Source organism: Coccinella septempunctata, chromosome 1, assembly GCF_907165205.1.
Source record: "Coccinella septempunctata chromosome 1, icCocSept1.1, whole genome shotgun sequence".
NCBI classification, from domain to species: Eukaryota; Metazoa; Arthropoda; class Insecta; order Coleoptera; family Coccinellidae; genus Coccinella; species Coccinella septempunctata.
Genome location: NC_058189.1, coordinates 25406174 through 25478262, shown reverse-complemented (window position 1 = coordinate 25478262; position 72089 = coordinate 25406174). Strand labels below are relative to the sequence as shown.

The 72089-nt window shown below is 37.4% G+C and overlaps 2 protein-coding genes across 2 annotated transcripts; both read right to left on the bottom strand.

Moving 5' to 3' along the window:
* Positions 1–7035: 7035 nt before the first annotated feature.
* Positions 7036–8479, bottom strand: LOC123319737. The gene is made up of 3 exons (XM_044906682.1): positions 8177–8479; positions 7365–8021; positions 7036–7283 (listed from the first exon to the last, which is right to left on the bottom strand). The coding sequence occupies exons 1-3, from the start codon at positions 8373–8375 to the stop codon at positions 7036–7038; spliced, it is 1104 nt and encodes a 367-aa protein (XP_044762617.1). The 5' UTR covers positions 8376–8479.
* A 20626-nt stretch (positions 8480–29105) lies between these two features.
* LOC123319517 lies at positions 29106–53878 on the bottom strand. Its single transcript, XM_044906577.1, has 4 exons — positions 53576–53878; positions 52764–53420; positions 51707–52682; positions 29106–30291 (listed from the first exon to the last, which is right to left on the bottom strand). Exons 1-4 carry the CDS (start codon positions 53772–53774, stop codon positions 29106–29108), a joined length of 3018 nt encoding a protein of 1005 aa, XP_044762512.1. The 5' UTR covers positions 53775–53878.
* Between the last annotated feature and the right edge of the window lie 18211 nt (positions 53879–72089).

Sequence of the window (72089 nt, the reverse complement as noted above, 5' to 3'; positions counted from 1 at the left end):
TGCACTATCGAACTGAAATTCAACATGTGCATCTCAATTCGAAAACTATGTGGAGGTTCAAGATTTGGTTTGAAGTGATCCCACAATTTTCGAGGAATTGATATCACACTATGCCGAATTGACCACTGAAATCTCAATTCCTATCAGAACTATCGAACTGAAATTCAACATGTGCATCTCAATCCGAAAACTATGTGCAGTTTCAAGATTTGGTTCGAATCGATCCAATAGTTCCTTAAGAATTGAAATGATATTTTGCTGAATCGACTACTGAAATCTTCATTCCAATCAGAACTATCGATCAGAAATTCAACATGTGCATCATTCGAACCAAATCTTGAAATTTCACACAGTTTTCGAATTGAGATGCACATGTTGAATTTCAGTTCGATAGTTCGATAGAATTGAGATTTCAGTGGTCAATTTGGCAAAGTGTGATATCAATTCCTCGAAAACTGTTGGATCAATTCGAACCAAATCTTGAAACTGCACATAGTTTTTGAATTGAGATGCACATGTTGAATGTCAGTTCGATAGTGCAGATAGGAATTGAGATTTCAGTGGTCTATTCGGCAAAGTGTGATATCAATTCCTCAAAAACTGTTGAACCAATTCGACCCAAATCTTGAAACTGCACATAGTTTTCAAATTGAGATGCACATGTTGAATTTCAGATCGATAGTTCTGATAGGAATGAAGATTTCAGTAGTCGATTCGGCAAAATATCATTTCAATTCCTTGGGAACTATTGGATCGATTCGAACCAAATCTTGAAACTGCACATAGTTTTCGAATTGAGATGCACATGTTGAATTTCAGATCAATAGTTCTGATAGGAATGAAGATTTCAGTAGTCGATTCGGCAAAATATCATTTCAATTCCTAAGGAACTATTGGATCAATTCGAACCAAACCTTGAAACTGCACATAGTTTTCGGATTGAGATGCACATGTTGAATTTCAGTTCGATAGTTCAGATAGGAATTGAGATTTCAGTGGTCAATTCGGCAAAGTGTGATATCAATTCCTCGAAAACTGTTGGATCAATTCGAACCAAATCTTGAAACTGCACATAGTTTTCGAATTGAGATGCACATGTTGAATTTCAGTTCGATAGTGCAGATAGGAATTGAGATTTAAGTGGTCTATTCGGCAAAGTGTGATATCAATTCCTCAAAAACTGTTGAAACAATTCGACCCAAATCTTGAAACTGCACATAGTTTTCGAATATAGATGCACATGTTGAATTAAAGATCGATAGTTCTGATAGGAATGAAGATTGAGATTTCAGTGGTCGAATCGACAAAATATCATTTCAATTCCTAAGGAACTATTGGATCAATTCGACCCAAATCCCGAAACTGTACACAGTTTTCGATTTGAGATGCACATGTTGAATTTTAGTTCGATAGTTCAGATAGGAATTGTGATTTCAGTGGTCAATTCGGCAAAGTGTCATATCAATTCCTCGAAAACTTTTGGATCAATTCCAACCAACCAACCAAATCTTGAAACTGCACATAGTTTTCGAATTGAGATGCACATGTTGAATTTCAGTTCGATAGTGCAGATAGGAATTGAGATTTCAGTGGTCAATTCGGCAAAGTGTGATATCAATTCCTCGAAAACTGTTGGATCAATTCGAACCAAATGTTGAAACTGCACATAGTATTCGAATTGAGATGCACATGTTGAATTTCAGTTCGATAGTGCAGATAGGAATTGAGATCTCAGTGGTCTATTCGGCAAAGGGTGATATCAATACCTCAAAAACTGCTGAACCAATTCGACCCAAATCTTGAAACTGCACATAGTTTTCGAATTGAGATGCACATGTTGAATTTCAGATCAATAGTTCTGATAGGAATGAAGATTTCAGTAGTCGATTCGGCAAAATATCATTTCAATTCCTAAGGAACTATTGGATCAATTCGAAACAAATCTTGAAACTGCACATAGTTTTCGGATTGAGATGCACATGTTGAATTTCAGTTCGATAGCTCAGATAGGAATTGAGATTTCAGTGGACAATTCGGCAAAGTGTGATATCAATTCCTCGAAAACTGTTGGATCAATTCGAACCAAATGTTGAAACTGCACATAGTTTTCGAATTGAGATGCACATGTTGAATTTCAGTTCGATAGTGCAGATAGGAATTGAGATCTCAGTGGTCTATTCGGCAAAGTGTGATATCAATTCCTCAAAAACTGTTGAACCAATTCGACCCAAATCTTGAAACTGCACATAGTTTTCGAATTGAGATGCACATGTTGAATTTCAGATCAATAGTTCTGATAGGAATGAAGATTTCAGTAGTCGATTCGGCAAAATATCATTTCAATTCCTAAGGAACTATTGGATCAATTCGAAACAAATCTTGAAACTGCACATAGTTTTCGGATTGAGATGCACATGTTGAATTTCAGTTCGATAGCTCAGATAGGAATTGAGATTTCAGTGGTCAATTCGGCAAAGTGTGATATCAATTCCTCGAAAACTGTTGGATCAATTCGAACCAAATCTTGAAACTGAACATAGTTTTCGGATTGAGATGTACATGTTGAATTTCAGTTCGATAGCTCAGATAAGAATTGAGATTTCAGTGGTCAATTCGGCAAAGTGTGATATCAATTCCTCGAAAACTGTTGGATCAATTCGAACCAAATTTTGAAACTGCACATAGTTTTCGAATATAGATGCACATGTTGAATTTCAGTTCGATAGTGCAGATAGGAATTGAGATTTCAGTGGTCTATTCGGCAAAGTGTGATATCAATTCCTCAAAAACTGTCGAAACAATTCGACCCAAATCTTGAAACTGCACATAGTTTTCGAATTGAGATGGACATGTTGAATTAAAGATCGATAGTTCTGATAGGAATGAAGATTTCAGTAGTCGATTCGGCAAAATATCATTTCAATTCCTAAGGAACTATTGGATCAATTCGAAACAAATCTTGAAACTGCACATAGTTTTCGGATTGAGATGCACATGTTGAATTTCAGTTCGATAGATCAGATAGGAATTGAGATTTCAGTGGTCAATTCGGCAAAGTGTGATATCAATTCCTCGAAAACTGTTGGATCAATTCGAACCAAATCTTGAAACTGCACATAGTTTTCGGATTGAGATGTACATGTTGAATTTCAGTTCGATAGCTCAGATAAGAATTGAGATTTCAGTGGTCAATTCGGCAAAGTGTGATATCAATTCCTCGAAAATTGTTGGATCAATTCGAACCAAATTTTGAAACTGCACATAGTTTTCGAATATAGATGCACATGTTGAATTTCAGTTCGATAGCTCAGATAGGAATTGAGATTTCAGTGGTCAATTCGGCAAAGTGTGATATCAATTCCTCGAAAACTATTGGATCAATTCGAACCAAATTTTGAAACTGCACATAGTTTTCGAATTGAGATGCACAGTTTGAATTTCAGTTCGATAGTTCAGATAGGAATTGGGATTTCAGTGGTCAATTCGGCAAAGTGTGATATCAATTCCTCGAAAACTGTTGGATCAATTCGAACCAAATCTTGAAACTGCACATAGTTTTCGAATTGAGATGCACATGTTTAATTTCAGTTCGATAGTGCAGATAGGAATTGAGATTTCAGTGGTCTATTCGGCAAAGTGTGATATCAATTCCTCAAAAACTGTTGAACCAATTCGACCCAAATCTTGAAACTGCACATAGTTTTCGAATTGAGATGCACATGTTGAATTTCAGATCGATAGTTCTGATAGGAATGGAGATTTCAGTAGTCGATTCGGCAAAATATCATTTCAATTCCTAAGGAACTATTGGATCGATTCGAACCAAATCTTGAAACTGCACATAGTTTTCGAATTGAGATGCACATTTTGAATTTCAGTTCGATAGTTCAGATAGGAATTGAGATTTCAGTGGTCAATTCGGCAAAGTGTGATATCAATTCCTCGAAAACTGTTGGATCAATTCGAACCAAATCTTGAAACTGCACATAGTTTTCGAATTGAGATGCACATGTTGAATTTCAGTTCGATAGTGTAGATAATAATTGAGATTTCAGTGATCTATACGGCAAAGTGTGATATCAATTCCTCGAAAACTGTTGGTTCAATTCGAACCAAATCTTGAAACTGCACATAGTTTTCGAAATGAGTTGCACATGTTGAAATTCAGTTCGATAGTTCAGATAGGAATTGAGATTTCAGTGGTCGAATCGACAAAATATCATTTCAATTCCTAAGGAACTATTGGATCAATTCGACCCAAATCCCGAAACTGTACACAGTTTTTGATTTGTGATGCACATGTTGAATTTTAGTTCGATAATGGAGATTTCAGAAGTCGATTCGACAAAATATCATTTCAATTCCTAAGGAACTATTGGATCAATTCGAACCAAATCTTGAAACTGCACATAGTTTTCGGATTGAGATGCACATGTTGAATTTCAGTTCGATAGTTCAGATAGGAATTGAGATTTCAGTGGTCAAATCGACAAAGTGTGATATCAATTCCTCGAAAACTGTTGGATCAATTCGAACCAAATCTTGAAACTGCACATAGATTTCGAATTGAGATGCACATGTTGAATTTCAGTTCGATAGTTCAGATAGGAATTGAGATTTCAGTGGTCAAATCGACAAATTGTGATATCAATTCCTAGAAAACTGTTGGATCAATTCGAACCAAATCTTGAAACTGAACATACTTTTCGAAATGAGATGCATATGTTGAATTTCAGTTCGATAGTTCTGATAGGAATTGAGATTTCAGTGGTCTATTCGGCAAAGTGTCATATCAAATCCTCGAAAACTGTTGGATCAATTCGAACCAAATCTTGAAACTTTACATTGTTTTCGGATTGAGATGCACATGTTGAATTTCAGTAGGAATGAAGATTTCAGTAGTCGATTCGGCAAAATATCATTTCAATTCCTGAGGTACTATTGGATCAATTCGAACCAAATCTTGAAACTGCACATAGTTTTCGAATTGAGATGCACATGTTGAATTTCAGTTCGATAGTGCAGATAAGAATTGAGATTTCAGTGATCTATACGGCAAAGTGTGATATCAATTCCTCGAAAACTCTTGGTTCAATTCGAACCAAATCTTGAAACTGCACATAGTTTTCGAAATGAGTTGCACATGTTGAAATTCAGTTCGATAGTTCAGATAGGAATTGAGATTTCAGTGGTCGAATCGACAAAATATCATTTCAATTCCTAAGGAACTATTGGATCAATTCGTCCCAAATCCCGAAACTGTACACAGTTTTTGATTTGTGATGCACATGTTGAATTTTAGTTCGATAATGGAGATTTCAGAAGTCGATTCGACAAAATATCATTTCAATTCCTAAGGAACTATTGGATCAATTCGAACCAAATCTTGAAACTGCACATAGTTTTCGGATTGAGATGCACATGTTGAATTTCAGTTCGATAGTTCTGATAGGAATTGAGATTTCAGTGGTCAAATCGACAAAGTGTGATATCAATTCCTCGAAAACTGTTGGATCAATTCGAACCAAATCTTGAAACTGCACATAGATTTCGAATTGAGATGCACATGTTGAATTTCAGTTCGATAGTTCAGATAGGAATTGAGATTTCAGTGGTCTCTTCGGCAAAGTGTGATATCAATTCCTCAAAAACTGTTGTATCAATTCGAACCAAATCTTGAAACTGCACATAGTTTTCGAATTGAGATGCACATGTTGAATTTCAGTTCGATAGTGCAGATAGGAATTGAGATTCTAGTGGTCTATTCGGCAAATTGTGATATCAATTCCTCGAAAACTGTTGGATCAATTCGAACCAAATCTTGAAACTGAACATAATTTTCGAAATGAGATGCATATGTTGAATTTCAGTTCGATAGTTCTGATAGGAATTGAGATTTCAGTGGTCTATTCGGCAAAGTGTGATATCAATTCCTCAAAAACTGTTGAACCAATTCGAGCCAAATCTTGAAACTGCACATAGTTTTCGAATTGAGATGCACATGTTGAATTTCAGATCGTTAGTTCTGATAGGAATGAAGATTTCAGTAGTCGATTCGGCAAAATATCATTTCAATTCCTAAGGAACTATTGGATCGATTCGAACCAAATCTTGAAACTGCACGTAGTTTTCGAATTGAGATGCACATGTTGAATTTCAGTTCGATAGTTCAGATAGGAATTGAGATTTCAGTGGTCAATTCGGCAAAGTGTGATATCAATTCCTCGAAAACTGTTGATTCAATTCGAACCAAATCTTGAAATTTCACACAGTTTTCGAATTGAGATGCACATGCACATGCACTTTATCTCGAAGTCGTATTGCTGTAGAAATATGCTCCATCTCGCAATTCTTCCGGTGGGAGACTTGATAGATTGCAGCCATCGCAAGCTCATGTGGTCGGTTATAACGGTAAAACGGTAGCCTTCTAGATACGGACGCAGCTTGTCAATGCTCCAAACTATTGCCAGACATTCCTTTTCTGTAACAGAGTAATTTTTCTCTGGACCTGACAAGGTCCTGCTAGCATAAGCGATTACTTTTTCCTGTCCATCAACGGTCTGTGTCAGGGCAGCTCCCAGTCCTGCATCGGATGCATCGGTTTGAAGGACGAACGGTTTTGAAAAGTCCGGACAGGCCAATACCGGTGAGTGGGTCAATTTCTGTTTCAGGGTCTCAAAAGCGGTCTGTTGGGCGGTCCCCCATTTCCAGGTTTGCTTCTTCTTGAGTAATGCGGTCAACGGAGTCACAACTTTGGAGAAGTCTTCGATGAATCTTCGGTACCATGAAGCAACACCAAGGAAACTTCTCAACTCTCGTACGGATTTCGGTGCAGGCATCTCATTTATGGCTGAAATCTTATCAGGATCGGTACAAATGCCGTCCTCGGTTACTACATGTCCCAGATACTTCAATGATTTTCTTACAAACTCACATTTTTCCGGATTTAATTGCAGGTTGGCCTCCCTGAGGCGGTGGAAAACTTTCCTTAAGTTGTCAAGATGTTCGTCCAATGTTTCTCCAAGAACTACTATGTCATCCAAGTAGGTACGCAAATGCATCCGGTTCCATCTCAGGGCCAATAACTCGGTCTAAAAGACGTTGAAAGGATGCCGGTGCGGAATGCAGACCAAAAGCCATTACTTTGAACTGGAACAGCCCACGGCCAGGGACGGTAAATGCGGTGATCGGTCGACTCTCGGGGGCTAACGGTACCTGCCAATAACCCTGTTTCAAATCAATAGTGGATATATACTTGGCTTTTCTCAACTTGTCTAAAATTCCTGAAATATAAGGCAACGGATAGGCATCTTTAACGGAGACATTGTTAACCATTCGGAAATCTATACAAAATCGGGGTTTACCATCCTTTTTCTTGACAATTACTATCGGTGAACTCCACGGGGATGAAGACGGTTCTATAATGCCTTCGGCCAGCATTCGGTCGACCTCATTGTTTATTATCTCCTGCATCTTCGGATTTTGGGGACGGTAACGTTGCTTGATCGGTTCGGTGCCTGGTTTGAGTTTAATTCGGTGTTGTATCAGTGGAGTTGTTCCTCGGAGCTTCTCGAATGCCTGCAATTCGGTCTGTAGAAACTCCTCCAGCCTGACTTTCTCTTCTCCACTCAGGTTCGACAAAAGCGGTCCTATCGCATGTAGTTGTCCTCGGTTCTCTGGCTCGCTGAGCCGGGCTTGGATGGACCTTCCATTCAGGAAACATTCGGCGGTTTGGAGATTAATGGAAAAGTTGTGTGTCCTCAGTATATCCATTCCCAGTACTACATTGATCGGTAAATCTGAAACTAACAACAATTTAGCTTCCATAATTTCAGACCCAATTCGGACCGGTGCGGTATATATTTCTTTAATCGGTATTGAACTTCCGTTAGCGACGGTGGTGGTAACGTCCCTAACATAATCCGGTTGTATACCCACTACCCTGCAGTAGGCGGCCACTTCACTGCTGATAAAGGACCTGGTGGCTCCGGTGTCCAACAGTGCTGGGAACTCCTTGTCTCCTACAAAAACATTAATTATCGGACGGTAATCGGTAGGTTTTTCTTTCTCATGGACCGAGGATGGGGTTGCTTGGAACTGACGGATCCCCGGTTTCGGACAGTTCCTTAGTAGTTTAACGGACACTTACAATCCCTAGACATGACACCCCTCTTACCACATCGAGAGCAGAACAGCAGCGGTTTCGAGGTGCATTGTGCTCGGAGATGACCCTTGCCACCACATCTCCAGCACTGGGGTTCGGTTGACGGTCGGTTCGACTTTTTCGGTTCATCCTGTCGCTGGGGTATTGCAGAGCTCTGAGCTACTTTCGGTTTTTCAGACGGTTCGGTGTGGTTCGGAGTGTTCAGGTGCATTCCGATCGGTTTGACGTTCGGTGGGGAATTTCGGAAGGTAAGATGCGGTTCGTTGATGAGACTCTTTTGGATCGGTGGCGAAGCATAGTTAGCGGTTTGCCATTTGACCATTTCAAAAACTTTTCCTTTTCGGAGCAGTTCTTCTATGGTTGAAGTCGGTTGGAAGGCCAGGGCGGTTTGCAGTTCTGGCAGTAAACGTCGTCGGATGATATTCACCTGTTCTTCCTCGGTCGGTCGCTTTACGGTCAGCTTCTGAAACAGATTTTGCATTCGAGTTACATACAACAAGAGTCGTTCATCGGTTCCTTGAGTGCGTTTCTTGATTTCCTCCAAAAGGATGTCCTCGTAGTCGGGAGGAAGAAAGGCCTCTCGGAGTTGTTCTTTGAAGTCGGTCCAGTCGGTGAAGGTGCCTCTCCGGGGAATGTACCAGTCTCTTGCATCTCTACGTAACAGCTCGTATATTGACTCGAATAACTGTTCGTGGCTCACCTTTCTAGCCTCGGCAAGATACTCAGCCTCCTCCAGGAATGAGGTCACACTGGTTGACCCATCGAACGTCAGGTTCCATTTCCACACAGGAACGGTAGGAACGGTGGAATGGTCGGTGGTTTTCGGCGGTTTCATCGGCGGGTATTCGGTCGTCAGTTCGGCTTCCGTGGTCGTCGGTACTTCGCTTCTTACTTCTCTCATCCCAGCGGTATCGGTAGGAGATGACGCAAATGAAACTCTCCTGGTTGATTCGGCAAACTCCCTCGTCAATCGCCTCGACTCAGGGGATGTTATTAACGGTCTGTTTTGCTCACTGGTTCGGTCGGTTGGCAGTGCTTGTTCAACGGTAAATGGGAGGATGTCGGCGGGCGGTCGGTGGTAGGAAGGTTGTTTCTGCAAAAAAGTACGTTCAATTTGTTCGGTTAATAATCTGCAAACTTCTTGTCGGTTTTGCTGCAGCCGGTCATCATGAGTGGTCGGTCGGGAAATGTCACAATCCTCTCCCAAGTTCAACAGGTCTGCTTCTCCAACGGTGGTTGAGCACGGAATCAGACCTGGACCAAGTCTAGATGCGCAGTCCGGTAATTCCTGGTCAATCAGCGACGGTGTTCCGGCTGACAGGTTCTCTGGAATACCACCTAACCAGTGAGTATTCTCCAGCAATCTCATAGCCATCTTCAGAGAGTGCTCCAGCTCGGTTTTCTTGTGAAGCAGACTGACAGCTTCCGGAGATAGACTTCTCAGTCGGCCTTGAACGTGCAGTAGCCGGCTCCTAATGCGCTGCAACTCATTGTCTCTATTATTAAAATCGAACTCACATATCTCTCCCATCAAGTCGAACAACTTGGCACCACAAACCCCAATTTCCTGTGCCTGGTCAATTTCATCTCTTGGAATGAACGGTATATCGGAATGGATGGCCCTTCTCAGTTGAGCTCTTTTCTCCTGAACGGTGTGTCCCACGGTGCAGCCTCTTGCCTCCAACTCCCACGTAAGTTCGTCACTTTTCAGTCGGTTGACATCCATTTTCACGGTACCAGAAACTCAGAATAAAGATTTACAATATGTACTATACGGATATATGCCAGAAACAAAGAACGGTTACCAATTTGCCAGTGAAGAGTATTTAAAGAAAACGGTACGGTTACGGTAACAGGAACTACTCACAAAACAGCAGAAGTCCCTGCTCGGGCGCCAGATGTGATAGACTTTTCGTACTCTGGCAGCTCCTTACGGTTGCTCGGGCGCCAGTGGGGCAATCAGTCAAACCCCACGTCTCTCACAGAATCCCCAAAGAATTGGAGAGCCCGGGTAGACTTGAGTATCAGTGGAGAAGGGTATCGATGAAGACTAGGGCGGTAGCGTCTTCTAAGTGTCTGCTTTTCAACGGTCTTTAGGCGTCAGAAAGAGTACTTACCTCTTCTAACTAAACTCTTAGATGAAACTGATTTAATAAATAGACTCTCACTGGCAAAATAATTGGCAACAAAAATAAATGTTCAACTATTTATTTCTATTACAATAAACTATACACAAAAGAGAATAGACAGGTACACTAAAGCGTGGACGTCAACGGCTGTGTCTGGTCGGCGCTGGACGGCTGGCAAAATTTCACTTCAGGAAAATGGACGGTTTCGGAAATATACGGAAGTAAGTCAAGTCTCAACTAACTAAGTGCAAAGAAACATGCACGGTTTCGGAAAAATATACGGAAGTAAGTCAAGTCTCAATCAAACTAAGGGCAAAGAAACATGCACGGTTTCGGAAAAATATACGGAAGTAAGTCAAGTTTCAATTAAACTAAGTGCAAAGAAACATGCACGGTTTCGGAAAAATATACGGAAGTAAGTCAAGTTTCAATTAAACTAAGTGCAAAGAAACATGCACGGTCTCGGAAAAATATACGGAAGGAAGTCAAGTTTCAATTAAACTAAGTGCAAAGAACGGTTTCGGAAAAATATACGGAAATAAGTCAAGTTTCAATTAAACTGGGTGCAAAGAAACATGCACGGTTTCGGAAAAATATACGGAAGTAAGTCAAGTTTCAATTAAACTAAGTGCAAAGAAACATGCACGGTCTCGGAAAAATATACGGAAGGAAGTCAAGTTTCAATTAAACTAAGTGCAAAGAACGGTTTCGGAAAAATATACGGAAATAAGTCAAGTTTCAATTAAACTGGGTGCAAAGAAACATGCACGGTTTCGGAGAAATATTTCAACTAAGGCAAGACACAATTGAATGAAAAGTACGAACGGTTTTAAAAATAATCAACGGAATTCAGTCAGGTCGAAATTTGAAAACACCAGTTCACCGGGGTACGCCCTCTATCTCTGTCTCGGTGGTTTGTCTATGATCCGGTGTCCTTCGGTCTCTCTCTCTCTCTCGGTGACCTCAAGCGGGCTGGCTGTCAAACAGCGGCCACAGAGTCCGGCGGTGAGGGTATTTGACGGTTATGAAATCCCAACTCTGTGCTCGGCGAATCTAACCTATAACTATAATTCAAACGGTTGGAAATCGGGATGAAGCGGTCAAATTTTCAGGAATCGGAGAAATCAGGGGGGCCCAACGTCCTCCTGGGACCCAAATGTCACCCTACGGTAACGGAAAGCTATAAACAGCAGGAAATGGTCAATCTACGGTTAATTCGGATTTTTAGCCAAGCAAAAGTCAGAGAGAATATTTTTCCATAAAGGTGCAATGAAGCGGTAATAATTTCAACAATCACTTGCCTTAGATTTTCCTTTGCTTCGTAAGTACGGTTTTACTAACTTTGCACACACTCCACTCGTTCACCTCTCAACAACGATTGTCTCTTTTTTTTTTCTTCACCTTCCAGGGCCGCGAAGAAATATCCCCTCCCTACTCGGAAAAACTCTCCCCCCTATGGGAAACTCACCAATCCATTGGATAAAGCAAAAATGATACTGTTATTCAATTGGTCCAGAAAAAGACAGAGGCAACGGATGAGAAGGAAAGTAGAAAAAGTTATGAGAACTTTTTCAGAGCAAACAAAAAATGGTGGAACGGAAAGAATTATTAAAATAAATGAATTCTGAAAACATAAGAGATACGGTCTTTCCTACTAACATGGACTGACCGGTGGAAAACTATGAACTAACAATTATCGGTAAGGCTCCTTTCAATCGTAACACACAACTATTGTTATCGGTACACCCCCTATGACAGTATTTCGGTTTTCTTCAAAAATATCTCGGTTATCAGGCATTATTATGCAAGTATCGGTTGAAAAATTTAATTTTTTGTGGCGGAGCAAAATCTGGTTCGTCACAAAATATAGGTATCCAAATAAGCTGAATCCATTGCGAGCATTCTGGAAAGCCTATCTCTCACCGATCAGATTTTCATTTTGGAAATGTCATTTTTCAACAGTTGAAAATTTCAATCTGCAATATCTCTTGTATATTCGTCTGATACAATTGGGATTTCCGGTTTCGTAATCAGCATTGATAAGGCTTCCATTCCAGCTCAAAAACTAAATATCGAAAATCTCGATTTTTTGGGTCAAAAATGAGCAAGGGCTTAGACCCCCCCTAAAATGACCTATTTGCTCCTCTGCATACAAATCAGGGTGTCCTACTACTGTTTTAGGGATATGGAGTGTATAATACTTACTTTTTTGATTCAACCAAACCTAACAGTTTATGATTCGATAGAGAATTGCACTCCAGAGAGCAGTCCAAAGTGAACTGGAAAATGAAAAATTGAAAAACACTAAATTCGATTTTTTTTTAAACAAAGTCAGATATTTGAAAGTTTATCATGAAAATATAGGTTTTCAAATAAGCTGAATCCATTGCGAGCATTCTGGAAAGCCTATCTCTCACCGATCAGATTTTCATTTTGGAAATGTCATTTTTCAACAGTTGAAAATTTCAATCTGCAATATCTCTTGTATATTCGTCTGATACAATTGGGATTTCCGGTTTCGTAATCAGCATTGATAAGGCTTCCATTCCAGCTCAAAAACTAAATATCGAAAATCTCGATTTTTTGGGTCAAAAATGAGCAAGGGGTTAGACCCCCCTAAAATGACCCCTTTGCATGGAAATCAGGGTGTCCTACTACTGTCTTTGGATATGGAGTGTATAATACTTACTTTGTTGATTCAACCAAACCTAACAGTTGATGATTCTATAGAGAATTGCACTCCAGAGAGCAGTTCAAAGTGAACTGGAAAATTGAAAATCGAAAATCAATAAATTCGATTTTTTTTTTAAACAAAGTCAGATATTTGAGAGTTTATCATGAAAATATAGGTCTTCAAATAAGCTGAATCCATTGCGAGCATTCTGGAAAGCCTATCTCTCACCGATCAGATTTTCATTTTGGAAATGTCATTTTTCAACAGTTGAAAATTTCAATCTGCAATATCTCTTGTATATTCAGCTGATCCAATTGGGATTTCCGGTTTCGTAATCAGCATTGATAAGGCTTCCATTTCAGCTCAAAAACTAAATATCGAAAATCTCGATTTTTTGGGTCAAAAATGAGCAAGGGGTTAGACCCCCCTAAAATGACCCCTTTGCATAAAAATCAGGGTGTCCTACTACTGTCTTAGGATATGGAGTGTATGAAACTCACTTTTTCGATTCAACCGAACCTCACAGTTGATGATTCAATAGAGAATTGCACTCTAGAGAGCACTCCAAAGTGAACTGGAAAATGAAAAATTGAAAAACAATAAATTCGATTTTTTTTTAAATAAAGTCAGATATTTGAAAGTTCATCATGAAAATATAGGTTTTCAAATAAGCTGAATCCATTGCGAGCATTCTGGAAAGCCTATCTCTCACCGATCAGATTTTCATTTTGGAAATGTCATTTTTCAACAGTTGAAAATTTCAATCTGCAATATCTCTTGTTATATTCGTCTGATCCAATTGGGATTTCCGGTTTCGTAATCAGCATTGATCAGGCTTCCGTTCCAGCTCAACAACTAAATATCGAAAATCTCGATTTTTTGGGACAAAATGGAGCAAGGGCTTAGACCCCCATAAAATGACCTATTTGCTCCTCTGCATAAAAATCAGGGTGTCCTACTACTGTCTTAGGATATGGAGTGTATAAAACTCACTTTTTTGATTCAACCGAACCTAACAGTTGATGATTCAATAGAGAATTGCCCTCCAGAGAGCAGTTCAAAGTGATCTGGAAAATGAAAAATGGAAAAACAATAAATTCGATTTTTCTTTGAACAACGTCGGATATTTGAAAGTTCATCATGAAAATAAAGGTTTCCGAATATGCTGAATCTATAGCAAGTATTCCTGAAAGCCTATCTCTCTCCGTTCAGATTTTCATCTTGAAAATGGCATTTTTCAAAAGTTGCAAATTTCAATCTGCAATATCTCTTGTTATATTCGTCTGATCTAATTGGGAATTCCGGTTTCGTAATCAACATTGATTAGCCCTCCATTCCAGCTCAAAAACTAAATATCGAAAATCTCGATTTTTTGGGTCAAAAATGAGCAAGGGAGACCCCCCTAAAATGACCTATTTGCTCCTCTGCATAAAAATCAGGGTGTCCTACTACTGTCTTAGGATATGGAGTGTATGGTACTTACTTTTTTGATTCAACCAAACCTAACAGTTGATGATTCTATAGAGAATTGCACTCCAGAGAGCAGTTCAAAGTGAACTGGAAAATTGAAAATCGAAAATCAATAAATTCGATTTTTTTTTAAACAAAGTCAGATATTTGAAAATTTATCATGAAAATATAGGTATTCAAATAAGCTGAATCCATTGCGAGCATTCTGGAAAGCCTATCTCTCACCGATCAGGTTTTCATTTTGGAAATGTCATTTTTCAACAGTTGAAAATTGCAATCTGCAATATCTCTTGTTTATTCGTCTGATCCAATTGGGATTTCCGGTTTCGTAATCAGCATTGATAAGGCTTCCATTCCAGCTCAAAAACTAAATATCGAAAATCTCGATTTTTTGGGTCAAAAATGAGCAAGGGGTTAGACCCCCCTAAAATGACCCCTTTGCATAAAAATCAGGGTGTCCTACTACTGTCTTAGGATATGGAGTGTATGAAACTCACTTTTTCGATTCAACCGAACCTAACAGTTGATGATTCAATAGAGAATTGCACTCTAGAGAGCACTCCAAAGTGAACTGGAAAATGAAAAATTGAAAAACAATAAATTCGATTTTTTTTTAAACAAAATCAGATATTTGAAAGTTTATCATGAAAATATAGGTTTTCAAATAAGCTGAATCCATTGCGAGCATTCTGGAAAGCCTATATCCCACCGATCAGATTTTCATTTTGGAAATGTCATTTTTCAAAAGTTGCAAATTTCAATCTGCGATATCTCTTGTTATATTCGTCTGATCCAATTGGGATTTCCGGTTTCGTAATCAGCGTTGATGAGGCTTCCGTTTCAGCGCGAAAACTAAAAATCGAAAATCTCGATTTTTTGGGTCAAAAATGAGCAAGGGGTTAGACCCCCCTAAAATGACCTATTTGCTTTTCTGCCTGAAAATCAGGAAGTTCAACTACTGTCTTAGGATATGGAGTGTATGATACTTACTTTGTTGATTCCACCAAACCAAACAGTTCAATAGAGAATTGCACTCCAGAGAGCAGTTCAAATTGAACTGGAAAATGAAAAATGGAAAAACAATAAATTCGATTTTTCTTTGAACAACGTCGGATATTTGAAAGTTCATCATGAAAATATAGGTTTCCGAATATGCTGAATCTATAGCAAGTATTCCTGAAAGCCTATCTCTCTCCGTTCAGATTTTCATCTTGAAAATGGCATTTTTCAAAAGTTGCAAATTTCAATCTGCAATATCTCTTGTTATATTCGTCTGATCTAATTGGGATTTCCGGTTTCGTAATCAGCGTTGATGAGGCTTCCGTTCAAGCGCAAAAACTAAAAATCGAAAATCTCGATTTTTTGGGTCAAAAATGAGCAAGGGGTTAGACCCCCCTAAAATGACCTATTTGCTCTTCTGCCTGAAAATCAGGAAGTTCAACTACTGTCTTAGGATATGGAGTGTATAATACTTACTTTGTTGATTCTACCAAACTAAACAGTTGATGATTCAATAGAGAATTGCACTCCAGAGAGCAGTTCAAATTGAACTGGAAAATGAAAAATGGAAAAACAATAAATTCGATTTTTTTTTTAACAAGGTCGGATATTTGAAATTTCATCATGAAAATATAGGTTTCCGAATATGCTGAATCTATAGCAAGTATTCCTGAAAGCCTATCTCTCTCCGTTCAGATTTTCATCTTGAAAATGGCATTTTTCAAAAGTTGCAAATTTCAATCTGCAAAATCTCTTGTTATATTCGTCTGATCCAATTGGGATTTCCGGTTTCGTTATCAGCATTGATCAGGCTTTGATTCCAGCTCAACAACTAAATATCGAAAATCTCGATTTTTTGGGTCAAAAATGAGCAAGGGCTTAGACCCCCCTAAAATGACCTATTTGCTCCTCTGCATACAAATCAGGGTGTCCTACTACTGTTTTAGGATATGGAGTGTATAATACTTACTTTTTTGATTCCATCAAATCCAACAGGTGATGATTCAATAGAGAATTGCACTCCAGAGAGCAGTTCAAAGTGAACTGGAAAATGAAAAATGGAAAAACAATAAATTCGAGTTTTTTTTTCAAACGAAGTCAGATATTCGAGAGTTTGATATGAAAATATAGGTTTTCAAATGAGCTGAATCCATTGCGAGCATTCTCAAAAGCCTATCTCTCACCGTTCAGATTTTCATCTTGAAAATGGCATTTTTCAAAAGTTGCAAATTTCAATCTGCAAAATCTCTTGTTATATTCGTCTGATCCAATTGGGATTTCCGGTTTCGTTATCAGCATTGATTAGGCTTCCATTCCAGCTCAAAAACTAAATATCGAAAATCTCGATTTTTTGGGTCAAAAATGAGCAAGGGAGACCCCCCTAAAATGACCTATTTGCTCCTCTGCATAAAAATCAGGGTGTCCTACTACTGTCTTAGGATATGGAGTGTATGGTACTTACTTTTTTGATTCAACTAAACCTAAAAGTTGATGATTCTATAGAGAATTGCACTCCAGAGAGCAGTTCAAAGTGAACTGGAAAATTGAAAAGCGAAAATCAATAAATTCGATTTTTTTTTTACGAAGTCAGATATTTGAAGGTTTGATATGAAAATAAAGGTTCTCAAATACGCTGAATCTATTGCAGGCATTCCCGAAAGCCTATCTCCCACCGTTCAGATTTTCATTTTGGAAATGTAATTTTCCAAAGGTTGCAAATTTCAATCTGCAATATCTCTTGTTATATTCGTCTGATCCAATTGGGATTTCCGGTTTCGTAATCAGCGTTGATGAGGCTTCCATTTCAGCGCAAAAACTAAAAATCGAAAATGTCGATTTTTTGGTTCAAAAATGAGCAAGGGGTTAGACCCCCTAAAATGACCTATTTGCTCTTCTGCCTGAAAATCAGGAAGTTCAACTACTGTCTTAGGATATGGAGTGTATAATACTTACTTTGTTGATTCCACCAAACTAAACAGTTGATGATTCAATAGAGAATTGCACTCCAGAGAGCAGTTCAAATTGAACTGGAAAATGAAAAATGGAAAAACAATATTCGATTTTTCTACAAACAACTTCCGATATTTGAAAGTTCATCATGAAAATATAGGTTTTCGAATATGCTGAATCTATAACAAGTACTCCTGAAAGCCTATCTCTCTCCGTTCAGATTTTCATCTTGAAAATGTCATTTTGCAAAAGTTGCAAATTTCAATCTGCAATATCTCTTGTTATATTCGTCTGATCCAATTGGGATTTCCGGTTTCGTAATCAGCATTGATAAGGCTCCCGTGCCAGCTCAACAACTTAATATCGAAAATCTCGATTTTTTGGGTCAAAAAGGAGCAGGGGCTTAGACCCCCATAAAATGACCTATTTGCTCCTTTGCATAAAAATCAGGGTGTCCTACTACTGTCTTAGGATATGGAGTGTATAAAACTCACTTTTTTGATTCAACCGAACCTAACAGTCGATGATTCAATAGAGAATTGCACTCCAGAGAGCAGTTCAAAGTGATCTGGAAAATGAAAAATGGAAAAACAATAAATTCGGTTTTTTTTTTAAACTAAGTCAGATATTTGAAGGCTTGGTATGAAAATGAAGGTTTTCAAATACGCTGAATCTATTGCGAGCATTCTCAAAAGCCTATCTCTCACCTTTCATATTTTCATTTTGGAAATGTCATTTTTCAAAAGTTGAAAATTTCAATCTGCAATATCTCTTGTTATATTCGTTTGATCCAATTAGGATTTCCGGTTTCGTAATCAGCATTGATAAGGCTTCCATTCCAGCTCGAAAACTAAATATCGAAAATCTCGATTTTTTGGGTCAAAAATGAGCAAGGGCTTAGACCCCCCTAAAATGACCTATTTGCTCCTCTGCATAAAAATCAGGGTGTCCTACTACTGTCCTAGGATATGGAGTGTATAATACTTACTTTGTTGATTCCACCAAACTAAACATTTGATGATTCAATAGAGAATTGCACTCCAGAGAGCAGTTCAAAGTGAACTGAAAAATGAAAAATGAAAAAACGATAAATTCGATTTTTCTTTAAAAAACGTCGGATATTTGAAAGTTCATCATGAAAATATAGGTTTTCGAATATGCTGAATCTATAGCAAGTATTCCTGAAAGCCTATCTCTCTCCGTTCAGATTTTCATCTTGAAAATGGCATTTTTCAAAAGTTGCAAATTTCAATCTGCAATATCTCTTGTTATATTCGTCTGATCCAATTGGGATTTCCGGTTTCGTAATCAGCATTGATCAGGCTCCCGTTCCAGCTCAACAACTAAATATCGAAAATCCCGATTTTTTGGGTCAAAAAGGAGCAAGGGCTTAGACCCCCATAAAATGACCTATTTGCTCCTTTGCATAAAAATCAGGGTGTCCTACTACTGTCTTAGGATATGGAGTGTATAAAACTCACATTTTTGATTCAACCGAACCTAACAGTCGATGATTAAATAGAGAATTGCACTCTAGAGAGCAGTTCAAAGTGATCTGGAAAATGAAAAATGGAAAAACAATAAATTCGGTTTTTTTTTTTTACAAAGTCAGATATTTGAAGGCTTGGTATGAAAATGAAGGTTTTCAAATACGCTGAATCTATTGCGAGCATTCTCAAAAGCCTATCTCTCACCGTTCATATTTTCATTTTGGAAATGTCATTTTTCAAAAGTTGAAAATTTCAATCTGCAATATCTCTTGTTATATTCGTTTGATCCAATTAGGATTTCCGGTTTCGTAATCAGCATTGATAAGGCTTCCATTCCAGCTCGAAAACTAAATATCGAAAATCTCGATTTTTTGGGTCAAAAATGAGCAAGGGCTTAGACCCCCCTAAAATGACCTATTTGCTCCTCTGCATAAAAATCAGGGTGTCCTACTACTGTCCTAGGATATGGAGTGTATAATACTTACTTTGTTGATTCCACCAAACTAAACATTTGATGATTCAATAGAGAATTGCACTCCAGAGAGCAGTTCAAAGTGAACTGGAAAATGAAAAATGAAAAAACGATAAATTCGATTTTTCTTTAAAAAACGTCGGATATTTGAAAGTTCATCATGAAAATATAGGTTTTCGAATATGCTGAATCTATAGCAAGTATTCCTGAAAGCCTATCTCTCTCCGTTCAGATTTTCATCTTGAAAATGGCATTTTTCAAAAGTTGCAAATTTCAATCTGCAATATCTCTTGTTATATTCGTCTGATCCAATTGGGATTTCCGGTTTCGTAATCAGCATTGATCAGGCTCCCGTTCCAGCTCAACAACTAAATATCGAAAATCTCGATTTTTTGGGTCAAAAAGGAGCAAGGGCTTAGACCCCCATAAAATGACCTATTTGCACCTCTGCATAAAAATCAGGGTGTCCTACTACTGTCTTAGGATATGGAGTGTATAGTACTTACTTTTTTGATTCAACCAAACCTAACAGTTGATTATTCAATAGAGAATTGCACTCCAGAGAGCAGTTCAAAGTGATCTGGAAAATGAAAAATGGAAAAACAATAAATTCGATTTCTTTTCAAACGAAGTCAGATATTTGAAAGTTTGATATGAAAGTATAGGTTTTCAAATAAGCTGAATCCATTGCGAGCATTCTCAAAAGCCTATCTCTCACCGTTCATATTTTCATTTTGGAAATGTCATTTTTCAAAAGTTGAAAATTTCAATCTGCAATATCTCTTGTTATATTCGTTTGATCCAATTAGGATTTCCGGTTTCGTAATCAGCATTGATAAGGCTTCCATTCCAGCTCGAAAACTAAATATCGAAAATCTCGATTTTTTGGGTCAAAAATGAGCAAGGGCTTAGACCCCCCTTAAATGACCTATTTGCTCCTCTGCATAAAAATCAGGGTGTCCTACTACTGTCTTAGGATATGGAGTGTATAGTACTTACTTTTTTGATTCAACCAAACCTAACAGTTGATTATTCAATAGAGAATTGCGCTCCAGAGAGCAGTTCAAAGTGGACTGGAAAATGAAAAACGGAAAAAAAATAAATTCGATTTTTTTTTTTAACAAAGTGAGATATTTGAAGGTTTGGTATGAAAATGAAGGTTTTCAAATACGCTGAATCTATTGCGAGCATTCCCGGAAGCCTATCTCCCACCGTTCAGATTTTCATTTTGGAAAAGTCATTTTTCAAAAGTTGCAAATTTCAATCTGCAATATCTCTTGTTATATTCGTCTGATCCAATTGGGATTTCCGGTTTCGTAATCAGCATTGATCAGGCTTCCATTCCAGCTCAAAAACTTAATATCGAAAATCTCGATTTTTTGGGTCAAAAATGAGCAAGGGCTTAGACCCCCCTAAAATGACCTATTTGCTCCTCTGCATACAAATCAGGGTGTCCTACTACTGTTTTAGGATATGGAGTGTATAATACTTACTTTTTTGATTCAACTAAACCTAACAGTTGATGATTCTATAGAGAATTGCACTCCAGAGAGCAGTCCAAAGTGAACTGGAAAATTGAAAATCGAAAATCAATAAATTCGATTTTTTCTTAAACGAAGTCAGATATTTGCAGGTTTGGTATGAAAATAAAGGTTTTCGAATACGCTGAATCTTTTGCGAGCATTCCCGAAAGCCTATCTCCCACCGTTCAGATTTTCATTTTGAAAATGTCATTTTTCAAAAGTTGCAAATTTCAATCTGCAATATCTCTTGTTATATTCGTCTGATCCAATTGGGATTTCCGGTTTCGTAATCAGCATTGATTAGCCTTCCATTCCAGCTCAAAAACCAAATATCGAAAATCTCGATTTTTTGGGTCAAAAATGAGCAAGGGAGACCCCCCTAAAATGACCTATTTGCTCCTCTGCATAAAAATCAGGGTGTCCTACTACTGTCTTAGGATATGCAGTGTATGGTACTTACTTTTTTGATTCAACCAAACCTAACAGTTGATGATTCTATAGAGAATTGCACTCCAGAGAGCAGTTCAAAGTGAACTGGAAAATTGAAAATCGAAAATCAATAAATTCGAATTTTTTTTTAAACAAAGTCAGATATTTGAAAGTTTATCATGAAAATATAGGTCTTCAAATAAGCTGAATCCATTGCGAGCATTCTGGAAAGCCTATCTCTCACCGATCAGATTTTCATTTTGGAAATGTCATTTTTCAACAGTTGAAAATTTCAATCTGCAATATCTCTTGTATATTCGTCTGATCCAATTGGGATTTCCGGTTTTGTAATCAGCATTGATAAGGCTTCCATTCCAGCTCAAAAACTAAATATCGATAATCTCGATTTTTTGGGTCAAAAATGAGCAAGATAAGATAAGATAAGATAAGATAATTTATTGGTGCTACTTTACAAAATACACTGTATTGCACAAGTCATATTTCAAAATAGGAATAGGATGATTTAACCATCTCATATCACAGTCAAAAATTATATAAAAAACATTTAACAAGAATAAAAAAACACCTGGACACTACAAATTTGGGAGGACACAATATACCATTCCAATCAAAAATAAGGAATATAGTAAATATTCAATAATTTATTTCAAAAGATGTCAGGTCACTGGACAAGAACTCCTGCACACTCCAAAATGCATTTGTCGTCAATATTTCATTGATTCTTTTGTTGAATTCTTTAGGATTGAGCCTCTTAACCTCCACAGGTAACTTACTGAAAAGTTTATGAGAGATGAAATTGGGACCATTCTTCGATTTTTCAAGTCGCATATACTTGGATTTTATATTATTTCTGTATCGTGTGTGATAATCATGGGTGTCCCCATATTTGGGGAGATCCCTGATATTATTATATGCATAGACAAGGCATTCATGAATGTATATAGATGGAAAAGTGAGAATCTTTAGTTCTTTGAAAGCGCTCAAGCAATCATCCCTATATCCCAGACCAGCCACTATTCTAACCGCTCTTCTCTGCAGTCTGAAAATTTTCTCCCTACTGGAACAGTTACCCCAGATGAGTACACAATATCGCAGGTGTGATTCGATGAGGCTGTGATAGGCAACCTTAACAACCTTCTTGGATACAATGTTAGCTAAGTTACGTAGTAGAAAGATATTCTTGGTCACCTTTGACGCTGTTTCATTGCCATGAGGAATCCATGTGAGACCAGAGTCCAGATGAACTCCCAGAAACTTTATCGACTCATTGGCATTATGATCTTTAAGTCCTCTTAAGTTGAACAACATGGTGTCAGTCTTCTCTTCATTACAAACAAGCTTGTTCAGTGCGAACCACTCCTTATCCCTTAATTCTGCTGCACACGCCAGCTGCTCAGCTCCTCGCATCTCCTTATGCTCCACAGTTATTCCCGAGTCATCCGCCCATAAGAGATGTTCGTAGGCCGCCATGAAAAAAGAAAAATCGTTCATAAAGATTATGAATAGTAGGGGTCCTAATATAGAACCCTGTGGCACCCCAAGACTTAATTGACCCTCTGTGGACCAAGTATTGTTGCAGAAAACCCTCTGTGTTCTGTTGAAGAAATAGGACCGAATGAGTGCGAGACCAACCTCGTCAAAACCGTATTTCGAAAGCTTGTCAACAAGAGCCTGCGGCGGTACGCAGTCGAAAGCTCGGCTCAGGTCTAAAAATATTGATAGTGAAAGCGAACCCCTCTCAAAACAATCCAGCGTGTACTCAACAAACCGCATTACAGCATCACATGTACTTGACCCTCTTCTATATCCGTATTGGTTCCTGTGAAACAAATTTTCTTTCTCAAAATAGTTCATTATCTGCACGCAGATGATCCTCTCGAAGACCTTTGAGAATATAGGGAGTAAGGAAATCGGTCTATAGTTTTTTTTATCATTCTTATCTCCCTTTTTGTGTATTGGGATTACCTTCGCCACCTTCAGACAATCTGGGAAAACCCCCTCCTTAATGCAGCGGTTTATTATCTTAGTGAGAGGCCCCACAATATGATTTATATTTCTTTTCAAAAGTGTTATTGACAGACCGTAGTAGTCCCTGGATTTACTCCCCTTCAGCGAATTTATTATATCCTTTGTATTGTTAAATGATACTTCATGAAATCGAAAATCACCTGCACGCCGATAATTTGCTTCCACGGATATCCCAGGCCCTGAAATATCAATATTCGGCAAATTATTCACCAGTTCATGTGGCAATGAAACAAAGTAGGAGTTCAACTCCTGTGAGCTCAAGGGTATAGACGAAACCACCTCTGACCGCCTCTTACTATTTATTATTTTCCACATATTCTTGCTAGGGTTACTGGAATTCAAGATGAAATTGTCATTAGCTGTCCTACGTGCTCTGCGCAGTGCTGCCCTGTACTCGCCACGTGCTCTGTTCCTCAATACTTTCATGTCATAATTTTTGAAATGATTATACAGATCATTGTAAAGTCTCACCTTCTCCCTCATCTCACGCAATTCAGCAGAGAACCATTTTACTCCCGAGTCGCAAGTTCTAGCTTTTATAACAACCTCTGGGAAAGATTCTTGGTATATTTCTATGAAACACCTATGAAAACTTTCAAAACAATCTCCTGGTGACAAAGACATATCATCTATAAAAGTCCAATCTTGTTCACTCAACAAGTTATGCATCCTACAATAGCCTACCTGTGTCAATGGTCTGCACCTGCTATTAGTGATGGAAGTGGTGGGTGCTGAATGCATTGGGATACTAATGCGCTGTGCATCATGGTCCGAAAAATTCACTCTCAGAATTTTGGGGAAAAAACTGCACAATTCTGTGTTCCTTACACATCTATAATTTATCCATTCTTGTGGGCTCAAAAATAGTCTGTTTTAGGCCATAAGACTCAAGAACCTCCACCAGTGCTACAGCATTCCTATCCAGTGTATCATTCCCATACATGCTGAAAAACACATTAAAATCACCTGCAATAGCAAGATCATCATGAATATCCACCAAGTTCAAAACATTTTCAAGTATTTCCAAAAAATTCCCGAAATCACCATTAGTTGAGCGATAAATTGATATTAGGGTTAATTTCTGTGTTTTTATTGCAGCTATTTCACAGTCAAATTCCACTGACAAACTCACAATATTCCCCAGTACTTCGTAGTCATGGTTTCTACTCAAAATCATGGAACCACCACGCGATTTTTTCGTTCTGGAGAAAATGGAAGCTACGTGCCATCCACCTGAGGAGCAAGAGTCAGCTATCTCCGGCGAGAACCAATGCTCCGTCACACAGATAGCATCATGCATTTTGTTTTCCATGAGAAACAAGTCCCATTCATTCACCTTGTGGGAAGTCAATCCCTGAATATTCAAATGTATCACTCGGAAGGTGCATTTATTATCTCCAGCTTTGTTGTCGTTCATGTGCGGCCCTTTTGTACAACTTTCCTGTGGAAAAACATCAACACATATGCATCTTTCGGCCAGAGATCACATGATTTCGCTCTTTCCAGATTTTCTTCATTAATAGAGACTTTGTAGGAACGATAACACTCAGGATGTTTGGAATTCAATTCGGTGCATACAGCCTCCGTAAAATTCTGTTTCACCATGTTAGTGAATTCAGATGATGTTGTTTGTGTATTAATTCTTGAAACGAACAGGGATATAGTCTTAGGTATAGCTTTTATGGAGCTATCAGTCGCTTTCCCCATGATTGACCATTTATTATTATATTTCCCCTTTTGTTTGACTGGCCTGACAGATGCCTTGTTTGTTTTGAGTTGTGGATTCTTATCTGCGACATTCTCTGACGTTTGTTTGATGTACAAATTTCTATCGGTTGTTGACATTGATTCATTTGAGCTACCAAACTCCATGTTTGTTTCATCCTTGTTAGTACTAACTTCCAAAGATGAGACGAAGACTTCACAATTATCCTCGCCAACAGTAGACTTCGGATTCGCCATTTTCACCGGACGTTCATTTTCCTTTTCCGCAGAATTTGTGTTTTCAGATGTCGGCAATAATGATTTCTTCACTGGTTGCAAGGAGCCAGTTGAAAAACCGACAGATGGCTTCTTTGATGCTGATGTACCGTCTCCGAATTTCTCCAAGATACTAATATAATTTTTCAATATTTTTATTTTATCATCAAGTTCATCAATCAACCTGTCTTTACCCCCAATGATCCTGTTCAAGTATTCCACCTCCAGATCTACATTCTTTTCTTCAACAGTATCGCCATTCTTTGGGACTTCATGGGCGTTATCTGCTCCAAACATTTCATCCTCCACAGTCAAACTATGGAGTTGGGAAACGGAATTTTCGAAACACAGTTCATTCAGACCACTAAGACGTGTTCTCAGCTTCTCAACTTCCAACTCTGCTTGTTTCAGTTTTGAGGTTATATCATCGCAGCAGAGCAATCTTCCTTTTTGGTCCACAAAAATACCACAAACTTTCAGTACACAACTAAAATGATATGAACTACTGCATCTGAAGCACGTTATGTAAGTTTTCACTTCTTTTACACATTTCTTGCAATAAATTTCCACACCGTTATTCGTACGTGGCGGAGCCATTGCGAGAGGGGGGTTAGACCCCCCTAAAATGACCCCTTTGCATAAAAATCAGGGTGTCCTACTACTGTCTTAGGATATGGAGTGTATGAAACTCACTTTTTCGATTCAACCGAACCTAACAGTTGATGATTCAATAGAGAATTGCACTCTAGAGAGCACTCCAAAGTGAACTGGAAAATGAAAAATTGAAAAAAAAATAAATTCGAGATTTTTTTTTAAACAAAGTCAGATATTTGAAAGTTTATCATGAAAATATAGGTTTTCAAATCAGCTGAATCCATTGCGAGCATTCTGGAAAGCCTATCTCTCACCGATCAGATTTTCATTTTGGAAATGTCATTTTTCAACAGTTGAAAATTTCAATCTGCAATATCTCTTGTATATTCGTCTGATCCAATTGGGATTTCCGGTTTCGTAATCAGCATTGATAAGGCTTCCATTCCAGCTCAAAAACTAAATATCGAAAATCTCGATTTTTTGGGTCAAAAATGAGCAAGGGGTTAGACCCCCCTAAAATGACCCCTTTGCATAAAAATCAGGGTGTCCTACTACTGTCTTTGGATATGGAGTGTATAATACTTACTTTGTTGATTCAACCAAACCTAACAGTTGATGATTCTATATAGAGAATTGCACTCCAGAGAGCAGTTCAAAGTGAACTGGAAAATTGAAAATGGAAAAACAATAAATTCGATTTTTTTTTTAAACGAAGCCAGATATTTGAAGGTTTGGTATGAAAATAAAGGTTTTCAAATACGCCGAATCTATTGCGAGCGTTCCCGAAAGCCTTTATCCCACCGATCAGATTTTCATTTTGGAAATGTCATTTTTCAAAAGTTGCAAATTTCAATCTGCAATATCTCTTGTTATATTCATCTGATCCAATTGGGATTTCCGGTTTCGTAATCAGCGTTGATGAGGCTTCCGTTCCAGCGCAAAAACTAAAAATCGAAAATCTCGATTTTTTTGGGTCAAAAATGAGCAAGGGGTTAGACCCCCCTAAAATGACCTATTTGCTTTTCTGCCTGAAAATCAGTAAGTTCAACTACTGTCTTAGGATATGGAGTGTATAATACTTACTTTGTTGATTCCACCAAACTAAACAGTTGATGATTCAATAGAGAATTGCACTCCAGAGAGCAGTTCAAATTGAACTGGAAAATGAAAAATGGAAAAACAATAAATTCGATTTTTCTTTGAACAACGTCGGATATTTGAAAGTTCATCATGAAAATATAGGTTTCCGAATATGCTGAATCTATAGCAAGTATTCCTGAAAGCCTATCTCTCTCCGTTCAGATTTTCATCTTGAAAATGGCATTTTTCAAAAGTTGCAAATTTCAATCTGCAATATCTCTTGTTATATTCGTCTGATCCAATTGGGATTTCCGGTTTCGTAATCAGCGTTTATGAGGCTTCCGTTCCAGCGCAAAAACTAAAAATCGAAAATCTCGATTTTTTGGGTCAAAAATGAGCAAGGGGTTAGACCCCCCTGAAATGACCTATTTGCTCTTCTGCCTGAAAATCAGGAAGTTCAACTACTGTCTTAGGATATGGAGTGTATAATACTTACTTTGTTGATTCCATCAAACTAAACAGTTGATGATTCAATAGAGAATTGCACTCCAGAGAGCAGTTCAAATTGAACTGGAAAATGAAAAATGGAAAAACAATAAATTCGATTATTTTTTGAACAACGTCGGACATTTGAAAGTTCATCATGAAAATATAGGTTTCCGAATATGCTGAATCTATAGCAAGTATTCCTGAAAGCCTATCCCTCTCCGTTCAGATTTTCATCTTGAAAATGGCATTTTTCAAAAGTTGCAAATTTCAATCTGCAATATCTCTTGTTATATTCGTCTGATCCAATTGGGATTTCCGGTTTCGTTATCAGCATTGATCAGGCTTTGATTCCAGCTCAACAACTAAATATCGAAAATCTCGATTTTCTGGGTCAAAAATGAGCAAGGGCTTAGACCCCCCTAAAATGACCTATTTGCTCCTCTGCATACAAATCAGGGTGTCCTACTACTGTTTTAGGATATGGAGTGTATAATACTTACTTTTTTGATTCAACCAAACCCAACAGGTGATGATTCAATAGAGAATTGCACTCCAGAGAGCAGTTCAAAGTGAACTGGAAAATTGAAAATCGAAAATCAATAAATTCGATTTTTTCTTAAACGAAGTCAGATATTTGCAGGTTTGGTATGAAAATGAAGGTTTTCGAATACGCTGAATCTTTTGCGAGCATTCCCGAAAGCCTATCTCCCACCGTTCAGATTTTCATTTTGAAAATGTCATTTTTCAAAAGTTGCAAATTTCAATCTGCAATATCTCTTGTTATATTCATCTGATCCAATTGGGATTTCCGGTTTCGTAATCAGCATTGATTAGCCTTCCATTCCAGCTCAAAAACTAAATATCGAAAATCTCGATTTTTTGGGTCAAAAATGAGCAAAGGAGACCCCCCTAAAATGACCTATTTGCTCCTCTGCATAAAAATCAGGGTGTCCTACTACTGTCTTAGGATATGCAGTGTATGGTACTTACTTTTTTGATTCAACCAAACCTAACAGTTGATGATTCTATAGAGAATTGCACTCCAGAGAGCAGTTCAAAGTGAACTGGAAAATTGAAAATCGAAAATCAATAAATTCGAATTTTTTTTTAAACAAAGTCAGATATTTGAAAGTTTATCATGAAAATTTAGGTCTTCAAATAAGCTGAATCCATTGCGAGCATTCTGGAAAGCCTATCTCTCACCGATCAGATTTTCATTTTGGAAATGTCATTTTTCAACAGTTGAAAATTTCAATCTGCAATATCTCTTGTATATTCGTCTGATCCAATTGGGATTTCCGGTTTCGTAATCAGCATTGATAAGGCTTCCATTCCAGCTCAAAAACTAAATATCGAAAATCTCGATTTTTTGGGTCAAAAATGAGCAAGATAAGATAAGATAAGATAAGATAATTTATTGGTGCTACTTTACAAAATACACTGTATTGCACAAGTCATATTTCAAAATAGGAATAGGATGATTTAACCATCTCATATCACAGTCAAAAATTATATAAAAAACATTTAACAAGAATAAAAAAACACCTGGACACTACAAATTTGGGAGGACACAATATACCATTCCAATCAAAAATAAGGAATATAGTAAATATTCAATAATTTATTTCAAAAGATGTCAGGTCACTGGACAAGAACTCCTGCACACTCCAAAATGCATTTGTCGTCAATATTTCATTGATTCTTTTGTTGAATTCTTTAGGAGTGAGCCTCTTAACCTCCACAGGTAACTTACTGAAAAGTTTATGAGAGATGAAATTGGGACCATTCTTCGATTTTTCAAGTCGCATATACTTGGATTTTATATCATTTCTGTATCGTGTGTGATAATCATGGGTGTCCCCATATTTGGGGAGGTCCCTGATATTATTATATGCATAGACAAGGCATTCATGAATGTATATAGATGGAAAAGTGAGAATCTTTAGTTCTTTGAAAGCGCTCAAGCAATCATCCCTATATCCCAGACCAGCCACTATTCTAACCGCTCTTCTCTGCAGTCTGAAAATTTTCTCCCTACTGGAACAGTTACCCCAGATGAGTACACAATATCGCAGGTGTGATTCGATGAGGCTGTGATAGGCAACCTTAACAACCTTCTTGGATACAATGTTAGCTAAGTTACGTAGTAGAAAGATATTCTTGGTCACCTTTGACGCTGTTTCATTGCCATGAGGAATCCATGTGAGACCAGAGTCCAGATGAACTCCCAGAAACTTTATCGACTCATTGGCATTATGATCTTTAAGTCCTCTTAAGTTGAACAACATGGTGTCAGTCTTCTCTTCATTACAAACAAGCTTGTTCAGTGCGAACCACTCCTTAGCCCTTAGTTCTGCTGCACACGCCAGCTGCTCAGCTCCTCGCATCTCCTTATGCTCCACAGTTATTCCCGAGTCATCCGCCCATAAGAGATGTTCGTAGGCAGCCATGAAAAAAGAAAAATCGTTCATAAAGATTATGAATAGTAGGGGTCCTAATATAGAACCCTGTGGCACCCCAAGACTTAATTGACCCTCTGTGGACCAAGTATTGTTGCAGAAAACCCTCTGTGTTCTGTTGAAGAAATAGGACCGAATGAGTCCGAGACCAACCTCGTCAAAACCGTATTTCGAAAGCTTGTCAACAAGAGCCTGCGGCGGTACGCAGTCGAAAGCTCGGCTCAGGTCTAAAAATATTGATAGTGAAAGCGAACCCCTCTCAAAACAATCCAGCGTGTACTCAACAAACCGCATTACAGCATCACATGTACTTGACCCTCTTCTATATCCGTATTGGTTCCTGTGAAACAAATTTTCTTTCTCAAAATAGTTCATTATCTGCACGCAGATGATCCTCTCGAAGACCTTTGAGAATATAGGGAGTAAGGAAATCGGTCTATAGTTTTTTTTATCATTCTTATCTCCCTTTTTGTGTATTGGGATTACCTTCGCCACCTTCAGACAATCTGGGAAAACCCCCTCCTTAATGCAGCGGTTTATTATCTTAGTGAGAGGCCCCACTATATGATTTATATTTCTTTTCAAAAGTGTTATTGACAGACCGTAGTAGTCCCTGGATTTACTCCCCTTCAGCGAATTTATTATATCCCTTGTATTGTTAAATGATACTTCATGAAATTGAAAATCATCTGCACGCCGATAATTTGCTTCCACGGATATCCCAGGCCCTGAAATATCAATATTCGGCAAATTATTCACCAGTTCATGTGGCAATGAAACAAAGTAGGAGTTCAACTCCTGTGAGCTCAAGGGTATAGACGAAACCACCTCTGACCGCCTCTTACTATTTATTATTTTCCACATATTCTTGCTAGGGTTACTGGAAGCTTGCTAAGCTTGCTAAGGAACTATTGAATCAATTCGAACCAAATCTTGAAACTGCACATAGTTTTCGGATTGAGATGCACATGTTGAATTTCAGTTCGATAGTTCAGATAGGAATTGAGATTTCAGTGGTCAATTCGGCAAAGTGTGATGTCAATTCCTCGAAAACTGTTGGATCAATTCCAACCAAATCTTGAAATTTTACACAGTTTTCGAATTGAGATGCACATGTTGAATTTCAGTTCGATAGTTCAGATAGGAATTGAGATTTCAGTGGTCGAATCGACAAAATATCATTTCAATTCCTAAGGAACTATTGGATCAATTCGACTCAAATCCCGAAACTGTACACAGTTCTTGATTTGAGATGTACATGTTGAATTTTAGTTCAATAGTTCAGATAGGAATTGTGATTTCAGTGGTCAATTCGGCAAAGTGTCATATCAAATCCTCGAAAACTGTTGGATCAATTCGAACCAAATCTTGAAACTTTACATTGTTTTCGGATTGAGATGCACATGTTGAATTTCAGTTCGACAGTTCTGATAGGAATGAAGATTTCAGTAGTCGATTCGGCAAAATATCATTTCAATTCCTGAGGTACTATTGGATCGATTCGAACCAAATCTTGAAACTGCACATAGTTTTCGAATTGAGATGCACATGTTGAATTTCAGTTCGATAGTTCAGATAGGAATTGAGATTTCAGTGGTCAATTCGGCAAAGTGTCATATCAAATCCTCGAAAACTGTTGGAGCAATTCGAACCAAATCTTGAAACTTTACATTGTTTTCGGATTGAGATGCACATGTTGAATTTCAGTTCGATAGTTCTGATAGGAATGAAGATTTCAGTAGTCGATTCGGCAAAATATCATTTCAATTCCTAAGGTACTATTGGATCGATTTGAACCAAATCTTGAAACTGCACATAGTTTTCGAATTGAGATGCACATGTTGAATTTCAGTTCGATAGTTCTAATAGGAATGGAGATTTCAGTAGTCGATTCGACAAAATATCATATCAATTCCTGAGGAAATATTAAATCAATTCGAACCAAATCTTGAAACTGCACATAGTTTTCGGATTGAGATGCACATGTTGAATTTCAGTTCGATAGTTCAGATAGGAATTGAGATTTCAGTGATCAATTCGGCAAAGTGTGATATCAATTCCTTGAAAACTGTTGGATCAATTCGAATCAAATCTTGAAACTGCACATAGTTTTCGAAATGAGATGCATATGTTGAGATTTCAGTTCGATAGTTCAGATAGGAATTGAGATTTCAGTGGTCTATTCGGCAAAGTATGATATCAATTCCTCAAAAGCTGTTGGATCAATTCGAACCAAATCTTGAAACTGCACATAATTTTCGAATTGAGATGCACATGTTGAATTTCAGATCGATAGTTCAGATAGGAATGGAGTTTTGATTCGGCAAAGTATGATATCAATTCCTAAAAACTGTTGAATCAATTCGAACCAAATCTTGAAACTGCACATAGTTTTCGAATTGAGATGCACATGTTGAATTTAAGTTCGATAGTTCTGATAGGTATCGAGATTTCAGTGGACGATTCAACATAGTATCATTTGAATTCCTAAGGAACTATTGGATCAATACGACCCAAACCTCGAAACTGTACACAGTTTTCGAATTGAGATGCACATGTTGAATTTCAGTTCGATAGTTCAGATAGGAATTGAGATTTCAGTGGTCGAATCGACAAAATATAATTTCAATTCCTAAGGAACTATTTGATCAATTCGACTCAAATCCCGAAACTGTACACAGTTTTTGATTTGAGATGCACATGTTGAATTTTAGTTCAATAGTTCAGATAGGAATTGTGATTTCAGTGGTCAATTCGGCAAAGTGTCATATCAAATCCTCGAAAACTGTTGGATCTATTCGAACCAAATCTTGAAACTTTACATTGTTTTCGGATTGAGATGCACTTGTTGAATTTCAGTTCGATAGTTCTGATAGGAATGAAGATTTCAGTAGTCGATTCGGCAAAATATCATTTCAATTCCTAAGGTACTATTGGATCGATTCGAACCAAATCTTGAAACTGCACATAGTTTTCAAATTGAGATGCACATGTTGAATTTCATTTCGATAGTTCAGATAGGAATTGAGATTTCAGTGGTCAATTCGGCAAAGTGTGATATCAATTCCTCAAAAACTGTTGGATCAATTCGAACCAAATCTTGAAACTGCACATAGTTTTCGGATTGAGATGCACATGTCGAATTTCAGTTCGATAGTTCAGATAGGAATTGAGATTTCAAAGGTCTATTCGGCAAAGTGTGATATCAATTCCTCAAAAACTGTTCGATCAATTCGAACCAAATCTTGAAACTGCACATAGTTTTCGGATTGAGATGCACATGTTGAATTTCAGTTCGATAGTTCAGATAGGAATTGAGATTTCAGTGGCCTATTCGGCAAAGTATGATATCAATTCCTCAAAAGCTGTTGGATCAATTCGAACCAAATCTTGAAACTGCACATAATTTTCGAATTGAGATGCACATGTTGAATTTCAGATCGATAGTTCTAATAGGAATGGAGATTTCAGTAGTCGATTCGACAAAATATCATTTCAGTTCCTAAGGAACTATTGAATCAATTCGAACCAAATTTTGAAACTGCACATAGTTTTCGGATTGAGATACACATGTTGAATTTCAGTTCGATAGTTCAGATAGGAATTGAGATTTCAGTGGTCAATTCGGCAATGTGTGATATCAATTCATCGAAAACTGTTGGATCAATTCGAACCAAATCTTGAAACTGCACATAGTTTTCGAATTGAGATGCACATGTTGAATTTCAGTTCGATAGTGCAGATAGGAATTGAGATTTCAGTGGTCTATTCGGCAAAGTGTGATATCAATTCCTCCAAAACTGTTGGATCAATTCGAACCAAATCTTGAAACTGTACACAGTTTTTGATTTGAGATGCACATGTTGAATTTCAGTTCGATAGTTCAGATAGGAATTGAGATTTCAGTGGTCAATTCGGCAAAGTGTGATATCAATTCCTCCAAAACTGTTGGATCGATTCGAACCAAATCTTGAAACTGCACATAGTTTTCGAATTGAGATGCACATGTTGAATTTCAGTTCGATAGTGCAGATAGGAATTGAGATATCAGTGGTCAATTCGGCAAAGTGTGATATCAATTCCTCGAAAACTGTTGGATCAATTCGAACCAAATCTTGAAACTGCACATAGTTTTCGAATTGAGATGCACATGTTGAATTTCAGTTCGATAGTGCAGATAGGAATTGAGATTTCAGTGGTCAATTCGGCAAAGTGTGATATCAATTCGAAAACTGTGTAAAATTTCAAGATTTGGTTCGAATTGATCCAACAGTTTTCGAGGAATTGATATCACACTTTGCCGAATTGACCAATGATATCCCAATTCCTATCTAAACTATCGAACTGAAATTCAACATGTGCATCTCAATTCGAAAACTGTGTACAGTTTCGAGTTTTGGGTCGAATTGATCCAACAGTTCCTTGGGAATTTAAATGATATTTTGTCGAATCGACCACTAAAATCTCAATTCCTATCGAAACTATCGAACTGAAATTCAACATGTGCATCTCAATCCGAAAACTATGTGCAGTTTCAAGATTTGGTTCGAATTGATCCAACAGTTTTCGAGGAATTGATATCACACTTTGCCGAATTGACCACTGAAATCTCAATTCCTATTAGAACTATCGATCTGAAATTCAACATGTGCATCTCATTTCGAAAACTATGTACAGTTTCGAGATTTGGGTCGAATTGATCCAACAGTTCCTTGGGAATTTAAATGATATTTTGTCGAATCGATCACTAAAATCTCAATTCCTATCAGAACTATCGAACTGAAATTCAACATGTGCATCTCAATCCGAAAACTATGTGCAGTTTCAAGATTTGGTTCGAATTGATCCAACAGTTTTCGAGGAATTGATATCACACTTTGCCGAATTGACCACTGAAATCTCAATTCCTATCTGAACTATCGAACTGAAATTCAACATATGCATCTCATTTCGAAAACTATGTGCAGTTTCAAGATTTGGTTCGAATTGATCGAACAGTTTTCAAGGAATTGACATCACACTTTGCCGAATTTACCACTGAAATCTCAATTCCTATCTGAACTATCGAACTGAAATTCAACATGTGCATCTCAATCCGAAAACTATGTGTAGTTTCAAGATTTGTGTCGAATTGATCCAATAGTTCCTTAGGAATTGAAATGATATTTTGTCTAATCGACTACTGAAATCTCCATTCCTATCAGAACTACCGATCTGAAATTCAACATGTGCATCTCAATTCGAAAACTATGTGCAGTTTCAAAATTTGGGTCGAATTGGTCCAACAGTTTTTGAGGAATTGATATCACACTTTGCCGAATAGACCACTAAAATCTCAATTCCTATCAGAACTGTCGAACTGAAATTCAACATATGCATCTCATTCCGAAAACTATGTGCAGTTTCAAGATTTGGTTCGAATTGATCCAACAGTTTTCAAGGAATTGATATCACACTTTGCCAAATTGACCACTGAAATCTCAATTACTATCTGAACTATCGAACCGAAATTCAACATGTGCATCTCAATCCGAAAACTATGTGCAGTTTCAAGATTTGTTTCGAATTGATCCAATAGTTCCTTAGGAATTGAAATGATATTTTGACGAATCGAGTACTGAAATCTCCATTCCTATCAGAACTATCGAACTGAAATTCAACCTATGCATCTCATTTCAAAAACTTTGTGCAGTTTCAAGATTTGGTTCGAATTGAATCAACAGTTTTCGAGGAATTGATATCACACTTTGCCGAATTGACCACTGAAATCTCAATTCCTATCTAAACTATAAACTGAAATTCAACATCTGCATCTCAATACGAAAACTGTGTGAAATTTCAAGATTTGGTTCGAATTGAACCAACAGTTTTCGTCGAATTGATCCTAAGGAATTGAAATTATATTTTGTCGAATCTCAATTCCTATCTGAACTATCGAACTGAAATTCAACATGTCCATCTCAATTCGAAAACTGTGTACAGTTTTGAGATTTGGGTCGAATTGATCCAACAATTCCTTGGGAATTGAAATGATATTTTGTCGAATCTACCACTGAAATCTGAATTCCTATCAGAACTATCGAACTGAAATTCAACATGTGCATCTCAATCCGAAAACTATGTGCAGTTTCAAGATTTGGTTCGAATTGATCCAACAGTTTTCGAGGAATTGATATCACACTTTGCTGAATTGACCACTGAAATCTCAATTCCTATCTGAACTATCGAACTGAAATTCAACATGTGCATCTCAATTCGAAAACTGTGTGGAGTTTCAAGATTTGGTTCGAATTGATCTAACAGTTTTCGAGAAATTGATATCACACTTTGCCGAATCGACTACTGAAATCTCCATTCCTATTAGAACTATCGATCTGAAATTCAACATGTGCATCTCCATTCGAAAATTATGTCAAGTTTCAAGATTTGGTTCGAATTGATCCAACAGTTTTCGAGGAATTGATATCACACTTCGCCGAATTGACCACTGAAATCTCAATTCCTATCTGAACTATCGAACTGAAATTCAACATGAGCATCTCAATTCGAAAACTGTGTGATATTTCAAGATTTGGTTCGAATTGAACCAACAGTTTTCGAGGAATTGATATCACACTTTGCCGAATTGACCACTGAAATCTCAATTCCTATCTGCACTATCGAACTGAAATTGAACATGTGCATCTCAATTCGAAAACTATGTGAAGTTTCAAGATTTGTTTCGAATTGATCCAACAGTTTTCGGAGGAATTGATATCACACTTTGTTGAATTGACCACTGAAATCTCAATTCCTATCTGAACTGTCGAACTGAAATTCAACATGTGCATCTCGATTCGAAAACCATGCAGTTTCAAGATTTGGTTCGAATTGATCCAATAGTTCCTTAGGAATTGAAATAATATTTTGTCGAATCGACTACTGAAATCTCCATTCCTATCAGAACTATCAATCTGAAATTCAACATGTGCATCTCAATTCGAAAACTATGTGCAGTTTCAAGATTTGGGTCGAATTGGTCCAACAGTTTTTGAGGAATTGATATCACACTTTGCCGAATAGACCACTGAGATCTCAATTCCTATCTGAACTATCGAACTGAAATTCGACATATGCATCTCAATTCGAAAACTATGCGCAGTTTCAAGATTTGGTTCGAATTGATCCAATAGTTCCTTAGGAATTGAAATAATATTTTGTCGAATCGACTACTGAAATTTCCATTCCTATCAGAACTATCGATCTGAAATTCAACATGTGCATCTCAATTCGAAAACTATGTGCAGTTCCAAGATTTGTTTCGAATTGCTCCAACAGTTTTCGAGAAATTGATATCACATTTTGTTGAATTGACCACTGAAATCTCAATTCCTATCTGAACTGTCGAACTGAAATTCAACATGTGCATCTCAATTCGAAAACCATGTGCAGTTTCAAGATTTGGTTCGAATTGATCCAATAGTTCCTTAGGAATTGAAATAATATTTTGTCGAATCGACTACTGAAATCTCCATTCCTATCAGAACTATCGATCTGAAATTCAACATGTGCATCTACATTCGAAAACCATGTGCAGTTTCAAGATTTGGTTCGAATTGATCCAACAGTTTTCGAGGAATTGATATCACACTTCGCCAAATTGACCACTGAAATCTCAATTCCTATCTGAACTATCGAACTGAAATTCAACATGTGCATCTCAATTCGGAAACTATGTGCAGTTTCAAGATTTGGTTCGAATTGATCCAACAGTTTTCGAGGAATGGATATCACACTTTGCAGAATTGACCACTGAAATATCAATTTCTATCTGAACTATCGAACTGAAATTCAACATGGGCATCTTCCTAAAGAACTATTGGATCAATTCGACCCAAATCTCGAAACTGTACACAGTTTTCGAATTGAGATGCACATGTTCAATTTCAGTTCGATAGTGCAGATAGGAATTGATATTTCAGTGGTCGATTCGACAAAATATCATTTCAATTCCCAGGGAACTGTTGGATCAATTCGACCCAAATCTTGAAACTGCGCATAGTTTTCGAATTGAGATGCATATGTCGAATTTCAGTTCGATAGTTCAGATAGGAATTGAGATCTCAGTGGTCTATTCGGCAAAGTGTGATATCAATTCCTCAAAAACTGTTGGACCAATTCGACCCAAATCTTGAAACTGCACATAGTTTTCGAATTGAGATGCACATGTTGAATTTCAGATTGATAGTTCTGATAGGAATCGAGATTTCAGTAGTCGATTCGACAAAATATTATTTCAATTCCTAAGGAACTATTGGATCAATTCGAACCAAATCTTGAAACTGCACATGGTTTTCGAATTGAGATGCACATGTTGAATTTCAGTTCGACAGTTCAGATAGGAATTGAGATTTCAGTGGTCAATTCAACAAAGTGTGATATCAATTCCTCGAAAACTGTTGGATCAATTCGAAACAAATCTTGAAACTTCACATAGTTTTCGAATTGAGATGCACATGTTCAATTTCAGTTCGATAGTGCAGATAGGAATTGAGATTTCAGTGGTCAATTCGGCAAAGTGTGATATCAATTCCTCGAAAACTGTTGGTTCAATTCGAACCAAATCTTGAAATTTCACACAGTTTTCGAATTGAGATGCTCATGTTGAATTTCAGTTCGATAGTTCAGATAGGAATTGAGTTTTCTGTGGTCAATTCGGCGAAGTGTGATATCAATTCCTCGAAAACTGTTGGATCAATTCGAACCAAATCTTGAAACTCCACATAATTTTCGAATTGAGATGCACATGTTGAATTTCAGATCGATAGTTCTAATAGGAATGGAGATTTCAGAAGTCGATTCGGCAAAGTGTGATATCAATTCCTCAAAAACTGTTGGACCAATTCGACCCAAATCTTGAAACTGCACATAGTTTTCGAATTGAGATGCACATGTTGAATTTCAGATCGATAGTTCTGATAGGAATGGAGATTTCAGTAGTCGATTCGACAAAACATCATTTCAATTCCTTAGGAACTATTGGATCGATTCGAACCAAATCTTGAAACTGCACATAGTTTTCGAATTGAGATGCACATGTTGAATTTCAGTTCGATAGTTCAGATAGGAATTGAGATTTCAGTGGTCAATTCGGCAAAGTGTGATATCAATTCCTCGAAAACTGTTGGATCAATTCGAACCAAATCTTGAAACTGCACATAGTTTTCGAATTGAGATGCACATGTTGAATTTCAGATCGATAGTTCTAATAGGAATGAAGATTTCAGTAGTCGATTCGACAAAATATCATTTCAATTCCTAAGGAACTATTGGATCAATTCGAACCAAATCTTGAAACTGCACGTAGTTTTCGAATTGAGATGCACATGTTGAATTTCAGTTCGATAGTGCAGATAGGAATTGAGATTTCAGTGGTCTATTCGGCAAAGTGTGATATCAATTCCTATCTGCACTATCGAACTGAAATTCAACATGTGCATCTCAATTCGAAAACTATGTGCAGTTTCAAGATTTGGTTCGAATCGATCCAATAGTTCCTCAAGAATTGAAATGATATTTTGTCGAATCGAGTACTGAAATCTCCATTCCTATCAGAACTATCGATCTGAAATTCAACATGTGCATCTCAATTCGAAAACTATGTGCTGTTTCAAGATTTGGGTCGAATTGGTCCAACAGTTTTTGAGGAATTGATATCACAATTTGCCGAATAGACCACTGAAATCTCAATTCCTATCTGAACTAGCGAACTGAAATTCAACATGTGCATCTCAATTCGAAAACTATGTGCAGTTTCAAGATTTGGTTCGAATTGATCCAACAGTTTTCGAGGAATTGATATCACACTTTGCCGAATTGACCACTGAAATCTCAATTCCTATCTGAACTAGCGAACTGAAATTCAACATGTGCATCTCAATTCGAAAACTATGTGCAGTTTCAAGATTTGGTTCGAATCGATCCAACAGTTTTTGAGGAATTGATATCACACTTTGCCGAATCGACTACTGAAATCTCCATTCCTATTAGAACTATCGATCTGAAATTCAACATGTGCATCTCAATTCGAAAATTATGTGCAGTTTCGAGATTTGGTTCGAATTGATCCAACAGTTTTCGAGGAATTGATATCACACTTCGCCGAATTGACCACTGAAATCTCAATTCCTATCTGAACTATCGAACTGAAATTCAACATGAGCATCTCAATTCGAAAACTGTGTACAGTTTCGAGATTTGGGTCGAATTGATCCAATAGTTCTTTAGGAAGATGCACATGTTGAATTTCAGTTCGATAGTTCAGATAGGAATTGAGATTTCAGTGGTCAATTCGGCGAAGTGTGATATCAATTCCTCGAAAACTGTTGGATCAATTCGAACCAAATCTTGAAACTGCACATAATTTTCGAATTGAGATGCACATGTTGAATTTCAGTTCGATAGTTCAAATAGGAATTGAGATCTCAGTGGTCTATTCGGCAAAGTGTGATATCAATTCCTCAAAAACTGTTGGACCAATTCGACCCAAATCTTGAAACTACACATAGTTTTCGAATGTAGATGCACATGTTGAATTTCAGATCGATAGTTCTGATAGGAATGGAAATTTCAGTAGTCGATTCGACAAAATAATATTTCAATTCCTAAGGAACTATTGGATCAATTCGAACCAAATCTTGAAACTGCACATGGTTTTCGAATTGAGATGCACATGTTGAATTTCAGTTCGACAGTTCAGATAGGAATTGAGATTTCAGTGGTCAATTCAACAAAATGTGATATCAATTTCTCGAAAACTGTTGGAGCATTTCGAAACAAATCTTGGAACTGCACATAGTTTTCGAATTGAGATGCACATGTTGAATTTCAGATCGATAGTTCTGATAGGAATGGAAATTTCAGTAGTCGATTCGACAAAATATTATTTCAATTCCTAAGGAACTATTGGATCAATTCGAACCAAATCTTGAAACTGCGCATAGTTTTCGAATTGAGATGCATATGTCGAATTTCAGTTCGATAGTTCAGATAGGAATTGAGATCTCAGTGGTCTATTCGGCAAAGTGTGATATCAATTCCTCAAAAACTGTTGGACCAATTCGACCCAAATCTTGAAACTGCACATAGTTTTCGAATTGAGATGCACATGTTGAATTTCAGATTGATAGTTCTGATAGGAATGGAGATTTCAGTAGTCGATTCGACAAAATATTATTTCAATTCCTAAGGAACTATTGGATCAATTCGAACCAAATCTTGAAACTGCATGGTTTTCGAATCGAGATGCACATGTTGAATTTCAGTTCGACAGTTCAGATAGGAATTGAGATTTCAGTGGTCAATTCAACAAAGTGTGATATCAATTCCTCCGAAAACTGTTGGATCAATTCGAAACAAATCTTGAAACTTCACATAGTTTTCGAATTGTGATGCACATGTTCAATTTCAGTTCGATAGTGCAGATAGGAATTGAGATTTCAGTGGTCAATTCGGCAAAGTGTGATATCAATTCCTCGAAAACTGTTGGTTCAATTCGAACCAAATCTTGAAATTTCACACAGTTTTCGAATTGAGATGCTCATGTTGAATTTCAGTTTGATAGTTCAGATAGGAATTGAGATTTCAGTGGTCAATTCGGCGAAGTGTGATATCAATTCCTCGAAAACTGTTGGATCAATTCGAACCAAATCTTGAAACTCCACATAATTTTCGAATGGAGATGCACATGTTGAATTTCAGATCGATAGTTCTAATAGGAATGGAGATTTCAGTAGTCGATTCGGCAAAGTGTGATATCAATTTCTCGAAAACTGTAAGATCAATTCGAACCAAATCTTGAAACTCCACATAGTTTTCGAATTGAGATGCACATGTTGAATTTCAGATCGATATTTCTGATAGGATTGGAGATTTCAGTAGTCGATTCGACAAAACATCATTTCAATTCCTTAGGAACTATTGGATCGATTCGAACCAAATCTTGAAACTGCACATAGTTTTCGAATTGAGATGCACATGTTGAATTTCAGTTCGATAGTTCAGATAGGAATTGAGATTTCAGTGGTCAATTCGGCAAAGTGTGATATCAATTCCTCGAAAACTGTTGGATCAATTCGAACCAAATCTTGAAACTGCACATAGTTTTCGAATTGAGATGCACATGTTGAATTTCAGATCGATAGTTCTAATAGGAATGAAGATTTCAGTAGTCGATTCGACAAAATATCATTTCAATTCCTAAGGAACTATTGGATCAATTCGAACCAAATCTTGAAACTGCACGTAGTTTTCGGATTGAGATGCACATGTTGAATTTCAGTTCGATAGTGCAGATAGGAATTGAGATTTCAGTGGTCTATTCGGCAAAGTGTGATATCTCAATTCCCATCCGAACTATCGCACTGAAATTCAACATGTGTATCTCAATTCGAAAACTATGTGCAGTTTCAAGATTTGGTTCGAATCGATCCAATAGTTCCTCAGGAATTGAAATGATATTTTGTCGAATCGAGTACTGAAATCTCCATTCCTATCAGAACTATCGATCTGAAATTCAACATGTGCATCTCAATTCGAAAACTATGTGCTGTTTCAAGATTTGGGTCGAATTGGTCCAACAGTTTTTGAGGAATTGATATCACACTTTGCCGAATAGACCACTGAAATCTCGATTCCTATCTGAACTATCGAACTGAAATTCAAATTCAACATGTGCATCTCAATCCGAAAACTATGTGCAGTTTCCAGATTTGGTTCGAATTGATACAAAAGTTTTCGAGGAATTGATATCACACTTCGCCGAATTGACCACTGAAATCTCAATTCCTATCTGAACTATCGAACTGAAATTCAACATGAGCATCTCAATTCGAAAACTGTGTACAGTTTCGAGATTTGGGTCGAATTGATCCAACAGTTCTTTAGGAAGATGCCCATGTTGAATTTCAGTTCGATAGTTCAGATAGAAATTGATATTTCAGTGGTCAATTCTGCAAAGTGTGATATCCATTCCTCGAAAACTGTTGGATCAATTCGAACCAAATCTTGAAACTGCACATAGTTTCCTGATTGAGATGCACATGTTGAATTTCAGTTCGATAGTTCAGATAGGAATTGAGATTTCAGTGGTCAATTCGGCGAAGTGTGATATCAATTCCTCGAAAACTGTTGGATCAATTCGAACCAAATCTTGAAACTGCACATAATTTTCGAATTGAGATGCACATGTTGAATTTCAGATCGATAGTTCTAATAGGAATGGAGATTTCAGAAGTCGATTCGGCAAAGTGTGATATCAATTCCTCAAAAACTGTTGGACCAATTCGACCCAAATCTTGAAACTGCACATAGTTTTCGAATTGAGATGCACATGTTGAATTTCAGATCGATAGTTCTGATAGGAATGGAGATTTCAGTAGTCGATTCGACAAAACATCATTTCAATTCCTTAGGAACTATTGGATCGATTCGAACCAAATCTTGAAACTGCACATAGTTTTCGAATTGAGATGCACATGTTGAATTTCAGTTCGATAGTTCAGATAGGAATTGAGATTTCAGTGGTCAATTCGGCAAAGTGTGATATCAATTCCTCGAAAACTGTTGGATCAATTCGAACCAAATCTTGAAACTGCACATAGTTTTCGAATTGAGATGCACATGTTGAATTTCAGATCGATAGTTCTAATAGGAATGAAGATTTCAGTAGTCGATTCGACAAAATATCATTTCAATTCCTAAGGAACTATTGGATCAATTCGAACCAAATCTTGAAACTGCACGTAGTTTTCGGATTGAGATGCACATGTTGAATTTCAGTTCGATAGTGCAGATAGGAATTGAGATTTCAGTGGTCTATTCGACAAAGTGTGATATCTCAATTCCCATCCGAACTATCGCACTGAAATTCAACATGTGCATCTCAATTCGAAAACTATGTGCAGTTTCAAGATTTGGTTCGAATCGATCCAATAGTTCCTCAGGAATTGAAATGATATTTTGTCGAATCGAGTACTGAAATCTCCATTCCTATCAGAACTATCGATCTGAAATTCAACATGTGCATCTCAATTCGAAAACTATGTGCTGTTTCAAGATTTGGGTCGAATTGGTCCAACAGTTTTTGAGGAATTGATATCACACTTTGCCGAATAGACCACTGAAATCTCGATTCCTATCTGAACAATCGAACTGAAATTCAAATTCAACATGTGCATCTCAATCCGAAAACTATGTGCAGTTTCCAGATTTGGTTCGAATTGATACAAAAGTTTTCGAGGAATTGATATCACACTTTGCCGAATTGATCACTGAAATCTCAATTCCTATCTGAACTATCGAACTGAAATTAAACATGTGTATCTCAATTCGAAACCTGTGTGAAATTTCAAGATTTGGTTCGAATTGAACCAACAGTTTTCGAGGAATTGATATCACACTTTGCCGAATAGACCACTGAAATCTCAATTCCTATCTGAACTAGCGAACTGAAATTCAACATGTGCATCTCAATTCGAAAACTATCGACCAATCGAATTGATATCACACTTTGCCGAATCGACCACTGAAATCTCAATCCCTATCAGAACTATCGAACTGAAATTCAACATGTGCATCTCAATCCGAAAACTATGTGCAGTTTCAAGATTTGGTTCGAATTGATCCAACAGTTTTCGAGGAATTGATATCACACCTTGCCGAATTGACCACTGAAATCTCAATTCCTATCTGAACTAGCGAACTGAAATTCAACATGTGCATCTCAATTCGAAAACTGTGTGAAATTTCAAGATTTGGTTCGAATTGACCCAACTGTTTTCGAGGAATTGATATCGTACTTTGCCGAATTGACCACTGAAATCTCAATTCCTATCTGAATTATCGAACTGAAATTCAACAAGTGCATCTCAATACGAAAACTATGTACAGTTTCGAGATTTGAGTCGAATTGATCCAATAGTTCCTTGGGAATTGAAATGACATTTTGTCGAATCGACCACTGAAATCTCAATTCCTATTTGAACTATCGAACTGAAGTTCAACATGTGCATCTCAATTCGAAAACCATGTGCAGTTTCAAGATTTGGTTCGAATTGATCCAATAGTTCCTTAGGAATTGAAATGATATTTTGCCGAATCGACTACTGAAATCTTCATTCCTATCAGAACTATCGATCTGAAATTCAACATGTGCATCTCAATTCGAAAACTATGTGCAGTTCCAAGATTTGGGTCGAATTGGTCTAAGAGTTTTCGAGGAATTGATATCACACTTTGCCGAATTGATCAGTCAAATCTCAATTCCTATCTCAACTATCGAACTGAAATTCGACATGTGCATCTCAATTCGAAAACTATCTGCAGTTTCAAGATTTGGTTCGAATTGATCCAACAGTTTTCAAGGAATTGATATCACAATTCGCCGAATTGACCACTGAAATCTCAATTCCTATCTGAACTATCGAACTGAAATTCAACATGTGCATCTCAATTCGAAAACTATGTGCAGTTCAAGATTTGGTTCGAATTGATCCAATAGTTTTCGAGGAATTGATATCACACTTTGCCGAATTGACCACTGAAATCTCAATTCCTATCTGCACTATCGAACTGAAATTCAACATGTGCATCTCAATTCGAAAACTATGTGGAGGTTCAAGATTTGGTTTGAAGTGATCCCACAATTTTCGAGGAATTGATATCACACTATGCCGAATTGACCACTGAAATCTCAATTCCTATCAGAACTATCGAACTGAAATTCAACATGTGCATCTCAATCCGAAAACTATGTGCAGTTTCAAGATTTGGTTCGAATCGATCCAATAGTTCCTTAAGAATTGAAATGATATTTTGCTGAATCGACTACTGAAATCTTCATTCCAATCAGAACTTTCGATCAGAAATTCAACATGTGCATCATTCGAACCAAATCTTGAAATTTCACACAGTTTTCGAATTGAGATGCACATGTTGAATTTCAGTTCGATAGTTCGATAGAATTGAGATTTCAGTGGTCAATTTGGCAAAGTGTGATATCAATTCCTCGAAAACTGTTGGATCAATTCGAACCAAATCTTGAAACTGCACATAGTTTTTGAATTGAGATGCACATGTTGAATGTCAGTTCGATAGTGCAGATATTAATTGAGATTTCAGTGGTCTATTCGGCAAAGTGTGATATCAATTCCTCAAAAACTGTTGAACCAATTCGACCCAAATCTTGAAACTGCACATAGTTTTCAAATTGAGATGCACATGTTGAATTTCAGATCGATAGTTCTGATAGGAATGAAGATTTCAGTAGTCGATTCGGCAAAATATCATTTCAATTCCTTAGGAACTATTGGATCGATTCGAACCAAATCTTGAAACTGCACATAGTTTTCGAATTGAGATGCACATGTTGAATTTCAGATCAATAGTTCTGATAGGAATGAAGATTTCAGTAGTCGATTCGGCAAAATATCATTTCAATTCCTAAGGAACTATTGGATCAATTCGAACCAAACCTTGAAACTGCACATAGTTTTCGGATTGAGATGCACATGTTGAATTTCAGTTCGATAGTTCAGATAGGAATTGAGATTTCAGTGGTCAATTCGGCAAAGTGTGATATCAATTCCTCGAAAACTGTTGGATCAATTCGAACCAAATCTTGAAACTGCACATAGTTTTCGAATTGAGATGCACATGTTGAATTTCAGTTCGATAGTGCAGATAGGAATTGAGATTTAAGTGGTCTATTCGGCAAAGTGTGATATCAATTCCTCAAAAACTGTTGAAACAATTCGACCCAAATCTTGAAACTGCACATAGTTTTCGAATATAGATGCACATGTTGAATTAAAGATCGATAGTTCTGATAGGAATGAAGATTGAGATTTCAGTGGTCGAATCGACAAAATATCATTTCAATTCCTAAGGAACTATTGGATCAATTCGACCCAAATCCCGAAACTGTACACAGTTTTCGATTTGAGATGCACATGTTGAATTTTAGTTCGATAGTTCAGATAGGAATTGTGATTTCAGTGGTTAATTCGGCAAAGTGTCATATCAATTCCTCGAAAACTTTTGGATCAATTCCAACCAACCAACCAAATCTTGAAACTGCACATAGTTTTCGAATTGAGATGCACATGTTGAATTTCAGTTCGATAGTGCAGATAGGAATTGAGATTTCAGTGGTCAATTCGGCAAAGTGTGATATCAATTCCTCGAAAACTGTTGGATCAATTCGAACCAAATGTTGAAACTGCACATAGTATTCGAATTGAGATGCACATGTTGAATTTCAGTTCGATAGTGCAGATAGGAATTGAGATCTCAGTGGTCTATTCGGCAAAGTGTGATATCAATTCCTCAAAAACTGCTGAACCAATTCGACCCAAATCTTGAAACTGCACATAGTTTTCGAATTGAGATGCACATGTTGAATTTCAGATCAATAGTTCTGATAGGAATGAAGATTTCAGTAGTCGATTCGGCAAAATATCATTTCAATTCCTAAGGAACTATTGGATCAATTCGAAACAAATCTTGAAACTGCACATAGTTTTCGGATTGAGATGCACATGTTGAATTTCAGTTCGATAGCTCAGATAGGAATTGAGATTTCAGTGGACAATTCGGCAAATTGTGATATCAATTCCTCGAAAACTGTTGGATCAATTCGAACCAAATATTGAAACTGCACATAGTTTTCGAATTGAGATGCACATGTTGAATTTCAGTTCGATAGTGCAGATAGGAATTGAGATCTCAGTGGTCTATTCGGCAAAGTGTGATATCAATTCCTCAAAAACTGTTGAACCAATTCGACCCAAATCTTGAAACTGCACATAGTTTTCGAATTGAGATGCACATGTTGAATTTCAGATCAATAGTTCTGATAGGAATGAAGATTTCAGTAGTCGATTCGGCAAAATATCATTTCAATTCCTAAGGAACTATTGGAACAATTCGAAACAAATCTTGAAACTGCACATAGTTTTCGGATTGAGATGCACATGTTGAATTTCAGTTCGATAGCTCAGATAGGAATTGAGATTTCAGTGGTCAATTCGGCAAAGTGTGATATCAATTCCTCGAAAACTGTTGGATCAATTCGAACCAAATCTTGAAACTGCACATAGTTTTCGGATTGAGATGTACATGTTGAATTTCAGTTCGATAGCTCAGATAAGAATTGAGATTTCAGTGGTCAATTCGGCAAAGTGTGATATCAATTCCTCGAAAACTGTTGGATCAATTCGAACCAAATTTTGAAACTTCACATAGTTTTCGAATATAGATGCACATGTTGAATTTCAGTTCGATAGTGCAGATAGGAATTGAGATTTCAGTGGTCTATTCGGCAAAGTGTGATATCAATTCCTCAAAAACTGTCGAAACAATTCGACCCAAATCTTGAAACTGCACATAGTTTTCGAATTGAGATGGACATGTTGAATTAAAGATCGATAGTTCTGATAGGAATGAAGATTTCAGTAGTCGATTCGGCAAAATATCATTTCAATTCCTAAGGAACTATTGGATCAATTCGAAACAAATCTTGAAACTGCACATAGTTTTCGGATTGAGATGCACATGTTGAATTTCAGTTCGATAGCTCAGATAGGAATTGAGATTTCAGTGGTCAATTCGGCAAAGTGTGATATCAATTCCTCGAAAACTGTTGGATCAATTCGAACCAAATCTTGAAACTGCACATAGTTTTCGGATTGAGATGTACATGTTGAATTTCAGTTCGATAGCTCAGATAAGAATTGAGATTTCAGTGGTCAATTCGGCAAAGTGTGATATCAATTCCTCGAAAACTGTTGGATCAATTCGAACCAAATTTTGAAACTGCACATAGTTTTCGAATATAGATGCACATGTTGAATTTCAGTTCGATAGCTCAGATAGGAATTGAGATTTCAGTGGTCAATTCGGCAAAGTGTGATATCAATTCCTCGAAAACTATTGGATCAATTCGAACCAAATTTTGAAACTGCACATAGTTTTCGAATTGAGATGCACAGTTTGAATTTCAGTTCGATAGTTCAGATAGGAATTGGGATTTCAGTGGTCAATTCGGCAAAGTGTGATATCAATTCCTCGAAAACTGTTGGATCAATTCGAACCAAATCTTGAAACTGCACATAGTTTTCGAATTGAGATGCACATGTTTAATTTCAGTTCGATAGTGCAGATAGGAATTGAGATTTCAGTGGTCTATTCGGCAAAGTGTGATATCAATTCCTCAAAAACTGTTGAACCAATTCGACCCAAATCTTGAAACTGCACATAGTTTTCGAATTGAGATGCACATGTTGAATTTCAGATCGATAGTTCTGATAGGAATGGAGATTTCAGTAGTCGATTCGGCAAAATATCATTTCAATTCCTAAGGAACTATTGGATCGATTCGAACCAAATCTTGAAACTGCACATAGTTTTCGAATTGAGATGCACATTTTGAATTACAGTTCGATAGTTCAGATAGGAATTGAGATTTCAGTGGTCAATTCGGCAAAGTGTGATATCAATTCCTCGAAAACTGTTGGATCAATTCGAACCAAATCTTGAAACTGCACATAGTTTTCGAATTGAGATGCACATGTTGAATTTCAGTTCGATAGTGCAGATAATAATTGAGATTTCAGTGATCTATACGGCAAAGTGTGATATCAATTCCTCGAAAACTGTTGGTTCAATTCGAACCAAATCTTGAAACTGCACATAGTTTTCGAAATGAGTTGCACATGTTGAAATTCAGTTCGATAGTTCAGATAGGAATTGAGATTTCAGTGGTCGAATCGACAAAATATCATTTCAATTCCTAAGGAACTATTGGATCAATTCGACCCAAATCCCGAAACTGTACACAGTTTTTGATTTGTGATGCACATGTTGAATTTTAGTTCGATAATGGAGATTTCAGAAGTCGATTCGACAAAATATCATTTCAATTCCTAAGGAACTATTGGATCAATTCGAACCAAATCTTGAAACTGCACATAGTTTTCGGATTGAGATGCACATGTTGAATTTCAGTTCGATAGTTCAGATAGGAATTGAGATTTCAGTGGTCAAATCGACAAAGTGTGATATCAATTCCTCGAAAACTGTTGGATCAATTCGAACCAAATCTTGAAACTGCACATAGTTTTCGAATTGAGATGCACATGTTGAATTTCAGTTCGATAGTTCAGATAGGAATTGAGATTTCAGTGGTCTCTTCGGCAAAGTGTGATATCAATTCCTCAAAAACTGTTGTATCAATTCGAACCAAATCTTGAAACTGCACATAGTTTTCAAATTGAGATACACATGTTGAATTTCAGTTCGATAGTGCAGATAGGAATTGAGATTCTAGTGGTCTATTCGGCAAATTGTGATATCAATTCCTAGAAAACTGTTGGATCAATTCGAACCAAATCTTGAAACTGAACATACTTTTCGAAATGAGATGCATATGTTGAATTTCAGTTCGATAGTTCTGATAGGAATTGAGATTTCAGTGGTCTATTCGGCAAAGTGTCATATCAAATCCTCGAAAACTGTTGGATCAATTCGAACCAAATCTTGAAACTTTACATTGTTTTCGGATTGAGATGCACATGTTGAATTTCAGTAGGAATGAAGATTTCAGTAGTCGATTCGGCAAAATATCATTTCAATTCCTGAGGTACTATTGGATCAATTCGAACCAAATCTTGAAACTGCACATAGTTTTCGAATTGAGATGCACATGTTGAATTTCAGTTCGATAGTGCAGATAAGAATTGAGATTTCAGTGATCTATACGGCAAAGTGTGATATCAATTCCTCGAAAACTCTTGGTTCAATTCGAACCAAATCTTGAAACTGCACATAGTTTTCGAAATGAGTTGCACATGTTGAAATTCAGTTCGATAGTTCAGATAGGAATTGAGATTTCAGTGGTCGAATCGACAAAATATCATTTCAATTCCTAAGGAACTATTGGATCAATTCGTCCCAAATCCCGAAACTGTACACAATTTTTGATTTGTGATGCACATGTTGAATTATAGTTCGATAATGGAGATTTCAGAAGTCGATTCGACAAAATATCATTTCAATTCCTAAGGAACTATTGGATCAATTCGAACCAAATCTTGAAACTGCACATAGTTTTCGGATTGAGATGCACATGTTGAATTTCAGTTCGATAGTTCTGATAGGAATTGAGATTTCAGTGGTCAAATCGACAAAGTGTGATATCAATTCCTCGAAAACTGTTGGATCAATTCGAACCAAATCTTGAAACTGCACATAGATTTCGAATTGAGATGCACATGTTGAATTTCAGTTCGATAGTTCAGATAGGAATTGAGATTTCAGTGGTCTCTTCGGCAAAGTGTGATATCAATTCCTCAAAAACTGTTGTATCAATTCGAACCAAATCTTGAAACTGCACATAGTTTTCGAATTGAGATGCACATGTTGAATTTCAGATCGTTAGTTCTGATAGGAATGAAGATTTCAGTAGTCGATTCGGCAAAATATCATTTCAATTCCTAAGGAACTATTGGATCGATTCGAACCAAATCTTGAAACTGCACGTAGTTTTCGAATTGAGATGCACATGTTGAATTTCAGTTCGATAGTTCAGATAGGAATTGAGATTTCAGTGGTCAATTCGGCAAAGTGTGATATCAATTCCTCGAAAACTGTTGATTCAATTCGAACCAAATCTTGAAATTTCACACAGTTTTCGAATTGAGATGCACATGCACATGCACTTTATCTCGAAGTCGTATTGCTGTAGAAATATGCTCCATCTCGCAATTCTTCCGGTGGGAGACTTGATAGATTGCAGCCATCGCAAGCTCATGTGGTCGGTTATAACGGTAAAACGGTAGCCTTCTAGATACGGACGCAGCTTGTCAATGCTCCAAACTATTGCCAGACATTCCTTTTCTGTAACAGAGTAATTTTTCTCTGGACCTGACAAGGTCCTGCTAGCATAAGCGATTACTTTTTCCTGTCCATCAACGGTCTGTGTCAGGGCAGCTCCCAGTCCTGCATCGGATGCATCGGTTTGAAGGACGAACGGTTTTGAAAAGTCCGGACAGGCCAATACCGGTGAGTGGGTCAATTTCTGTTTCAGGGTCTCAAAAGCGGTCTGTTGGGCGGTCCCCCATTTCCAGGTTTGCTTCTTCTTGAGTAATGCGGTCAACGGAGTCACAACTTTGGAGAAGTCTTCGATGAATCTTCGGTACCATGAAGCAACACCAAGGAAACTTCTCAACTCTCGTACGGATTTCGGTGCAGGCATCTCATTTATGGCTGAAATCTTATCAGGATCGGTACAAATGCCGTCCTCGGTTACTACATTTCCCAGATACTTCAATGATTTTCTTACAAACTCACATTTTTCCGGATTTAATTGCAGGTTGGCCTCCCTGAGGCGGTGGAAAACTTTCCTTAAGTTGTCAAGATGTTCGTCCAATGTTTCTCCAAGAACTACTATGTCATCCAAGTACGCAAATGCATCCGGTTCCATCTCAGGGCCAATAACTCGGTCTAAAAGACGTTGAAAGGATGCCGGTGCGGAATGCAGACCAAAAGCCATTACTTTGAACTGGAACAGCCCACGGCCAGGGACGGTAAATGCGGTGATCGGTCGACTCTCGGGGGCTAACGGTACCTGCCAATAACCCTGTTTCAAATCAATAGTGGATATATACTTGGCTTTTCTCAACTTGTCTAAAATTCCTGAAATATAAGGCAACGGATAGGCATCTTTAACGGAGACATTGTTAACCATTCGGAAATCTATACAAAATCGGGGTTTACCATCCTTTTTCTTGACAATTACTATCGGTGAACTCCACGGGGATGAAGACGGTTCTATAATGCCTTCGGCCAGCATTCGGTCGACCTCATTGTTTATTATCTCCTGCATCTTCGGATTTTGGGGACGGTAACGTTGCTTGATCGGTTCGGTGCCTGGTTTGAGTTTAATTCGGTGTTGTATCAGTGGAGTTGTTCCTCGGAGCTTCTCGAATGCCTTCAATTCGGTCTGTAGAAACTCCTCCAGCCTGACTTTCTCTTCTCCACTCAGGTTCGACAAAAGCGGTCCTATCGCATGTAGTTGTCCTCGGTTCTCTGGCTCGCTGAGCCGGGCTTGGATGGACCTTCCATTCAGGAAACATTCGGCGGTTTGGAGATTAATGGAAAAGTTGTGTGTCCTCAGTATATCCATTCCCAGTACTACATTGATCGGTAAATCTGAAACTAACAACAATTTAGCTTCCATAATTTCAGACCCAATTCGGACCGGTGCGGTATATATTTCTTTAATCGGTATTGAACTTCCGTTAGCGACGGTGGTGGTAACGTCCCTAACATAATCCGGTTGTATACCCACTACCCTGCAGTAGGCGGCCACTTCACTGCTGATAAAGGACCTGGTGGCTCCGGTGTCCAACAGTGCTGGGAACTCCTTGTCTCCTACAAAAACATTAATTATCGGACGGTAATCGGTAGGTTTTTCTTTCTCATGTACCGAGGATGGGGTTGCTTGGAACTGACGGATCCCCGGTTTCGGACAGTTCCTTAGTAGTTTAACGGACACTTACAATCCCTAGACATGACACCCCTCTTACCACATCGAGAGCAGAACAGCAGCGGTTTCGAGGTGCATTGTGCTCGGAGATGACCCTTGCCACCACATCTCCAGCACTGGGGTTCGGTTGACGGTCGGTTCGACTTTTTCGGTTCATCCTGTCGCTGGGGTATTGCAGAGCTCTGAGCTACTTTCGGTTTTTCAGACGGTTCGGTGTGGTTCGGAGTGTTCAGGTGCATTCCGATCGGTTTGACGTTCGGTGGGGAATTTCGGAAGGTAAGATGCGGTTCGTTGATGAGACTCTTTTGGATCGGTGGCGAAGCATAGTTAGCGGTTTGCCATTTGACCATTTCAAAAACTTTTCCTTTTCGGAGCAGTTCTTCTATGGTTGAAGTCGGTTGGAAGGCCAGGGCGGTTTGCAGTTCTGGCAGTAAACGTCGTCGGATGATATTCACCTGTTCTTCCTCGGTCGGTCGCTTTACGGTCAGCTTCTGAAACAGATTTTGCATTCGAGTTACATACAACAAGAGTCGTTCATCGGTTCCTTGAGTGCGTTTCTTGATTTCCTCCAAAAGGATGTCCTCGTAGTCGGGAGGAAGAAAGGCCTCTCGGAGTTGTTCTTTGAAGTCGGTCCAGTCGGTGAAGGTGCCTCTCCGGGGAATGTACCAGTCTCTTGCATCTCTACGTAACAGCTCGTATATTGACTCGAATAACTGTTCGTGGCTCACCTTTCTAGCCTCGGCAAGATACTCAGCCTCCTCCAGGAATGAGGTCACACTGGTTGACCCATCGAACGTCAGGTTCCATTTCCACACAGGAACGGTAGGAACGGTGGAATGGTCGGTGGTTTTCGGCGGTTTCATCGGCGGGTATTCGGTCGTCAGTTCGGCTTCCTTGGTCGTCGGTACTTCGCTTCTTACTTCTCTCATCCCAGCGGTATCGGTAGGAGATGAGGCAAATGAAACTCTCCTGGTTGATTCGGCAAACTCCCTCGTCAATCGCCTCGACTCAGGGGATGTTATTAACGGTCTGTTTTGCTCACTGGTTCGGTCGGTTGGCAGTGCTTGTCCAACGGTAAATGGGAGGATGTCGGCGGGCGGTCGGTGGTAGGAAGGTTGTTTCTGCAAAAAAGTACGTTCAATTTGTTCGGTTAATAATCTGCAAACTTCTTGTCGGTTTTGCTGCAGCCGGTCATCATGAGTGGTCGGTCGGGAAATGTCACAATCCTCTCCCAAGTTCAACAGGTCTGCTTCTCCAACGGTGGTTGAGCACGGAATCAGACCTGGACCAAGTCTAGATGCGCAGTCCGGTAATTCCTGGTCAATCAGCGACGGTGTTCCGGCTGACAGGTTCTCTGGAATACCACCTAACCAGTGAGTATTCTCCAGCAATCTCATAGCCATCTTCAGAGAGTGCTCCAGCTCGGTTTTCTTGTGAAGCAGACTGACAGCTTCCGGAGATAGACTTCTCAGTCGGCCTTGAACGTGCAGTAGCCGGCTCCTAATGCGCTGCAACTCATTGTCTCTATTATTAAAATCGAACTCACATATCTCTCCCATCAAGTCGAACAACTTGGCACCACAAACCCCAATTTCCTGTGCCTGGTCAATTTCATCTCTTGGAATGAACGGTATATCGGAATGGATGGCCCTTCTCAGTTGAGCTCTTTTCTCCTGAACGGTGTGTCCCACGGTGCAGCCTCTTGCCTCCAACTCCCACGTAAGTTCGTCACTTTTCAGTCGGTTGACATCCATTTTCACGGTACCAGAAACTCAGAATAAAGATTTACAATATGTACTATACGGATATATGCCAGAAACAAAGAACGGTTACCAATTTGCCTGTGAAGAGTATTTAAAGAAAACGGTACGGTTACGGTAACAGGAACTACTCACAAAACAGCAGAAGTCCCTGCTCGGGCGCCAGATGTGATAGACTTTTCGTACTCTGGCAGCTCCTTACGGTTGCTCGGGCGCCAGTGGGGCAATCAGTCAAACCCCACGTCTCTCACAGAATCCCCAAAGAATTGGAGAGCCCGGGTAGACTTGAGTATCAGTGGAGAAGGGTATCGATGAAGACTAGGGCGGTAGCGTCTTCTAAGTGTCTGTTTTTCAACGGTCTTTAGGCGTCAGAAAGAGTACTTACCTCTTCTAACTAAACTCTTAGATGAAACTGATTTAATAAATAGACTCTCACTGGCAAAATAATTGGCAACAAAAATAAATGTTCAACTATTTATTTCTATTACAATAAACTATACACAAAAGAGAATAGACAGGTACACTAAAGCCTGGACGTCAACGGCTGTGTCTGGTCGGCGCTGGACGGCTGGCAAAATTTCACTTCAGGAAAATGGACGGTTTCGGAAATATACGGAAGTAAGTCAAGTCTCAACTAACTAAGTGCAAAGAAACATGCACGGTTTCGGAAAAATATACGGAAGTAAGTCAAGTCTCAATCAAACTAAGGGCAAAGAAACATGCACGGTTTCGGAAAAATATACGGAAGTAAGTCAAGTTTCAATTAAACTAAGTGCAAAGAAACATGCACGGTTTCGGAAAAATATACGGAAGTAAGTCAAGTTTCAATTAAACTAAGTGCAAAGAAACATGCACGGTCTCGGAAAAATATACGGAAGGAAGTCAAGTTTCAATTAAACTAAGTGCAAAGAACGGTTTCGGAAAAATATACGGAAATAAGTCAAGTTTCAATTAAACTGGGTGCAAAGAAACATGCACGGTTTCGGAAAAATATACGGAAGTAAGTCAAGTTTCAATTAAACTAAGTGCAAAGAAACATGCACGGTCTCGGAAAAATATACGGAAGGAAGTCAAGTTTCAATTAAACTAAGTGCAAAGAACGGTTTCGGAAAAATATACGGAAATAAGTCAAGTTTCAATTAAACTGGGTGCAAAGAAACATGCACGGTTTCGGAGAAATATTTCAACTAAGGCAAGACACAATTGAATGAAAAGTACGAACGGTTTTAAAAATAATCAACGGAATTCAGTCAGGTCGAAATTTGAAAACACCAGTTCACCGGGGTACGCCCTCTATCTCTGTCTCGGTGGTTTGTCTATGATCCGGTGTCCTTCGGTCTCTCTCTCTCTCTCGGTGACCTCAAGCGGGCTGGCTGTCAAACAGCGGCCACAGAGTCCGGCGGTGAGGGTATTTGACGGTTATGAAATCCCAACTCTGTGCTCGGCGAATCTAACCTATAACTATAATTCAAACGGTTGGAAATCGGGATGAAGCGGTCAAATTTTCAGGAATCGGAGAAATCAGGGGGGCCCAACGTCCTCCTGGGACCCAAATGTCACCCTACGGTAACGGAAAGCTATAAACAGCAGGAAATGGTCAATCTACGGTTAATTCGGATTTTTAGCCAAGCAAAAGTCAGAGAGAATATTTTTCCATAAAGGTGCAATGAAGCGGTAATAATTTCAACAATCACTTGCCTTAGATTTTCCTTTGCTTCGTAAGTACGGTTTTACTAACTTTGCACACACTCCACTCGTTCACCTCTCAACAACGATTGTCTCTTTTTTTTTTCTTCACCTTCCAGGGCCGCGAAGAAATATCCCCTCTCTACTCGGAAAAACTCTCCCCCCTATGGGAAACTCACCAATCCATTGGATAAAGCAAAAATGATACTGTTATTCAATTGGCCCAGAAAAAGACAGAGGCAACGGATGAGAAGGAAAGTAGAAAAAGTTATGAGAACTTTTTCAGAGCAAACAAAAAATGGTGGAACGGAAAGAATTATTAAAATAAATGAATTCTGAAAACATAAGAGATACGGTCTTTCCTACTAACATGGACTGACCGGTGGAAAACTATGAACTAACAATTATCGGTAAGGCTCCTTTCAATCGTAACACACAACTATTGTTATCGGTACACCCCCTATGACAGTATTTCGGTTTTCTTCAAAAATATCTCGGTTATCAGGCATTATTATGCAAGTATCGGTTGAAAAATTTAATTTTTTGTGGCGGAGCAAAATCTGGTTCGTCACAAAATATAGGTATCCAAATAAGCTGAATCCATTGCGAGCATTCTGGAAAGCCTATCTCTCACCGATCAGATTTTCATTTTGGAAATGTCATTTTTCAACAGTTGAAAATTTCAATCTGCAATATCTCTTGTATATTCGTCTGATACAATTGGGATTTCCGGTTTCGTAATCAGCATTGATAAGGCTTCCATTCCAGCTCAAAAACTAAATATCGAAAATCTCGATTTTTTGGGTCAAAAATGAGCAAGGGCTTAGACCCCCCTAAAATGAGGTCATTTTGCTCCTCTGCATACAAATCAGGGTGTCCTACTACTGTTTTAGGGATATGGAGTGTATAATACTTACTTTTTTGATTCAACCAAACCTAACAGTTTATGATTCGATAGAGAATTGCACTCCAGAGAGCAGTCCAAAGTGAACTGGAAAATGAAAAATTGAAAAACACTAAATTCGATTTTTTTTTGAACAAAGTCAGATATTTGAAAGTTTATCATGAAAATATAGGTTTTCAAATAAGCTGAATCCATTGCGAGCATTCTGGAAAGCCTATCTCTCACCGATCAGATTTTCATTTTGGAAATGTCATTTTTCAACAGTTGAAAATTTCAATCTGCAATATCTCTTGTATATTCGTCTGATACAATTGGGATTTCCGGTTTCGTAATCAGCATTGATAAGGCTTCCATTCCAGCTCAAAAACTAAATATCGAAAATCTCGATTTTTTGGGTCAAAAATGAGCAAGGGGTTAGACCCCCCTAAAATGACCCCTTTGCATGAAAATCAGGGTGTCCTACTACTGTCTTTGGATATGGAGTGTATAATACTTACTTTGTTGATTCAACCAAACCTAACAGTTGATGATTCTATAGAGAATTGCACTCCAGAGAGCAGTTCAAAGTGAACTGGAAAATTGAAAATCGAAAATCAATAAATTCGATTTTTTTTTTAAACAAAGTCAGATATTTGAGAGTTTATCATGAAAATATAGGTCTTCAAATAAGCTGAATCCATTGCGAGCATTCTGGAAAGCCTATCTCTCACCGATCAGATTTTCATTTTGGAAATGTCATTTTTCAACAGTTGAAAATTTCAATCTGCAATATCTCTTGTATATTCAGCTGATCCAATTGGGATTTCCGGTTTCGTAATCAGCATTGATAAGGCTTCCATTCCAGCTCAAAAACTAAATATCGAAAATCTCGATTTTTTGGGTCAAAAATGAGGAAGGGGTTAGACCCCCCTAAAATGACCCCTTTGCATAAAAATCAGGGTGTCCTACTACTGTCTTAGGATATGGAGTGTATGAAACTCACTTTTTCGATTCAACCGAACCTCACAGTTGATGATTCAATAGAGAATTGCACTCTAGAGAGCACTCCAAAGTGAACTGGAAAATGAAAAATTGAAAAACAATAAATTCGATTTTTTTTTAAATAAAGTCAGATATTTGAAAGTTCATCATGAAAATATAGGTTTTCAAATAAGCGGAATCCATTGCGAGCATTCTGGAAAGCCTATCTCTCACCGATCAGATTTTCATTTTGGAAATGTCATTTTTCAACAGTTGAAAATTTCAATCTGCAATATCTCTTGTTATATTCGTCTGATCCAATTGGGATTTCCGGTTTCGTAATCAGCATTGATCAGGCTTCCGTTCCAGCTCAACAACTAAATATCGAAAATCTCGATTTTTTGGGACAAAATGGAGCAAGGGCTTAGACCCCCATAAAATGACCTATTTGCTCCTCTGCATAAAAATCAGGGTGTCCTACTACTGTCTTAGGATATGGAGTGTATAAAACTCACTTTTTTGATTCAACCGAACCTAACAGTTGATGATTCAATAGAGAATTGCACTCCAGAGAGCAGTTCAAAGTGATCTGGAAAATGAAAAATGGAAAAACAATAAATTCGATTTTTCTTTGAACAACGTCGGATATTTGAAAGTTCATCATGAAAATAAAGGTTTCCGAATATGCTGAATCTATAGCAAGTATTCCTGAAAGCCTATCTCTCTCCGTTCAGATTTTCATCTTGAAAATGGCATTTTTCAAAAGTTGCAAATTTCAATCTGCAATATCTCTTGTTATATTCGTCTGATCTAATTGGGAATTCCGGTTTCGTAATCAACATTGATTAGCCCTCCATTCCAGCTCAAAAACTAAATATCGAAAATCTCGATTTTTTGGGTCAAAAATGAGCAAGGGAGACCCCCCTAAAATGACCTATTTTCTCCTCTGCATAAAAATCAGGGTGTCCTACTACTGTCTTAGGATATGGAGTGTATGGTACTTACTTTTTTGATTCAACCAAACCTAACAGTTGATGATTCTATAGAGAATTGCACTCCAGAGAGCAGTTCAAAGTGAACTGGAAAATTGAAAATCGAAAATCAATAAATTCGATTTTTTTTTTAAACAAAGTCAGATATTTGAAAATTTATCATGAAAATATAGGTATTCAAATAAGCTGAATCCATTGCGAGCATTCTGGAAAGCCTATCTCTCACCGATCAGGTTTTCATTTTGGAAATGTCATTTTTCAACAGTTGAAAATTGCAATCTGCAATATCTCTTGTTTATTCGTCTGATCCAATTGGGATTTCCGGTTTCGTAATCAGCATTGATAAGGCTTCCATTCCAGCTCAAAAACTAAATATCGAAAATCTCGATTTTTTGGGTCAAAAATGAGCAAGGGGTTAGACCCCCCTAAAATGACCCCTTTGCATAAAAATCAGGGTGTCCTACTACTGTCTTAGGATATGGAGTGTATGAAACTCACTTTTTCGATTCAACCGAACCTAACAGTTGATGATTCAATAGAGAATTGCACTCTAGAGAGCACTCCAAAGTGAACTGGAAAATGAAAAATTGAAAAAAAATAAATTCGATTTTTTTTTAAACAAAATCAGATATTTGAAAGTTTATCATGAAAATATAGGTTTTCAAATAAGCTGAATCCATTGCGAGCATTCTGGAAAGCCTATATCCCACCGATCAGATTTTCATTTTGGAAATGTCATTTTTCAAAAGTTGCAAATTTCAATCTGCGATATCTCTTGTTATATTCGTCTGATCCAATTGGGATTTCCGGTTTCGTAATCAGCGTTGATGAGGCTTCCGTTTCAGCGCGAAAACTAAAAATCGAAAATCTCGATTTTTTGGGTCAAAAATGAGCAAGGGGTTAGACCCCCCTAAAATGACCTATTTGCTTTTCTGCCTGAAAATCAGGAAGTTCAACTACTGTCTTAGGATATGGAGTGTATGATACTTACTTTGTTGATTCCACCAAACCAAACAGTTCAATAGAGAATTGCACTCCAGAGAGCAGTTCAAATTGAACTGGAAAATGAAAAATGGAAAAACAATAAATTCGATTTTTCTTTGAACAACGTCGGATATTTGAAAGTTCATCATGAAAATATAGGTTTCCGAATATGCTGAATCTATAGCAAGTATTCCTGAAAGCCTATCTCTCTCCGTTCAGATTTTCATCTTGAAAATGGCATTTTTCAAAAGTTGCAAATTTCAATCTGCAATATCTCTTGTTATATTCGTCTGATCTAATTGGGATTTCCGGTTTCGTAATCAGCGTTGATGAGGCTTCCGTTCAAGCGCAAAAACTAAAAATCGAAAATCTCGATTTTTTGGGTCAAAAATGAGCAAGGGGTTAGACCCCCCTAAAATGACCTATTTGCTCTTCTGCCTGAAAATCAGGAAGTTCAACTACTGTCTTAGGATATGGAGTGTATAATACTTACTTTGTTGATTCTACCAAACTAAACAGTTGATGATTCAATAGAGAATTGCACTCCAGAGAGCAGTTCAAATTGAACTGGAAAATGAAAAATGGAAAAACAATAAATTCGATTTTTTTTTTAACAACTTCCGATATTTGAAAGTTCATCATGAAAATATAGGTTTTCGAATATGCTGAATCTATAACAAGTACTCCTGAAAGCCTATCTCTCTCCGTTCAGATTTTCATCTTGAAAATGTCATTTTGCAAAAGTTGCAAATTTCAATCTGCAATATCTCTTGTTATATTCGTCTGATCCAATTGGGATTTCCGGTTTCGTAATCAGCATTGATAAGGCTCCCGTGCCAGCTCAACAACTTAATATCGAAAATCTCGATTTTTTGGGTCAAAAAGGAGCAAGGGCTTAGACCCCCATAAAATGACCTATTTGCTCCTTTGCATAAAAATCAGGGTGTCCTACTACTGTCTTAGGATATGGAGTGTATAAAACTCACTTTTTTGATTCAACCGAACCTAACAGTCGATGATTAAATAGAGAATTGCACTCCAGAGAGCAGTTCAAAGTGATCTGGAAAATGAAAAATGGAAAAACAATAAATTCGGTTTTTTTTTTAAACAAAGTCAGATATTTGAAGGCTTGGTATGAAAATGAAGGTTTTCAAATACGCTGAATCTATTGCGAGCATTCTCAAAAGCCTATCTCTCACCGTTCATATTTTCATTTTGGAAATGTCATTTTTCAAAAGTTGAAAATTTCAATCTGCAATATCTCTTGTTATATTCGTTTGATCCAATTAGGATTTCCGGTTTCGTAATCAGCATTGATAAGGCTTCCATTCCAGCTCGAAAACTAAATATCGAAAATCTCGATTTTTTGGGTCAAAAATGAGCAAGGGCTTAGACCCCCCTAAAATGACCTATTTGCTCCTCTGCATAAAAATCAGGGTGTCCTACTACTGTCCTAGGATATGGAGTGTATAATACTTACTTTGTTGATTCCACCAAACTAAACATTTGATGATTCAATAGAGAATTGCACTCCAGAGAGCAGTTCAAAGTGAACTGGAAAATGAAAAATGAAAAAACGATAAATTCGATTTTTCTTTAAAAAACGTCGGATATTTGAAAGTTCATCATGAAAATATAGGTTTTCGAATATGCTGAATCTATAGCAAGTATTCCTGAAAGCCTATCTCTCTCCGTTCAGATTTTCATCTTGAAAATGGCATTTTTCAAAAGTTGCAAATTTCAATCTGCAATATCTCTTGTTATATTCGTCTGATCCAATTGGGATTTCCGGTTTCGTAATCAGCATTGATCAGGCTCCCGTTCCAGCTCAACAACTAAATATCGAAAATCTCGATTTTTTGGGTCAAAAAGGAGCAAGGGCTTAGACCCCCATAAAATGACCTATTTGCACCTCTGCATAAAAATCAGGGTGTCCTACTACTGTCTTAGGATATGGAGTGTATAGTACTTACTTTTTTGATTCAACCAAACCTAACAGTTGATTATTCAATAGAGAATTGCACTCCAGAGAGCAGTTCCAAGTGATCTGGAAAATGAAAAATGGAAAAACAATAAATTCGATTTCTCTTCAAACGAAGTCAGATATTTGAAAGTTTGATATGAAAGTATAGGTGTTCAAATAAGCTGAATCCATTGCGAGCATTCTCAAAAGCCTATCTCTCACCGTTCATATTTTCATTTTGGAAATGTCATTTTTCAAAAGTTGAAAATTTCAATCTGCAATATCTCTTGTTATATTCGTTTGATCCAATTAGGATTTCCGGTTTCGTAATCAGCATTGATAAGGCTTCCATTCCAGCTCGAAAACTAAATATCGAAAATCTCGATTTTTTGGGTCAAAAATGAGCAAGGGCTTAGACCCCCCTTAAATGACCTATTTGCTCCTCTGCATAAAAATCAGGGTGTCCTACTACTGTCTTAGGATATGGAGTGTATAGTACTTACTTTTTTGATTCAACCAAACCTAACAGTTGATTATTCAATAGAGAATTGCACTCCAGAGAGCAGTTCAAAGTGGACTGGAAAATGAAAAACGGAAAAAAAATAAATTCGATTTTTTTTTTTAACAAAGTGAGATATTTGAAGGCTTGGTATGAAAATGAAGGTTTTCAAATACGCTGAATCTATTGCGAGCATTCCCGGAAGCCTATCTCCCACCGTTCAGATTTTCATTTTGGAAAAGTCATTTTTCAAAAGTTGCAAATTTCAATCTGCAATATCTCTTGTTATATTCGTCTGATCCAATTGGGATTTCCGGTTTCGTAATCAGCATTGATCAGGCTTCCATTCCAGCTCAAAAACTTAATATCGAAAATCTCGATTTTTTGGGTCAAAAATGAGCAAGGGCTTAGACCCCCCTAAAATGACCTATTTGCTCCTCTGCATACAAATCAGGGTGTCCTACTACTGTTTTAGGATATGGAGTGTATAATACTTACTTTTTTGATTCAACTAAACCTAACAGTTGATGATTCTATAGAGAATTGCACTCCAGAGAGCAGTCCAAAGTGAACTGGAAAATTGAAAATCGAAAATCAATAAATTCGATTTTTTCTTAAACGAAGTCAGATATTTGCAGGTTTGGTATGAAAATAAAGGTTTTCGAATACGCTGAATCTTTTGCGAGCATTCCCGAAAGCCTATCTCCCACCGTTCAGATTTTCATTTTGAAAATGTCATTTTTCAAAAGTTGCAAATTTCAATCTGCAATATCTCTTGTTATATTCGTCTGATCCAATTGGGATTTCCGGTTTCGTAATCAGCATTGATTAGCCTTCCATTCCAGCTCAAAAACCAAATATCGAAAATCTCGATTTTTTGGGTCAAAAATGAGCAAGGGAGACCCCCCTAAAATGACCTATTTGCTCCTCTGCATAAAAATCAGGGTGTCCTACTACTGTCTTAGGATATGCAATGTATGGTACTTACTTTTTTGATTCAACCAAACCTAACAGTTGATGATTCTATAGAGAATTGCACTCCAGAGAGCAGTTCAAAGTGAACTGGAAAATTGAAAATCGAAAATCAATAAATTCGAATTTTTTTTTAAACAAAGTCAGATATTCGAAAGTTTATCATGAAAATATAGGTCTTCAAATAAGCTGAATCCATTGCGAGCATTCTGGAAAGCCTATCTCTCACCGATCAGATTTTCATTTTGGAAATGTCATTTTTCAACAGTTGAAAATTTCAATCTGCAATATCTCTTGTATATTCGTCTGATCCAATTGGGATTTCCGGTTTCGTAATCAGCATTGATAAGGCTTCCATTCCAGCTCAAAAACTAAATATCGATAATCTCGATTTTTTGGGTCAAAAATGAGCAAGATAAGATAAGATAAGATAAGATAATTTATTGGTGCTACTTTACAAAATACACTGTATTGCACAAGTCATATTTCAAAATAGGAATAGAATGATTTAACCATCTCATATCACAGTCAAAAATTATATAAAAAACATTTAACAAGAATAAAAAAACACCTGGACACTACAAATTTGGGAGGACACAATATACCATTCCAATCAAAAATAAGGAATATAGTAAATATTCAATAATTTATTTCAAAAGATGTCAGGTCACTGGACAAGAACTCCTGCACACTCCAAAATGCATTTGTCGTCAATATTTCATTGATTCTTTTGTTGAATTCTTTAGGATTGAGCCTCTTAACCTCCACAGGTAACTTACTGAAAAGTTTATGAGAGATGAAATTGGGACCATTCTTCGATTTTTCAAGTCGCATATACTTGGATTTTATATTATTTCTGTATCGTGTGTGATAATCATGGGTGTCCCCATATTTGGGGAGATCCCTGATATTATTATATGCATAGACAAGGCATTCATGAATGTATATAGATGGAAAAGTGAGAATCTTTAGTTCTTTGAAAGCGCTCAAGCAATCATCCCTATATCCCAGACCAGCCACTATTCTAACCGCTCTTCTCTGCAGTCTGAAAATTTTCTCCCTACTGGAACAGTTACCCCAGATGAGTACACAATATCGCAGGTGTGATTCGATGAGGCTGTGATAGGCAACCTTAACAACCTTCTTGGATACAATGTTAGCTAAGTTACGTAGTAGAAAGATATTCTTGGTCACCTTTGGAAAATCAGGAAGTTCAACTACTGTCTTAGGATATGGAGTGTATAATACTTACTTTGTTGATTCCACCAAACTAAACAGTTGATGATTCAATAGAGAATTGCACTCCAGAGAGCAGTTCAAATTGAACTGGAAAATGAAAAATGGAAAAACAATAAATTCGATTTTTCTTTGAACAACGTCGGATATTTGAAAGTTCATCATGAAAATATAGGTTTCCGAATATGCTGAATCTATAGCAAGTATTCCTGAAAGCCTATCTATCTCCGTTCAGATTTTCAACTTGAAAATGGCATTTTTCAAAAGTTGCAAATTTCAATCTGCAATATCTCTTGTTATATTCGTCTGATCCAATTGGGATTTCCGGTTTCGTAATCAGCGTTGATGAGGCTTCCGTTCCAGCGCAAAAACTAAAAATCGAAAGTCTCGATTTTTTGGGTCAAAAATGGGCAAGGGGTTAGACCCCCCTAAAATGACCTATTTGCTCTTCTGCCTGAAAATCAGGAAGTTCAACTACTGTCTTAGGATATGGAGTGTATAATACTTACTTTGTTGATTCCACCAAACTAAACAGTTGATGATTCAATAGAGAATTGCACTCCAGAGAGCAGTTCAAATTGAACTGGAAAATGAAAAATGGAAAAACAATATTCGATTTTTCATCAAACAACGTCCGATATTTGAAAGTTCATCATGAAAATATAGGTTTTCGAATATGCTGAATCTATAACAAGTACTCCTGAAAGCCTATCTCTCTCCGGTCAGATTTTCATCTTGAAAATGTCATTTTGCAAGAGTTGCAAATTTCAATCTGCAATATCTCTTGTTATATTCGTCTGATCCAATTTGGATTTCCGAATGTCGAAAATCTCGATTTTTTGGGTCAAAAATCAGCAAGGGGTTAGACCCCCCTAAAATGACCTATTTGCTCCTTTGCATAAAAATCAGGGTGTCTACTGTCTTAGGATATGGAGTGTATAATACTTACTTTGTTGATTCAACCAAACCTAACAGTTGATGATTCAATAGAGAATTGCACTCCAGAGAGCAGTTCAAAATGAACTGGAAAATGAGAAATGGAAAAACAATAAATTCGATTTTTTTTTTAACAAAGTCGGATATTTGAAGGCTTGGTATGAAAATAAAGGTTTTCAATTACGCTGAATTTATTGCGAGCATTTCCGAAAGCCTATCTCCCACCGTTCAGATTTTCATTTTGGAAATGTCATTTTTCAAAAGTTGAAAATTTCAATCTGCAATATCTCTTGTTATATTCGTTTGATCCAATTAGGATTTCCGGTTTCGCAATCAGCATTGATAAGGCTTCCATTCCAGCTCGAAAACTAAATATCGAAAATCTCGATTTTTTGGGTCAAAAATGAGCAAGGGCTTAGACCCCCCTAAAATGACCTATTTGCTCCTCTGCATAAAAATCAGGGTGTGCTACTACTGTCTTAGGATATAGAGTGTATAGTACTTACTTTTTTGATTCAACCAAACCTAACAGTTGATTATTCAATAGAGAATTGCACTCCAGAGAGCAGTTCAAAGTGGACTGGAAAATGAAAAACGGAAAAAAAATAAATTCGATTTTTTTTTTTAACAAAGTGGGATATTTGATGGCTTGGTATGAAAATGAAGGTTTTCAAATACGCTGAATCTATTGCGAGCATTCCCGGAAGCCTATCTCCCACCGTTCAGATTTTCATTTTGGAAAAGTCATTTTTCAAAAGTTGCAAATTTCAATCTGCAATATCTCTTGTTATATTCGTCTGATCCAATTGGGATTTCCAGTTTCGTAATCAGCATTGATCAGGCTTCCATTCCAGCTCAAAAACTAAATATCGAAAATCTCGATTTTTTGGGTCAAAAATGAGCGAAGGGTTAGACCCCCCTAAAATGACCTATTTGCTCTTCTGCCTGAAAATCAGGAAGTTCAACTACTGTCTTAGGATATGGAGTGTATAATACTTACTTTGTTGATTCCACCAAACTAAACAGTTGATGATTCAGTAGAGAATTGCACTCCAGAGAGCAGTTCAAAGTGAACTGGAAAATGAAAAAACGATAAATTCGATTTTTCTTCAAAAAACGTCGGATATTTGAAAGTTCATCATGAAAATATAGGTTTTCGAATATGCTGAATCTATAGCAAGTATTCCTGAAAGCCTATCTCTCTCCGTTCAGATTTTCATCTTGAATATGGCATTTTTCAAAAGTTGCAAATTTCAATCTGCGATATCTCTTGTTATATTTGTCTGATCCAATTGGGATTTCCGGTTTCGTAATCAGCATTGATAAGGCTTCCATTCCAACTCAAGACCTAAATGTCGAAAATCTCGATTTTTTGGGTGAAAAATCAGCAAGGGGTTAGACCCCCCTAAAATGACCTATTTGCTCCTTTGCATAAAAATCAGAGTGTCCTACTACTGTCTTAGGATATGGAGTGTATAATACTTACTTTGTTGATTCAACCAAACCTAACAGTTGATGATTCAATAGAGAATTGCACTCCAGAGAGCAGTTCAAAATGAACTGGAAAATGAAAAATGGAAAAACAATAAATTCGATTTTTTTTTTAACAAAGTCAGATATTTGAAGGCTTGGTATGAAAATAAAGGTTTTCAATTACGCGGAATTTATTGCGAGCTTTTCCGAAAGCCTATCTCCCACCGTTCAGATTTTCATTTTGGAAATGTCATTTTTCAAAAGTTGCAAATTTCAATCGGCAATATCTCTTGTTACATCCGTCTGATCCAATTGGGATTTCCGGTTTCGTAATCAGCGTTGATGGGGCTTCCATTCCAGCGCAAAAACTAAAAATAGAAAATCTCGATTTTTTGGGTCAAAAATGAGAGAGGGGTTAGACCCCCCTAAAATGACCTATTTGCTTCTTTGCATAAAAATCAGGGTGTCCTACTACTGTCTTAGGATATGGAGTGTATAATACTTACTTTGTTGACTCAACCAAACCAAACAGTTGATGATTCTATAGAGAATTGCACTCCGGAGAGCACTTCAAAGTGAACTGGAAAATTGAAAATGGAAAAACAATAAATTCGATTTTTTTTTTACGAAGTCAGATATTTTAAGGTTTGATATGAAAATGAAGGTTTTCAAATACGCTGAATCTATTGCGAGCATTCCCGAAAGCCTATCTCCCACCGTTCAGATTTTCATTTTGGAAATGTCATTTTTCAAAAGTAGCAAATTTCCGGTTTCGTAATCAGCGTTGATGAGGCTTCCATTCCAGCGCAAAAACTAAAAATCGAAAATCTCGATTTTTTGGTTCAAAAATGAGCAAGTGGTTAGACCCCCTAAAATGACCTATTTTTCAATCTGCGATATCTCTTGTTATATTTGTCTGATCCAATTGGGATTTCCGGTTTCGTAATCAGCGTTGATGAGGCTTCCATTCCAGCGCAAAAACTAAAAATCGAAAATCTCGATTTTTTGGTTCAAAAATGAGCAAGGGGTTAGACCCCCTAAAATGACCTATTTGCTCTTCTGCCTGAAAATCAGGAAGTTCAATTACTGTCTTAGGATATGGAGTGTATAATACTTACTTTGTTGATTCCACCAAACTAAACAGTTGATGATTCAATAGAGAATTGCACTCCAGAGAGCAGTTCAAATTGAACTGGAAAATGAAAAATGGAAAAACAATATTCGATTTTTCTTCAAACAACGTCCGATATTTGAAAGTTCATGATGAAAATATAGGTTTTCGAATATGCTGAATCTATAACAAGTACTCCTGAAAGCCTATCTCTCTCCGTTCAGATTTTCATCTTGAAAATGTCATTTTGCAAAAGTTGCAAATTTCAATCTGCAATATCTCTTGTTATATTCGTCTGATCCAATTGGGATTTCCGGTTTCGTAATCAGCATTGATCAGGCTTCCGTTCCAGCTCAACAACTAAATATCGAAAATCTCGATTTTTTGGGTCAAAATGGAGCAAGGGCTTAGACCCCCATAAAATGACCTATTTGCTCCTCTGCATAAAAATCAGGGTGTCCTACTATTGTCTTAGGATATGGAGTGTATAAAACTCACTTTTTTGATTCAACCGAACCTAACAGTTGATGATTCAATAGAGAATTGCACTCCAGAGAGCAGTTCAAAGTGATCTGGAAAATGAAAAATGGAAAAACAATAAATTCGATTTTTTTTTCAAACGAAGTCAGATATTTGAAAGTTTGATATGAAAGTATAGGTTTTCAAATAAGCTGAATCTATTGCGAGCATTCTCAAAAGCCAATCTCTCACCGTTCATATTTTCATTTTGGAAATGTCATTTTTCAAAAGTTGAAAATTTCAATCTGCAATATTTCTTGTTATATTCGTTTGATCCAATTTGGATTTCCGGTTTCGTAATCAGCATTGATCAGGCTTCCATTCCAGCTCAAAAACTAAATATCGAAAATCTCGATTTTTTGGGTCAAAAATGAGCGAGGGGTTAGAGCCCCCTAAAATGACCTATTTGCTCTTCTGCCTGAAAATCAGGAAGTTCAACTACTGTCTCAGGATATGGAGTGTATAATACTTACTTTGTTGATTCCACCAAACTAAACAGTTGATGATTCAATAGAGAATTGCACTCCAGAGAGCAGTTCAAATTGAACTGGAAAATGAAAAATGGAAAAACAATAAATTCGATTTTTTTTGAAACAAAGTGAGATATTTGATGGCTTGGTATGAAAATGAAGGTTTTCAAATACGCTGAATCTATTGCGAGCATTCCCGGAAGCCTATCTCCCACCGTTCAGATTTTCATTTTGGAAAAGTCATTTTTCAAAAGTTGCAAATTTCAATCTGCAATATCTCTTGTTATATTCGTCTGATCCAATTGGGATTTCCGGTTTCGTAATCAGCATTGATCAGGCTTCCATTCCAGCTCGAAAACTAAATATCGAAAATCTCGATTTTTCGGGTCAAAAATGAGCAAGGGCTTAGACCCCCCTAAAATGACCTATTTGCTCCTCTGCATACAAATCAGGGTGTCCTACTACTGTCTTAGGATATGGAGTGTATAGTACTTACTTTTTTGATTCAACCAAACCTAACAGTTGATTATTCAATAGAGAATTGCACTCCAGAGAGCAGTTCAAAGTGGACTGGAAAATGAAAAACGGAAAAAAAATAAATTCGATTTTTTTTTAAACAAAGTGAGATATTTGATGGCTTGGTATGAAAATGAAGGTTTTCAAATACGCTGAATCTATTGCGAGCATTCCCGGAAGCCTATCTCCCACCGTTCAGATTTTCATTTTGGAAAAGTCATTTTTCAAAAGTTGCAAATTTCAATCTGCAATATCTCTTGTTATATTCGTCTGATCCAATTTGGATTTCCGGTTTCGTAATCAGCATTGATCAGGCTTCCATTCCAGCTCAAAAACTAAATATCGAAAATCTCGATTTTTTGGGTCAAAAATGAGCGAAGGGTTAGAGCCCCCTAAAATGACCTATTTGCTCTTCTGCCTGAAAATCAGGAAGTTCAACTACTGTCTCAGGATATGGAGTGTATAATACTTACTTTGTTGATTCCACCAAACTAAACAGTTGATGATTCAATAGAGAATTGCACTCCAGAGAGCAGTTCAAATTGAACTGGAAAATGAAAAATGGAAAAACAATAAATTCGATTTTTTTTGAAACAAAGTGAGATATTTGATGGCTTGGTATGAAAATGAAGGTTTTCAAATACGCTGAATCTATTGCGAGCATTCCCGGAAGCCTATCTCCCACCGTTCAGATTTTCATTTTGGAAAAGTCATTTTTCAAAAGTTGCAAATTTCAATCTGCAATATCTCTTGTTATATTCGTCTGATCCAATTGGTATTTCCGGTTTCGTAATCAGCATTGATCAGGCTTCCATTCCAGCTCGAAAACTAAATATCGAAAATCTCGATTTTTCGGGTCAAAAATGAGCAAGGGCTTAGACCCCCCTAAAATGACCTATTTGCTCCTCTGCATACAAATCAGGGTGTCCTACTACTGTCTTAGGATATGGAGTGTATAGTACTTACTTTTTTGATTCAACCAAACCTAACAGTTGATTATTCAATAGAGACTTGCACTCCAGAGAGCAGTTCAAAGTGGACTGGAAAATGAAAAACGGAAAAAAAATAAATTCGATTTTTTTTTTAAACAAAGTGAGATATTTGATGGCTTGGTATGAAAATGAAGGTTTTCAAATACGCTGAATCTATTGCGAGCATTCCCGGAAGCCTATCTCCCACCGTTCAGATTTTCATTTTGGAAAAGTCATTTTTCAAAAGTTGCAAATTTCAATCTGCAATATCTCTTGTTATATTCGTCTGATCCAATTTGGATTTCCGGTTTCGTAATCAGCATTGATCAGGCTTCCATTCCAGCTCAAAAACTAAATATCGAAAATCTCGATTTTTTGGGTCAAAAATGAGCGAGGGGTTAGAGCCCCCTAAAATGACCTATTTGCTCTTCTGCCTGAAAATCAGGAAGTTCAACTACTGTCCTAGGATATGGAGTGTATAATACTTACTTTGTTGATTCCACCAAACTAAACAGTTGATGATTCAATAGAGAATTGCACTCCAGAGAGCAGTTCAAATTGAACTGGAAAATGAAAAATGGAAAAACAATAAATTCGATTTT

What these genes read in the sequence shown, in the direction of transcription:
- LOC123319737 (XM_044906682.1), bottom strand. Translation starts at nt 8,375, where the DNA reads ATGCACCTGAACACTCCGAACCACACCGAACCGTCTGAAAAACCGAAA. An exon ending in GCTGTTCTGCTCTCGATGTG is followed by an intron (nt 8,022 to 8,176) that starts GTAAGAGGGGTG and finishes ATGTTTTTGTAG; the next exon opens with GAGACAAGGAGTTCCCAGCA. An exon ending in AATTGTCAAGAAAAAGGATG is followed by an intron (nt 7,284 to 7,364) that starts GTAAACCCCGAT and finishes CTTATATTTCAG; the next exon opens with GAATTTTAGACAAGTTGAGA.
- LOC123319517 (XM_044906577.1), bottom strand. Translation starts at nt 53,774, where the DNA reads ATGCACCTGAACACTCCGAACCACACCGAACCGTCTGAAAAACCGAAA. An exon ending in GCTGTTCTGCTCTCGATGTG is followed by an intron (nt 53,421 to 53,575) that starts GTAAGAGGGGTG and finishes ATGTTTTTGTAG; the next exon opens with GAGACAAGGAGTTCCCAGCA. An exon ending in CAATACGACTTCGAGATAAA is followed by an intron (nt 30,292 to 51,706) that starts GTGCATGTGCAT and finishes TTTGTTTCACAG; the next exon opens with GAACCAATACGGATATAGAA.